Here is a 67,946-nt window from a genome sequence, read left to right as displayed (position 1 = left end):
GAAGGAGCAGCAGAGAGGCATTTCTGAAACTTGCAGTTAACTTCCTGAGAATAATGAAACAGCAGGAGCTGGCTGACTGTCTGCAGAGCAGTGAGAGGATTTCTCTTCATAAATTCAGTCTTTACAGGAATGAAATTGTCACATTTTCTATAATCATAACACTCATGTTTCTGTTGCTTTCCTGTAGAAAATCCTGATCCACTTTGTGAGAATACATTTAAATGTAACCTGAAGAAGAAGTTCCAGTGTGTCTTTGAGGGGATTGCTAAACCAGGAACCCAAACCACTCTAAATGAGATCTACACGGAGCTCTGCATCACAGAGGGAGGGACCAGAGAGGTCAACACTGAACACGAGGTCAGACAGATTGAAATGTTTTCCTGGAAACCAAACAGACCAGAAACAACAATCAGGTGTGAAGACATCTTTAAAGCTTCAACTGGAAGAGACAAACCAATCAGAACAGTTCTGACCAAAGGAGTGGCTGGCATCGGGAAAACATTCCTAACACAAAAGTTCACTTTGGACTGGGCTGAAGACAAGACCAACCAGGACATCCAGTTCATTTTTCCATTCCCATTCAGAGAGCTGAATTTACTGAGGGATAGAAAGTTCAGCTTAGTGGGACTTATTCATCACTTCTTCACTGAAATCAAAGAAGCAGGAATCTGTAACTTTAAAAAGTTCAAAGTTGTGTTCATCTTTGATGGTCTGGATGAGTGTCGACTTCCTCTGAACTTCCACATCACTGAGATCATCACTGATGTTACAGAGTCCACATCAGTGGATGTGCTGCTGACAAACCTCATCAGGGGAAAGTTGCTTCCTTCTGCTCACATCTGGATAACCACACAACCTACAGCAGCCAATCAGATCCCTGCTGAGTATATAGACATGGTTACAGAGGTCAGAGGGTTCACTGACCCAAAGAAGGAAGAGTACTTCAGGAAGAGACTCAGAGACAAGGAAGAGGCCAACACCATAATCTCTCACATCAAGACATCACGAAGCCTCCACATCATGTGTCACATCCCAATCTTCTGCTGGATCACTGCTACAGTTCTAGAGAGCGTGGTAAAAACCAAACAGGCTGGAGGAAAGCTGCCCAAGACACTGACGGAGATGTACATTCACTTCCTGGTGGTTCAGACCAAAGTGAAGAACATCAAGTATGATGGAGGAGCTGAGACAGATCCTCTCTGGAGTCCAGAGAACAAGAAGATGATTGAAGCACTGGGGAAACTGGCGTTTGACCAGCTGGATAAAGGAAACCTGATCTTCTATGAATCAGACCTGACAGAGTGTGGCATTAATGTCAAAGAAGCCTCAGAGTACTCAGGAGTGTTCACACAGATCTTTAAAGAGGAGAGAGGAGTGTACCAAGAGAAGGTTTACTGTTTTGTCCATCTGCGTGTTCAGGAGTTTCTGGCTGCTCTTCATGTCCATCTGACATTCACCAACTCTGGTATCAACCTGCTGGAAGAAGAAGAAACAACCTCAGTGCAGAGTGGAGAATCTTCAGTAAGACAGTTCTACCAGAGTGCTGTGGACGAGGCCTTAAAAAGTCCAAATGGACATCTGGACATGTTTCTCCAGTTCCTCCTTGGTCTTTCACTGCAGACCAATCAGAATCTTTTACAAGGCCTGCACACACAAATAGGAAACAGCTCACAGATAAATCAGGAAACAGTCAAGTACATTAAAGAAAGAATGAATGACACTCTCTCTTCAGAGAAAAGAATCAATCTGCTCCACTGTTTGATTGAATTGAATGATGACTCTATAGTGAAGGAGGTCCAGCATCACCTGAGTTCAGGGCAACTGTCTAAAGTTAAACTCTCTCCTGCTCAGTGGTCAGCTCTGGTCTTCATCTTACTGTCATCAGAAACAGGTCTGGATGTGTTTGACCTGAAGAAATACTCAGCTTCAGAAGAGGCTCTTCTGCAGCTGCTGCCAGTGGTCACAGCCTGTAAAACAGCCCAGTAAGTATCCAGTTTAATCCTGGCAAGAGATTACTTTAAAGTGTTTCTTTGAAGACTTTGGAGAGTTTACTGATATTTATGTTTCTAGGTTGAGTGGCTGTAACCTCACAGAGAGAAGCTGTGAAGCTCTTTCCTCAATTCTAAGTTCCCAGTCCTCCAGACTGAGAGAGCTGGACATGAGTAACAACAACCTCCAGGATTCAGGAGTGAAGCTGCTTTGTGTTGGACTTGGGAGTCCACAGTGTATGCTGGAAACTCTCAGGTTGGCTGATTCTTTGTTTCAGGAGATTTGGGTATTTCACAACTGTCATTATTTTATAGATTTAATTTCTGTTGTGGTGTAAGCTCTGAGAGAGAACAATAGAGTAGAAGTGAAACACACACACTTCATAAATCAGAAAAATATAACTTTATTTATGATTGTCCATCATAGCAAAACAGACAGAAAGTCAATGTGTTTTGTTCTTTTTTTAAAGTGAGTTCACAAAAGCCAGTTTGATTGTTTTTTTTAATAACTTTAATTGAAATCAGAATCTGTTAGTTCGACTGCATGTACATCAGCATATTCAGAGCAGTTCATTACAATGATGTGACATGTTGATGTGTTTGAAGGCTGTCAGGCTGTCAGATCACAGGAACAGGCTTCACCTCTCTGGCCACAGCTGTGCGCTCCAATCCCTCCTATTTGAAAGAGCTGGACTTGAGCTATAATCACCCAGGAGACTCAGAAATTAGGCTTTTGTCTGCTCTAAAGGAGGATCCACATGTGAAACTCGACATGCTCTGGTAGGAAAACAGAATTTTTTTTTCTTCAACATATTATAAGGAAGAACAGATATTTACTTGATGTGATTTAAGGGTTTTTTGTAACTATTGACTTGATGGCCAGTAATAATAGTCCATCCAAGCACCTGAGATATCAATGGAAAGCATAGGATGTCTTCTACTTAGTATATCAGGACTTAGTAAGGTAGCTCAAATAAGTCAAAAAATATAGACCAAAAACAAATGTCCATTACAGGGGACATAAATGAATACGCTGGTTCTACTACTGGGTGAGCTCCAGTGAATTGTATCAACAGAGAGGGAGAGCATGGTGCATTACACTGTAAATACATTACTTTATCTTTAACCACCTCTGCTTTCAGTGAGAATATAAAACAGGCAGAATTTTTCAGCTCTGACTTTGTCTGTTCTCTAGTTTTTATTAAAGTTATGAAAATGTTTCTAAAAATGTTATCTGTAGCATCAAGTGATTTCATCCTCACTCTGTCTTTAAAGAGGACATAAGGCAAGCAGGGAGTGGACCCTACATGCAGGACTCACTAGTCAGATGTTACTAACAGCTTTAATGAGGCTGGATATAACCTAAGCAACTAAACAAAAACAACAGTGTTGGGAAGGTTACTTTTAAAATGTATTCCATTACAGAATACAGAACACATGCCCCAAAATGTATTCTGTAACGTATTCCGTTACGTTACTCAATGACAGTAACGTATTCTGAATACTTTGGATTACTTAATATATTATCATGCTTTTTACAACAACGTGAATGTACTATTGCTGTGTGATTTATTACTATTACTGAAGGTCCGCGACTCCGAGCTGTAGTAAAGGGACCTCTGACTAATACGGCGGGGTCCCTGTTAGCTCGTAGCCGAAAAATAGCTTTACTTTGTTGTGTGGGTCAACTTTTCTTGCGAGAGACAGAGAGAGGCGTTGAAAGGCTGCTCCAACGGAACTTATTGTTTTCGGAGGAAAACACAAACACGGTGTACAGTCGAGTCATAATAGCTTACTTACAACTGGGCTCGTCAGGCACTCTTCTTGGCTGCAGTGGTTATTATTATATTTACATGCTTCCAGCTCCCGTTTTTCCTCGACGACAACTCGTACCTTTCCACTCCCCTTTTTCTCCCTCCTCGCGCTCACAGACCCATAACGTGTATGGCAGTCCATTCTCCCTGCAACACGGACTACACTCCCCATGATGCTACGTTCTTTAGAGCTATGCTTGTAGCATTCTGCCTGTTAGCTTAGCACAACAACAACAACGAAAAGGCGCTCTCTCACCCAGGAAACACACAGTCGCAGAGAGAGAGAGAGAGAGCGTCGCCCTGTAACCATGGCAACCGTAACGCTGCCGCCTGGAACAACAGAACGTAGCTGTCAAACAAAACCCAAACAGTCCTGACCCGCGACAAAATGAAACAGGAAAGTACCGCAGTGTAATCCATTTATTTCAACAAAGTAACTGTATTCTGAATACCACCTTTTTAAACGGTAACTGTAACGGAATACAGTTACTCATATTTTGTATTTTAAATACGTAACGGCGGTACATGTATTCCGTTACTCCCCAACACTGAAAAACAATAACAGGAACAACCTGACTTTATACCAAACAGATCGACAGAGGTTAAATGAACAATGAAGGAGGGGGCAACAAAGAGCAGAGTGAGACACAGACAATAGGGCTGAGTGGACACACCCGGGGACACAGCTAAACAAACACAAATTGATGAGACAGGGGAAGCAAACATGAAGCACATTTAGATGAGGAACTGTCAAAATAAAACAGGAAGTAACAGGATACTGAGAGTGTGACAGAGACACATGAACTTGACAGAGACAGAAAGGTAGACAAACATAGAGACAGAGACTCAAGAAGTGACACAGAGAAAGCAGTGAACAAACTGAAACTCCAGGAATCAAAATAAACAATCACTATAACCAGGAGTATGAAATAACAGAAGTAAAACTAAGCACAAATGTATACTAAATAATTAAGAAATCCAGGAGCACTAAATCAAATACATATCTAGTAACTAATAACTATCAAAACTCAGATTATAAAAAAACAATCAGAGAATAATAAAGATCAGCCAGAATATAGAGTCCAAAGACAAAATCTGGATCAAAGCCCCCAGGACCACAACAGGTTCAGCAGCAGTCCAGGCAATTAACTTTGACAAGGTGGCATTTGACTCTTTTTGCAATTTCAAACAAACAAAAAGATGTATATTTACAACGATACAGTCAGAGTACACTCAGAAGGAAATATATCCACGGTTAAAATAAGTACATTAATATCTGTGATAGACTGTAGAACAGGAGACGAGCCCCCCCATCAGAACACTTAGAACACGCCACAAAACTGATAATGAGCAGGCAGAGGGAGGTTTGTGTTCACACCCCCCCGTTCAGTGCTGCCCGTTAGTGATGTGCGATACCACTGATTTCCTTTCCGATCCAATACCAAGTAAAATTCAGGGTGGTATCGACAATACTGATCCGATACCGATACTTTGTACAAAAACTTTTATCTTTTATTGTATCTCAAATTATAGCGTCATAATGATTACGGGACATCAGATTACTTGTTCTTATCACTTAATAATGCAGAATTCATCATATAGAAATAAAAAAAAACAAAACTGAAGTTGTGGTTATTTGAGCATGTTGCCTGCCTGCAGCACTAAAGGACTCCGTGGAAGACTTCTGTCTCGCTCTAGCAGCACCTGTCCCTCCCCTCCTCTTCAGTTCGCCTCAACATACGCTCGTTATATTCTGTGATATGATTTACTCTGAGGTGTTTGACATGGTTAGTGATGTTGCCACAACACCTCACTTTCTTGCCACATGTATCGCAAACCACGTTTTGGCTGTTTGTGGCTGTAAAATACGTCCTCGCATGACTCCAATTACGCTCAGCTATTGTTGTGAGTGTGCACGCCAAGGGGCTGCGACACATTTATACAGCTATATTTCGCACATGACTATGAAAGGCGGAAGAGGAAGTAGTTCCTTCCAATATAGACAATCCGAATGATACAGTTTCTTTCCACCTTGTTCCTGTTAATGATAAACTACAATTTTACCCAAAATTATTAAAATATCGATATTTTAATGTGAGAATCGATTCTAGAACAGAAATGATTGGTATCGGAGTATCGGACTACTGCGGAGTCGGGGGTCTGCTTGTCTCCACCCCAGGGAAGAGGGTAACACTACCTGGGTCTAGGTACAGTTTCCCCCTCCAGGGGCAAAGATACCTGGACCTGGGGTATAGAGTACATTTAGGGAGTGTGATTGTGTGTACAGTGTCTCTTTATGTCTGTCTCCACATTGGGTGAGTGCTGAGTAATTGCATATGAGAGCATGAGGGTGGGAATGGATGTCTGTATCTGTGTGTGCCTGTTTGTCTGTGTCTATATGTCAGGTTGGGTATCAGATGCCTCCTCTCTAGGGACATCTCTGGCCCTCCAAGGTATGGAGGCCTATCTCCCCCCACCTATTTTTTGCCTCCTTAACCTTTTTTTTTTTTTTGGTGCCTTTTATCACCGTTCCTCTTCTCCGCTGTTTTTCTTTCCCTCCGTATCTTTCTTTCTCCCTTACCTTTCCCCCAGTCATATCTGTCCCGTGAGTAACAACTGAAAATAAAATAAAATAAATAAACAATAAAAACAAAGGTCAATCAAAAGGCCGGGATGGTCCATTTAGTAAAGTAAATCCGTTGGGCATCTTTCTTGGACTTCTGATGGCAAATGAACCAAACGGGACAGGCGGAAAAAAGCAAAAAAAAAAAAAGCAAAAAAAAGTTATTGCCACTGATATTTCTGGTGGAAATATCTCATAAACAACAGGAGAAAGAAATGCTTTCTGTTCAATATAGTCACAAAAACCCAGGAAGGCCGAAAATAGGTGTAAATAAACCAGACTGAAACCAAGAAATGCTGCTGCAAGAAAGTATGACACCAGTACAGAATCAATCATGAAACCAAGAATAATCAAAAGCACAAAACCAGAAAAAAACCAAACATCCCAAAACTCCAAATGCTGGGTCCAAAGCCCAGGGATCATCACATCATGTATCCTTTTTGTTTCATTGTCCCCTCCTTACCACATTTATTGTCATCCCATACCAATGTTTTGGGTCAGACTGTCTTCCCAGACTTACTCTCTGGAGCTTACTGTCTGCCTTTATGCCAATAAATGCAGAACCACTGTAAGCTTTGAAACTGTGGTTTGACTTTCCTAGTGTAAAAAGAAAAGTGAAGCAAGTTATTTGTTATTTATGCAGAGCAGATGTGAAAATAAAATCATGTGAAAAAGAATTCTTCTTAAAATAATTACTCTTAAGTTATTCAATTACTACACAGGTTATTGCTGAAGATATCCTACAAGTGTGCATTGCTTTATACAGGGAGTGATTTATACAGGATGCATGTCTAATACACTTCAGTGTCCTCAGGTTGTATTTAGGTAATTTAAGAACCTGATACAGACCAAATGGTTTCTTGTTTTAATTGTCCATTGATACATGGGACCTTAGAACTGAAAGTGTATTATATATTTCATTTTATTACAAAATAAAAGAAAACACAAGCTTACTTCTCTAGAAAAGATGAAGAAGGCCATGTTTTCACACTAAAAGATGATGTGCTCATTTCAGTGTGGAGCCTCAAGGAGTTTGGTGGATGAGACCAGAGCTAATGAAATGTAAGTGTGTTTTTGACTTATTAGCTATATTTACATGACATTTTGCATGCTGGATGAAAACCATGCATCACATTAGCTGGTAAAGAAATGTCCCCACATAGTCCGGCAGAATTTTCTATTCAGATATAATTTAGCCTGCAGTAAGACTGGCATGGATAGAGGACCAGCTGTAACAGCACCAACCTTGTGGTTACTTTATAATATCTGGTGCAAAATCAAAGTTACCAGAGAGGGAGAGTTTAGATTAATTAAATTATTGATCTACTTTAAACAGAATTTGGCTTCAGGAGTCAGGTTGTTCTTTATCTGTGTTAACTCGCATTAGATAATGTACTGGGATGAAGAACGTTTTCATTTGATAATGAAAACAGAAAAATCTTCCTGTAATTCGAATACCCTGCTGATGCTGAGTGATTCTGATGATGACCTCATTTTCCACTGACAGGCAAATGTAAAAGTTTGGCTCTGTTAACACTAAACTACCAAGGAGATGATTTTTTACCCATCACCATTTAAAAATCTGTTAGAAGAAGTCCATATATCACAACTTTGCTATAATAGATTTGTCCATTACATAGTGGAAAAAGTATGACCACGTACATCTAGAACCATCAGAATTATTACATCAGAATTATTTTGACCCTGGTGAAATCAGTGTAAAATAACACTGCGGGTTTCCTAGCAATACATTTACACACAAATAAAATGTGCACATAAAATGAAAAAAAAAAAATCAGATAATATCACTTTGATGGTTGTGTTTAGTGTTGGTGGTGCTGTGATGCATATGATCTGAATGTGAATGTAAAGCCTGTATACTTATAGTTATATGTTCATATTTATTCCAGTCACTTCAAATAATTATTGCTGATAATTTTGTCTTTTAAGATTTCTTTCTTTCTCCTGGTAGGTTTGCATCACTGCTATGTACTTGTGCAGAAATTGTGGGCTCAATTAAAACAATTGTGCACAATTTTGAGGATTCCCTTTACTGGACTGGATTGGCAGAGTTTATTTCAATGTTTTGTTTTTATTTTGTGTGTGTGTTATTTAACTGCAAATAGAATGCTGACTGGATTATTTCCTGCTTGAACATAACAGGATCCATGAACTACATTTAAGTAAAAGAATTGAATTATTATTTAATGACCATTATTTTCTATGTATTGACACATTTGAGTTTTATCGAAGAAATTGTGTTTTTTGGGTTTGTTTCATTTAATGTTTGGGGATGATAATTACTGCAATATGTTTGCATCCTTTGTGTTTTTCTCTGGCTTTCAGTCCTTCACTGACCCATGATTAAGTACAAAAAGTTATTTGTCATTAATATTAGTCCAGGATATCTGAAAATGTGCCACTTTGACCTAAATAGTGTAACAGTAGTACAGAGGGCACCTGATAATTAGAAGCATGACTGTGGCTACAGATGAAATGTGAGTACTTTTATAATAATCACTCTCAGATAAATATGTAGAATGTTTATGCTTATTAAAAAAACTGTTTACTGCAAGGTATTTTTGTTAAATACATTTTTCTTAAACTGTCTGAATGTGTCAGTGTGACTCTTCTCTGCATTAGGTGTATTCAAACCCTTAGTTGGGAGTAAATGTGGATTTTCTGCTGCCTCAAAAGAAAGGTCAGTTTCTCAGTTTATAAAGTTCAACTTTAAGTCTGGATTTTGGCTCCACCTCCAGCTAAACTGTGACATAACTATGAAAATGCTGAGATACGGACTTCCTGTGAAGTTGTCACTATGCTAGTGATGAGCAAAGCGAAGCTTCGTGAAACATTTGAAGTATTTGTGCTTGTGATGATGGTTTGAAACAATCTGAAACACACACGCGTACATCATTAGCCACAAACACACAACTATGGGCATGCTAAGATTTGTCACATGGAATGTGCATGGAGCTGGCTCTAGGGAAAAAAGGTTAAAAATACTTAACCAACTTAAAAAATTACAGGCAGACGTTGTTTTATTACAAGAAACCCACATGCCTGTCACAGGTTTGAATAAACTTAAAACACCTGAGTTTCCTAATGTGTTCTCAGCCTGTTATAATTCTAGACAAAGAGGAGTAGCAATTCTAATACATAAAAATATTAATTTCACAGTACTCGATACAGTTATAGATCCAGAGGACAGATTCCTAATCGTCAAACTATCTATACTTAACCAAAAGCTAGGTATTGTAAGTATATATGGTCCAAATGTTGATGACCCCTCATTAACATTTATCAGCTCAAACATCAAACGACATGAATGCTTTAAATGCATCAATATCAGCTCTTCTCTGACAGCATGGTGGGAGTTTCTAAAAATGACAGAGTCTTCATTAATCCCATGCAAACGTACACCTATCTGGAACAATCCGGACGTATTACAAAACAATAATATGATAAACTTTCCAGATTGGAGTTGCAAAGGAATTTGTTACGATCCAATGTTGTCAGTGTTTTGTTTTAGGCGTGACTGTTATGTGTTTCCTGTTTTACTTTGAAGGTCTGTCTTATCTCAGTGTGTTCAGTTTACGCTTCCTTGTCTCGTCAGTTCTGATTTTCCCCAGCTGTGTTTCCCTCCTGTTGTCCATTCGCTGATTGCTCCCTCTATGTATTTAAGCCCTGTGTTTCAGTTTGTCATGGTTGTGATCTCCCCCTGTGTTGTAAATAGTTTGTCGTATAGAGATGGAAATAGTTGTCGATACTTTTTCTTACTCGGTAGCTGTAGGGGTGAGAAGCCATTTTTCTTTGGGAACCTTTTCTTCTGTTTTTGTGTAGGGAGGCAGGTAAGACACCTGTAATTTTCGTTTGGGGTTTTCTGTGAAGGTAAGCCAGGTGTATTTCATTTCTGGAGTTTTTTGTTAGTTGTTTTGGCCATGCTCACCCTGATGCCTGCTACCTTTTGGGACTTAAGTGTGGGGGCATTTCTCCTTTTTATTTTTCTTATGTTGCACGCTGGGCTGGGGTGTAACAAATTAAATACTTGGAACATATATTGGAAGGAACAGAATTTATTTCGTTCGACAGACTAGTTACACAATATGGGATCAACAAGAAACGATTTTTGGAATATCAACAAATTAAATCCATAGTAAAAAAGAAATTTAATCCCAGTGAAGCTGAATTACAAACACCACCAAGTGTGGTACAATTTTTTTTTTTTTTTTTTTTTTTTTTTTTAAAGTCTAAAACCCCCCCATATTATTGTCTAAAATATACAGAACACTTTCTAAAATAGATGAATCAATATCCCTTCCTATTGCAAAATGGGAAGCAGATTTATCAATCAACTTAAACCCAAACCTTTGGTCTCAGATATGCTTAAAAACCTTTCAATGGATCAGAAATCCCAGTTTGCAATTAATACAATACTAAATATTACACAGAGTGCACTATACTGGTCATAGGATGTTCAAGATGGGCTATACGCCTTCCAACAACTGCTCACACTGCACAGCAAATACAATTACATCCACGCTCTTTGGTTCTGTCCACCAGTTCAGAAATTTTGGCGTGAGATATGTGAAGACTTATCAAAGTGTCTGAAATGTAACATTCCAGCCTCCCCTTTAGTATGCTTGCTGGGCAACTTGGATGAGGTCACTGCAGAAATAAACACAGCCCACGTTGTTTTTACGGCCCTATGCATTGCCAAGAAAATGGTCCTCATTAACTGGAAAAATAAAAATAATCTTAATTCTAACCAATATAAAAACCATCTAATAGATCACATTAGTCTTGATACAACCTCTGCCATCACATTTGATCAATCCCTTTGGGCTCCTTTGATCGGCTTCATCACCTAGTGGGGGTGGGGGTCATGGTTTGGTCCTGCCTTCGCTATTGTGGTTGATATGGGGGTAGGGAAGGCCTTAGGGCGTCCGGGGAGTTCATAGGGACGTTTCCCTAGAGGGTCTAACCTGGGGGATGTGACCATGACCTGGTTAGGAGCTCTGGGGGCTCTTAGATGGTGTTTTCCTTGTGGCTGCATACAGCGGAGATGGGGGAGGTTCTGTGCTGGCAGACGTTGGTTACTGGCCTGGTAGCCTGGCTGCCCCTGGGAGGGTCCGGGACGGGCGTGGAGGCTTGGGGGTCTGGGGTGCTCCGCCCCCCGGTCTGGGGTGCTGGCCGGGCCTTGGGGGCTTGGATCCTGGCTGTTGTGTCGCAGGAGCAGTGGGCGGGTGGGTGCAGGGGGGCTCAGCCCCAGTGCAGGGGACCTCTGGTGCATCGGCCCAACTAGGGGGCTCTCTAACTGGTGGGGAGGTTGTTATATCTTTGCAGGTGGTCTCCTCACTACAGGAGCTCACTCTGAAGGTGGGGGGAGAGATATAGGAGAGGTGGAGAATGAACTCAACCTGGGTGTCTATTGTCTTGTGTAGTTTGGGAGATGATTGGATGATGGGGTGGGTGCAGTTTTCTCTGGGGTGGAGTTGGGTGGGCTACCCCGGACTCTGTGGGGCTGGGCGGTGCTGCTGCTGCGGGCCCCGGTCCGGATGGGCCTGGGCCCCCTTGCCCTGGTGGGTTCCAGAGTGTGGGGGTGCCTACTGGGGTCAGCGGGGGAGCTGGCCCCAGGGAGGGGCCGCTTCCTCCTCCCTTTCTTCCCTCCCCATCCTCAGCTGCCTCCCTATTCCCGCTCTACCACACCCACCCACACACGCAGGGCTTGGTGTGCAGGTATGTCACCAGGGTGCAGGGGAGGCACTCCCCCTCTGTCCCCTTCTGGCTGCCTGTGCTTCAATTTTATTCTGCAACCTAGACATCCACATTACTCACACTCTCACATAACACACACATATAGGGCCTTGGGGGTGGGCACGTTTTACAGCATCCAGAGGATGGTCGGTGTACTCCAACCCACCTCTGGCGCTGGTGCCCTACCCTCAATTTTAAATGCATTTAGACACCAAGGGTTTTCGGGAGGAGCTGTGCTGCTCTCTGAGAGGAAGCAGGAACCATGCTCTCCTGTGTTTTAAATGCACTTTAGAACAGCACACAGCAACACTACATATGAGCGGGCGTAGGGAGGTTTGAGGTCTTCACTCACCCCGGTTCTGTTGGCCGTCAGGGCTGGGGGGCTGGGAGGAGGTGCTGGCCGTCAGACTGGGGTCTGGGATGCGGGGCCTCCCTGCTACTGCAGATAAGGAGGTGGTCCGCTTGCCTCCACCCCAGAGAGAAGGGTTACATCTCCTGGGTCTAGGTGTGGCTTGCCCCTCTGAGGGCGGGGGTACCTGGACCTGGGATATAGAGTATGTTTGGGGAGTGCGACTGTCTGTGCAGTGTCTATATGTGTCTGTCTACACGTTGGGTGAGTGCCGAGTACTTGGTTGTGCATATGGGGTGGGAATGCACGTTTGTGTCCGTGTGTGCCTGTTTGTCTGTGTCTATATGTCAGGTTGGGTCTTAGACTCAACCTCTCTGGGTACATCTCAGGCCCTCTAAAGTACGGAGGCCTATCTCCCCTCACCACACTCCCTGCCGGTGGCTGATGCCCTCAGACGTTGGTGTGTTGGTGGTCCTTGTCGTCTGGGGCTGGGCGCTCATGTATGTACCGGCTCACTCCTGGTTGCCGATTGGCGGGGCCGGGCGCCTGCGGCCCGGCTGGGCTCCTTCCGGGGGGTGGGATGCCCTCAGGCCTCTGGCCTCTGGGCCTGAAGCTCGGTCCTCTTTGGCACAGCTGGCTGCCGGCAGAGCCTGCGGGCACGCCACTGCAACCCCCTCTGGCCTCTGCTCCGTAGCTGCGGGGTGACCTCTCGTTTGGGGCTCTACTCAGCTCTTCCCAGGAGGGTGGCACGGTTCCCCCCCTTTTGGTGGTCCTCTTACTCTGGGGCCTCTGGATGTCTGGGCCTGGATCTCCTCAATACCTGCTTCATACCCTGGTGGACGGGGCTATGGCTCCCCACACTCCCTAGCAGATCGTTACATGGAGAAACCTTTGGAATACAAGCATGCTGATCCACACAGGTGTGCACACAGGTGTACACACAGGTATTCACAGACGCGGACTACACCTTTCTTGGCTGCTGCCTCAAAGCACATTGTGCGCTGTCTATCTTGCGTGCTGCACAATATCGTTTATTATTTAGTATCTATTGTTATCTAATGCTAGCTAGTTTATTGTGATGGTGCTGTTTTTTTTATTATGTTGCTCTTTGTTGTTTGCTTTCTCTTCTGTTTTTTTTTTTTCTCCATACAGGTGATCCAGGTTGTTTGTTTGTTTGTTTGTTCCCCCCCTTCTCACCGTCTCTTCTCCCCTTTGGCTTTCTTTCTCTCCCTCTCTTTCTTTCATTCTTTCTCCCTGTCCTATCCCCCAGTCATGTCTGTCCCGTTTGTAGCAACCGAAAATAAAATAAATTCATAATTATAATAAAGGTCAATCAAATGGACCAATATGGCAAGGCCATGATGATCCACTTGGTAAAATAAATCCGCTTGGCATCTTTCTTGGCCTTAAGACAACAATTCTGATGGCTAAAGATCCAAACGGGACAAAAAAAAAAAAAAAAAAAAAATCAGAAAGAACAATGTTTGAAATGCACAGGAAACAGGGCTGCACATAAGTGGTCCGCAGGTGCGTATTTGCTGTCAAAATAAAAGACGCATACCATATAAGTTGGAACCCTCATTTGTGTACATTAGATGTTCTGGAGGAGGACAGACATTTGTTCAGAACTCTTAAAGATGTCGAAGAAGCAAGCTCCGTAAGCAATTACTTAGGTGTTCCTCCACCACAAAAGAAGCGCGTATTCTCTGAATTTCCGGGAATACTTTTATTTTGACAGCAAATGCACACCCGCGGACCACTTATGTGCAGCCCTGACTATAAATCGTGTATGTTACTGTGTAAAAATAAATTCTTGATCCATCAGAAGTGTAAGTGGGTCAGTCAGAGTTGCTAAGAATGAAAGTTTCATAGAAGATTTCATAGGAACTGCTTGGGGTCATTTTTGACCCCACTTGTGGAAGAGTGGGGTAGTGATACAAAAACTGCATTTTTTTTTTAATTAATGAAAAAATAAATAAAAATGCAAATGACCTCATGTTACAAACATATTTTATGTGGAATACCTGGTATATGAATATATTACAACTTTGCATTTTGAAGAAAAACAACCCAATGACCCCACGTGTGCATCTAAGGGTTAAGTATGTTTCCTGTTTTACTTTAAAAGTCCCGTGTCCTATGTTCAGTTTGAGTTTTGCTTTTCCCGTCTCATTATGTCTGATCAGTCCCGACTGTATTTCCACCTGTTCCCCATCCTCTCGTTATCCTACCTGCATATTTTAGTCGTCAGTCCTCCCCTGCTAGTTGTTGCGTCATACCCTCACCATGCTGTTTTTCTCCTCTAAGGTAATAGTAACATTCTAGTTCTCCGTTTCCTTTTTTTTTTTCTCACAATTTTCCCAGCGTTCTAGTTTGAGCTTCATGATTTGAGTTCCTAGTTTAGTTGTATTTTATGTTCAAACATTCTCCAGCAATAAAGTGCATATGGATACTACATCCTGCCTGCCACAGGACACACCTTGACAACATCAAAGTGCAGGTTTTTCTTCTGGTTGCTTCCATTGCAGTGGTTGTAGTTCATGCAGTTTTGGTCAGTCAGTTTAATAATCAGGATCATGAACAGGATCAGCTGTTGTAATGAGTGAATGAAGTCAGACTGTAGATTTTCCTTCTTCTAGCTGTACTGACTGACCTTTGACCTCATGTGTTGATGACTCTTCACCTCTGTCTCCTCTAACAGGGAGAAGATGATCTGCAGGGTTGTTTATAAGAGTTGCCCTTTAAATTTGGTTGAATTCAGTTAAATTAAATGAACTCAAGTTGCTTTACTACAGCTCCAACTTGCTGTAGTGTGCATCTTGTTGTTACTTGAATACTCTTTGAAATGCAAGTTTAGAACTTGTTGCGTTTCCAGTAAGCTGAGAAAGACTTTAAAAAAGCTCAGTTCTAAGTATAAAAATGTCCCACAATTCACACGTACACACACATTGTTTTTTTTTTTTTTTTTTAATAAGACACAGTTTGAACATGAAAGGTATTAATGTTTACTTGAGATATATATATTTTTTTCATCTTTTCACTAAAGTCTCTCATAGAATAGTAAGAACCAAAAGTTACATTAAACATAACTCAATTTTAAGGGAATAACCCATTTAAAATCAATAGTCAGTGGAAAAAAAGGAAAATCATTATACTCTACATTTGTGAATGAATTTTGATCTAGTACAAGGCACTGATCACTATTTTCTTTTTCTATAAAACTTTGGTAATTATATAACTGAAATATAAAGGCAATAAACTTGTGAACTTGTGAACAATTTGTTTGCTCAAGTACAACAATTGTGCACAATTTTGAGGACTCGCTTCGTTGGACGGAGATCATTTCAAAATTTGCTTTCGGTTTTTGTTTTTTTTGTTATTATTTTGAGGATCATTGCAATATATTTGCATCGTTTGTTTTTTAGTCCTTCACTGACTCATGATTAAGTACAAAAAAGTTTATCTCTTTCATTAATATTAGTCCAGATTATCTGATACAGATTAAATGTGAATACTTTTTTAATAATGACTCTCAGATAAACATGTAAAATATTTATGCTTATTACAAAAATTGTTTATTGGAAGGTATTTTTGTTAAATACATTTTTCTTAAGCTGTCTGAATGTGTCAGTGTGACTCTTCTCTGCATTAGGTGCATTTAAACCCTTAGTTGGGAGTAAATGTGGATTTTCTGGATTTGTGGATTTTCTCAGTTTATAAAGTTCACCTTTAAGTCTGGATTTCGGCTCCACCTCTAGCTAAACTGTGACATAACTATGAAAATGCTGAAATACGGACTTCCTGTGAAGTTGTCACTATGCTAATGATGAGCAAAGCGAAGCTTCGTGAAACATTTGAGGAAATTTGTTCTTGAGATGATGGTTTGAAACAATCTGAAACCATCTCCACAGTGGCACCTGCTGGCCAATTTTGCTAATGTCACACCTTGATCTGTGAAACGGTGACACAGACAATTCCTGAACAACTCCAAACAAAACCACTTATTATACCAGACCATCAATCCTCAAAAAACAAGGCATCTTGCCATTTATTGGATATTCAAATTGCCAGACATTTCATTTTATACAAAACAAAATGGGCAGGGATAGCTCAGTAGGTACAGTGGTTACCCCATGATCAGAAGGTCAGCAGTTCAGCTCCACTGAACGGTACCCCTGAGCACAGTCTGTGCGCTTAAGTTAACTTGCCAAATTTAAATTAGCAACTAAGGAAGCACAAACCTGATACTGAGAAACAGCTCTTGTCTTTTGTGGCTCACTTTGCTGCTGCTTCAGTGGCTGTGACATGAACTCTGCCTCATGTGTTCAGAGAGCTGCACACTTCACCAAACAGTCACTTTTAAATACACTCTAAGAAATAAAATGTTGTATTTACTCCACCCAGTTATGTCAACTGGTTCCACACAACTGGGTTAGTGAAATATAAAATGTATGATACATTTAACTTGAACAAGAAATTTTAAGTATATCTGATAAATCTACTCAACCAAAACAAGCTCTACTGAAACTATAGGATCAAATCACTTTAACAGAATTGCAACTTACTCTATATAAGTTTGAAAATTAAATAAATTAATTAAATCAAGTTATTTAGTTAACCTAACTTTAATAACACTTAATGTAAAATATACATATATATATGCAAGTGCTTTTTAAGTGCAGGAAGAATGTTAAACAGAAATTATTAAAAATGAAAAGTGTTGTGATTCCAACATTTTTAACATTAACTTGGCTTAAGTAATGTAAACTTGCTTGGGTTACAATGAAAAGCTCACAATCCAGGCCTGTAAACAACAGGTAGAAATTACAGTCTGGCATTTTTGTTCATATTTAGAAGAAAACTTTTCTTCAAAACTTAAACTAAAGTCCAAAGTTAGGAGCAGTCTTGTTCAGTGCTGGATGGTGGTAAAAGTTCAACAGGAACAAAGAACGCAGAAAAGTGAAAAGCTTTGCTGAACTTCATGTGGCAGTTCAAATTGAACCGTTTTTTTTTTTTTATTTTCTAAAGAAGAGTTCAAGAGCCTTAAAACCAGTTCCTCTATAGTTCATTGCAGGCTGTGCCACTCAGTTTGTTTTTCAGAACCTACACCTTCATTGATAGACTGTTTCCCTTTGCCACATCACTAGGAGCTTGTAGCACAGTGTATCCTTCTCTGAGGACACCAATGTCCTCAGGTGAATCTGCAGAGTCTGCTCTTTCATGTCTGACAACATATACTCCCAAAGTCAGCTGCTCTGTTTCTCTGCTTGCACTAAGATCCACATCCTTAAAATGAAAAATAAAAAAGTTAATTGCATTTGGATACATATGAAGTCCACCTTCTATTTGTGACATGTTTAGCAGCTGGGGGAGCGCCTGGTATTTTTGGCACTGTTTCTGGTTCTTCTGTTGAAGGTGCAGCTGCTACGATGCCGAGTAGACTGACAAATTTTACTGATTCTTTTTCTAGACTCTTTCTTCCCCACTTTCTTTTCAGCTCCACCTTTTTTTTCCTTCACTTTTTCATATCTCTGTTTCATCAACCACTTGTTGCATATTAAACTCTGATGTTGCTTTAAGACATTTAAAGAAATAATACCAAACAAAAGTGAAACTGAGTGTTAAAAAGCTTCTGTCACTTTTGTGCTTTACATGCTGCATCCTGTTGTGTCCACATTTTTGAAAGATGTCAAAGTGTGCATGATGGTGGATAAAAACAAAGCTGGAGCTGATTTAATTTTGGTGATCTTTATTGTGATCTCCGGTGACTTCAACCATGTATCACTGGACAATACACTAACAACATTCAGACAATATGTGGACTGTCCCACCAGGGGAGAGAAAATTTTAGACCTACTGTATGCTAATGTCAAGGATGCATACAGCTCCTCCTCCCTCCCCCCACTTGGTAGGTCAGATCATAACCTGATTCACCTCACCTAACAAGCCGTGGGTGACTAAGGACATCAAAGCCCTCCTCAACAACAAGAAGAGGGCTTTCAGAGGGGGCAATAAAGAGGAGATGAGGAAGGTCCAGGTGCTACTAAAGGACAAGATCAGAGAGGCTAAGGACAATTACAGGAGGAAGCTGGAGTGGAAACTCCAGCAGAACAGCATGAGAGAGGTGTGGAGGGGCATGAAGACCATCACTGGATTCAGGCCAACCAACAGCAGGGGAGCTGAGGGAGGTGAGAATAGAGCCGACGAGTTGAATCTGTTTTTCAATAGATTCGACACCACAGTGTCTGCTCCCACCCCCACAACCTCACCTGTAGTCAGCCTGGAATCCAGAGCCACACCACTGTGCCAGCCTCTCTCTTCACATGGAGCTGTTGCCTCCTGTGAGATTCCTGACACCCCTCCCCCACCCATCACCTTCACTCAATACCAGGTTGAGATGCAAATGAGGAGACTTCACTCAGGCAAGTCTGCTGGACCAGATGGAGTGAGTCCCTTCGTCCTCAAGGCCTGTGCCCCCCAGCTGTGTGGAGTCTTTCTGTCAGGCGCAGTGGCCCGTGGAAATGGGATGGACTCAAGTGCAGATTCAAAACCGGAGGCCAGGGGTGAGGTGTAACGAAAAGAGATTTTATTTTACAATGCTCAGAGGCTAACAGAAAGTGCAGACTAGAATCAATGAACATAAACTAGATGTCTGAGGCGAGAGAAAATACTGTGATGATAACTAGATGGCAGGGATAACTGGGTGCAGGTACTGGGTAGGGGAAACTGTGGCGGGCCAGGGCACTGAAACAGAGGAGAGAGCAGTCAGGGGAATCCCACAGAGGGTTGCGAGTGAATCTAAGGATAGTACACTGAGCTGTCTTACAAGCTTGCAGGTGGGGGTTGCGTGGAGGGGGGAGGCAGGAGAGGTCCAGGTGGGTGCTGCATGCAATGCAGGGAGGCAGGCAGGAGAGAATGGCAGTTCCAAAACGGAGAGGGATTACCGGCGGCAGCAAACTGGTATCCAGGAGAGCTTGGTAGGTGGGTTTCAGAGGCTGACGAGAAAAACAGAGATACGGTTAATACACACGACGAGTCACCAAGGAACGGACGTGAGGCCGAGAACTGACTAAAGTTGGCAGATAATCTGGCGAAGACCAGTTGAGTGCGCCGGTCATAAATACTGCTGGTACGATTGCCATCAGGTGAGGAACAACAAAGACTCCACCCAGTGGGGAGGAGCTGATGCTGTGGAAAACCACCCAGACCACGACACTTTCATAAACTGTTTATGCTGAGTCTGAGTCTGCAGAGGGTCCCAGTGATGTGGAAGACATCATGCCTCGTCCCTGTACCAAAGACGCCACGTCCCAGTGGCCCCCAGAATTACAGGCCCGTGGCACTGACCTCCCACATCATGAAGACCCTGGAAAGGCTCATCCTGGACCAGCTGCGACCCATAGTAAGACCACATCTGGATCCCCTTCAGTTCGCTTATCAGCCTCGTCTCGGAACTGAGGACGCCATCATCTACCTGCTCAATCGTGTCTACACCCATCTGGACCAGCCGGCGAGCACTGTGAGGGTCATGTTTTTTGACTTTTCCAGTGCTTTCAACACCATCAGGCCGACCCTCCTGGGATGATGAGACAGAGTACCGGGCTGTGGTCGACTCCTTTGTCACGTGGTCTGAGCAGAATCATCTGCAGCTCAACGTGGCAAAGACCAAGGAACTGATCGTGGACTTCAGGAAGACCAGGAAACACTTGACCCCTGTTTCAATCCATTGTGGAGGACTATAAATACCTTGGAGTACACATTGACAATAAACTGGACTGGGCTAAAACCACCACAGCACTTTACAGGAAGGGCCAGAGTCGTCTCTATTTTTTGAGGCGACTGAGGTCCTTCAACATCTGCCAGAAAATGCTCAGGATTTTCTGTGAGTCTGTTGTGGCCAATGCGATCCTCTATGCTGTTGCATGCTGGGGGAGCAGGCTGAGGGTTGCAGATGCCAACAGACTGGATAAACTGATTCGTAAGGCCAGTAATGTTGTGGTGATGGAGCTGGACTCCCTCAAGGTGGTGTCGGAGAGGCGAATGTTGTCCAAGATAAAGACAATGTTGGATAACACCTCCCACCCACTCCATGACATGCTGGTCAGTCACAGGAGCTCGTTCAGTGAAAGACTGAGAGTATTCCAGTAAAATTCCAGTTGACCCCCACCAGTTTGCCTATAGGGCAAATAGGTCCACAGAGGATGCAATTTCCACCGCCCTCCACTCTGCTCTGCATCACCTGGAGAATCCTGGGACATCAGTATTCATTGATTCATTCATTGATTTCAGCTCGGCCTTCAATACCATCATTCCAGACATTCTTATAGACAACCTGGACTTCCCCCCTCCACATGTGCATGGATCAAAAACTTCCTCACAAACCTTTCACAATCAGTCAAGGCTGGCAACCAGAGACCATCCACCCTGTTTCTCAGCACTGGCTCACCACGGGGATGTGTGCTGAGTCCACTCTTATACACCATCTACACCAGTGACTACACCCCTGCAACATCATCATCAAATTTGCAGATGACACCACTCTGATGGGGCTCATCACCAACGATGATGACACCGCCTATAGGGATGATGTCCAGCGACTGTCAGAAAGGTGTAACTACAATAACATCACCCTAAACACCAAGAAAACAAATGAAGTGGACTTCCCCAAAACATGAACTGATCCCCCTCCCCTCTCCATAAAAGGTGACTATGTGGAGAGGGTGTCCTCCTTTAAGTTCCTCAGCACCCACATTTCTGAGGACCTATCCTGGTCCACAAACACATCAGCCCTAGTAAAGAAAGCCCAGCAGCACCTCCATTTCTTGAAGGTTTTGAGATGGAACAGGCTGCAGACTGAACTCCTAGTGTCCTTCTACCGTGCCACTATCGAGAGTGTGATGGTGCACGCCATCCCTGTGTGGTATGCTGGTTGCACAACAGCTGACAAGAAGAGACTACAGAGGGTCATCAGAACTGCAGAGAAGGTGATCGGCTGTCCACTCCCCTCCCTGGACTTAATTGCCTGCTCAAGATGTCTCTCCAGAGCCAGGGCAATTATAAAGGACCAGCTCCATCCTAACCACCACCTCTTCAACATCCTGCCCTCTGGAAAAAGGTTCAGATCAATCAGGTGCAAAACCAACAGACTAAAGAACAGCTTCGACCTGTGGGTTGCCAGAACTCTTAATGCAAACTAAGAGTGTGAACAGACTTCCCCAACACATCCATTCTGACACTGCTGTTGATCATCTATGATCATCTATAAAAAAATCTATGGTTTACCTTATAAATCCCTCCATAAACTGCAGTTGGTTCAAAATACAGCTGCTCGTATTATTTCCAGAACTAGATCCACTGAACATATAACACCTGTTCTTAAACAGCTCCATTGGCTCCCAATTCACCTCCGTGTCAATTTCAAGATCCTGCTTCTCACTTTCAAAGCACTTCATAACCTTGCTCCTCCATATCTATCCGATCTTCTCCATACATACTCGCCCCTTCCTACACTCCGCTCTTCTTCAGCTTCCCTTCTGTCAGTTCCACCTGCTCGCCTGACTACAATTGGACTCAGAGCCTTTAGTTGTTCTGCCCCGAGACTTTGGAATGCACTTCCACTTGCTCTATGGACCACACACTGTCTCACCACTTTTAAATCACTACTCAAAACCCATCTGTTTAGAATTGCATACACCTGATCTGTCTTAGTCCATTTTTACCTTGCTCAGTTTTTATATTTGCTTTTATACTTTTATGACTGTTTATGTCTAAATTTTATCTACCATGTTTGCTATATATACATTTTTCTTATGTTTTTTATGGTATGTTTACGTGTTACTGTAAGGTGACCTTGAGGGTCTGAAAGGCACCTATAAATAAAATGTATTATTATTATTATTATTATTATTATCAAAATCTCTGAGGAATTTTAATACAGAAACTTGGAACTCTGAGTTATAATAAAATGAGTGTGAAATATAAAAACATTTAAAACAGATAAAATAAATGGAGGCGACTGCACTCACCTCCATTTTGCATGGGGTTAATTTGCATAGCAGAGCTCTCCAAACTCTTGAATATTCATCACAAGTGTAGATACAGGAAATAATGACGTAAACCCTAACAAAAACAATTGGCTGCACAGCATGAGGCTGGAGGAGACGCACCAGTTACATCAGGAAGGAGATGAAAAAGCATGTGAACTGGTTGAGACTCGTGCAGCAAACAAGAGATTCCTCCCACCAAACATATTTGAGTTGTCCTGCGGGATGAGCCCGACTCACTGGTTCAAAAGACGCCGAGGTGATAATGATAATAATAACAAGTTCAAATGGATAACGCTCTTTTGTTGTTCTTGTATAATTTGGAGCTCTGAGCTGTTTATTATATAGACTGATGGCAAAGTCTGCATAAAAACAGAATAAGAAAATTAATTTAATTTAAGCAACTACTGAATGATGGCTGTGAACTTGAAGTGAACTCATTTATAATATTGCTTTTTCTATATTATAATAACCTGCTGACTTATGATGTTTAAAACTTACACTGTGATATACATAACATGTTATTAACATTGTCAGCTCTTACTCCAAGATGGGTTTTTTTTGTATTTACTGACAGTCAGCGGAAGAGTCTGAGAGTTAACAGATTTTAGTGTTTCCCTTTTTATTTGTTAAAATAGCGCCACCTTGTGACATTTCGTTATACTACAGCAAATACTACTCTGGATTCAGTGGACTGGATAGGTTCAATGTTCTTGATTAAACTTTGAACATACAAGTGTCTGTGTTTTTATTTATTTTTTCTTTGCACATCTACTCCATCCTGAGACACCGATTTTTGAGTTCAGATGGCTGGTGCAGGGTTGTTGGTGTGGAAGCTTTATAGGAAACAAACTTCAAATAAACTTGGGGAGAACAGTCCCATGAATTTATTTTTTAAGACATGACTTAAACAAAGTGACTGACTTTATCCAGGTTAGTTCAGACCCTCAAACTCATGACCTGAACCCTTGAGTTGGGGTCCTAAAGTAGGAGACCGAGCGAGGCTTCAAATCTAATCAATGAAAGTTTTAAATTGATTGCGTATCTAACAGAGGGCTAGTGTTGTGTAATGAAGATGGAGTAATGTGGTTTTGTTAAAACATGGGGAAGATGGGTTTAAAAATTCAGGGATTAATTTCTTCATACAAACTGTTTCCTGCATTGTTTGAGAGTTTTTAGACTCACAGAAAGTTTAAAAAACAGTATTGTAAGTTCTTCTAGATCAAATAAGAGATTCAGATTTATGTGTTTGTGTTGGTACTGAAACTGGTTTCATTTTAATAAGTCACAGGACATATTAAGTCACCTCCAAGAAGACAGTCTACAGGAAATATTCCCCATAGACTCCAGACCACAAAAGCTAAGTAGTTTCCTTCCAAGACATCAGTGTCACAACAGCTACACAAACCTCAGTCAACACAAACAACACAAACTGACTGAAATTTGTTGGTCCTCACTGGTTGGTTTAAATAAACTCAGTAAAAACTAAGTAATGGCAGCTTTTTGTATTCTCCTAAAATCTCTTCATCGTGTGCAGAATATTGTAAGACCCTGCGTATATCAGCAAATACCAGAAAACTTTCATTCTAGAAACAGGAACACAAAAACCAAAAGGTACAAACACATCACCTTCTCCCATATAAGCACCACGATGCTCTTAGTGGTTCGTTAGTTGAATGTGAAGTTGTTTCTGATTACAAAGCTCTTGGTACTGTGTGGGACTTTCTCTGAGATGAACACAGGAAGTGTTTAAACCTACTTTCACCTCACAGTTTAATTTTGAATGAGACAACGTCACAACCCGACAGACGATCTCACTTTAAAGTGGTGTGACTGACTTGGCTGATTAGTGAACAGTGAAAACTTCTAATCAGTTCACAAAAGGCCGAGTCAAAGGAGTGTCTGAGTCTCTTTTTCCCAAACCTTCTCTGCTCTCATAAGCACTTCACCAACAGTACAAATACCTATGAAACACTTTGCTTTTACTTTAATTACAAATTAAATAATTTATTTAATGCTTGCATTCAACAAAAATGAATCAGCCATTAATTTCACCTGACCCTGAACTTTTGCAAGTGGAAAAAAACATTTTTTTATGTTTTCCTGTAGATCACGGCTTCCTCTTGGACTTTTTCAGGTGGAACTCTTTCTATCCAAATGACTTTTCTCAGACTTCCAGAAAGTAGTCACAGAGCGTCCTCGTGCAATCAAAACAACCCTAAAGTTCACAAAATAGGTCCTTTTGAATACCCGTTCAGTTCAGCTTCTCCCAAATCAAACCTGAGTCATCAGTCTAATTCAAACTGTGTGTGACAAGTGCTTGATCACATGTGTAATTATTATCAGGTGTAATTTTGATGAGTAATGCAAGTTAGAGTACTACAGTCATACTAACCCGACATGAGTCAGCACTTAAACTGTGTATGTTGATACATACTCTATATTACCAAACGTATTTGCTCAACTGTGTTCACACACATATAAAACTGAGGGACATCCCATTCTTAATCCACAAGGTTTAATATGATGTCAGTCCACCCTTTGTAGCTAACTCTTCTGGGACGGCTTTCCACAAGGTTTAGGAGAGTTCATGGGACTTTTTGAACATTCTTCCAGACACATATATGTGAGGTCAGACAGCGATGTTGGACGAGAAGGCCTGATTTGACTGGCTGAGTTCCTGTCTTTGCCAATTATTTCAGGTTTGTTATAATACCACAAGCAGTTGAGGGTTGAATTTTTAGTAGCAATTCACTGAGATCCTGAGAACAGCACATTCTTTCACAAATGTTTGTAAAAGCAGATGCTGGACTTTAAACATCTGTGATTGGAACACCTGATTTGAATTTGATTTGCAATGGTGAGTAAATACCTTTGGTAATATAGTGTATTACTTTGTCTGAACCAGCTTATCCTTTATTATGTTTTATTATGTACTGTATGCTGACTCTAAGTTGCTGAGTCCCTGCTGTGTCTGTTTCAGCCTGGTGTTCATTCTTGTATTTGCTCAGGGTCCAGGATACAGACTGGATAAGGCACATTTAGAGAACACTTTTAAAACAAGACAACAAAATTGTTTTTCATGTTAGTAAGATTAAGAACTATATTTTATGTATGAGAGAAGAAGAAAACCTTTGGGTAAAACAGTTTGAATAAAACAGATGTCTAAACATGAAACAAACAAACAAACAAAAATTTTCCTCTTTGAAGCCAAGTTTCTAAAGAAGCTTTGGAGGAACGATTTCAACCAGGTTTGTCCATTATTAAAAAAGACATTTATTTGCCAATCATTCAACATCACCACTTGTGTATAACTCTGTTCATTTTATTCTCTTTGTGTACAGGCTGAGATTCCAGGTGTCTCCCTCAGATCATTTTCTCCAAATCAAAAGCATCAGATTTGTGGAGACGCTCTGCCTGCCAGACACAGCTCAGGGCAAAGAAACATTCTCTCCACAATATACAGGCCTGTATCATTTAGTGTCTGTATTTAAATGTATAAATGATCAAGTGTGAAAATACAAGTGTGATCAAACTTACATCTGAAAAAAAAAAATTAAATGTCAAACATTAAGTATTTAATTTTTGTTACATTTTAAAGGTTCAAAACTTTAAAGACATTAGGTTTATGGTCAGATATGATCTAGAAAATCAACAATCTTCACATTTCAGAAACTGGAACCAGCTTTAAATGTGACTAAAATAATGATAAAACAATCAATTCTCTAATCATTGACTAACTGATGAATCACTGCAGCTCCAATATATTGTTGCATTTGACAACCCACTACAGCAACTACAGAATAAAACCACTAACCAGACTGATGACAGATTTCAAACATGCTGAATATGAAGAGTAGTATCATTTAAACTCACATGATTATCAGCCATAAGAACAAATTCAGATTTATATTGATGTAAGGTATATAAATGTAAGTACAGTTTGAATCAGTGCAATATTATTTTCACACATCAATGGACCACTGAACTTCTCAGCTTCTAAAATGTAAAGCCTCATTTAGAAACTACACAAGTACATATAATGGTCAGGGATCAACATGAACCTGTCTTCTCTGTTTGACTTTAATCAACTCTGCAGTGGCTTCAACTCCATAAACACAAAGTCCAGCATAGAGCGGCTGAGTGAATGTGGTCTGGACTCTGTGGAGGAGAGTCATGGTTTCAGAGACGCTGCAGAAAGACAGAATACCTGCTCTGTGATCCAGGTACACTCCTACTCTGGAGGACCAAGGACCTGAGAGGTCAGTGTGGACTTTGTTATGATTAGCAGTTTGCTAACTGTAGCATGGGAGATGGGTGGTCTCGTATGGTGTCTTGCATTGAAATCTGCTGCAATGACCTGGTTACTGCGTTCACCAGATATCAACACAATTTCGATCCGCTCCTCACGTGTTAACCTCTACGACATGTCAATGGCTGTGAACAAAGAAACTTGTAAATAACTCATGAAAGAATAAAGTTACGTTGAAACCAAGCACATCATTGTTTTTCTTGTGACATTACCAATAAGTTTGATGTGTCACATGGCCCTCTTCCTATTGAAAAAACAAAAGTTGTATCCAAGATGGCCGACTTCTAAATGGCCACCATGGTCACCACCCATCTTGAGGAGTTTGCCCCCTCACATATACTAATGTGCCACAAACAGGACTTTAGTATCACCAACCATCCTCATGTTATTACGGTGTATCCATATAAATGGCCCACCCTGTATATTCCAGATGTGCTCATGCCACATTAATCCAGAGTCAAAGTGTTTTTTCAAAGAGGAAAATCTTAACTCTCTTCAAGCTATTTCCACATAGGGTTAGGGCCCTACCTGCTTCAACTTTCTTGTCTGGCAAGAACAAGACGTTTGTTCTGTAGAAACTTTTGCTGTTTCTACAAAAAGAATTTAAACCTACAAAGATTAAATTGGCCCAAATGGAGGGTGACTGTAAAAGTTGTATTAGAGAACTTAATTGTTTTTGTTAGTTCAGTCATGAAGCAGATTTATTCAGGTAATTTAATTAAAACATAATTTACTTAGAAAAAGAACATTAAAACAAAACTTTTCATTGCAAGTTTACAAGGACCCCCTACCACCACTGGATCCATCATCAGGAATAAAGACAGAAATCTGTGAAAAACTCAACAATACTATGTTATGCTGTTTTCATATATTAGGTAAGAAATCCTCAAAATACATTAAATTCAGTTTTATTTAAACAGTGCCAAATCACAACAGTTGCCTCAAGGCGCTTTATACTGCATGTATTCCTACAATAATACATGCAGATCAATGACCCTATGAGCAAGCACTTTGGTGACAGTGGGAAGGAAAAACTCCCTTTTAACAGGAAGAGAAAGAAAACAGGATAGAAGACATGCTGTGGAAGAGAGACGGAGATTAATAATGGGTATGATTTAATGCAGAGAGGTCTATTATATACTATATATATACTATACTATATAAATAATTTCCCCCAGGGATCAATAAAGTATTCTGATTCTGATTCTGATTAACACATAGTGACTGAGAAAGGTGATTGAAGAAGAAACACTTCCCCCAGCAGCCTACACCTATTTCAGCATAACTGAGGGAGGATTCAGGGTCACCTGGTCCAGCCCTAACTATATGCTTTAGAACAAAAGGAAGGTTTTAAGCCTAAAAGTAGAAATAGTGTCTGTCTCCTGAATCCAAACTGGAAGCCGGTTCCACAGAAGAGGGGCTTGAAAACTGAAGGCTCTGTCTTGCTGCAGCATTTTGGATTACTGAAGGCTTTTCAGGGAGGTTTTAGAACTTCCTAATAATAATGAATTAAAGTAGTCATGGATAGATAGAGCTGGGTGTCATCAGCATAGCAGTAAAAATGTATAAGGGAAGCATGTTTAATGTAAACAGAATTGGTCCTAGCACTGAACCCTGTGGAACTCCATAATTAAGCTCAGCATGTGAAGAGGACTCTCCATTTACGTGAAGAAATTGGAGTCTATTAGATAAATATGTTACAAACCACTGCAGCGCAGTACCTGTAATACCTACAGCATGTTCTAATCACTCTAATAGGATATGCAATTATAAGAATAAGGTAATAAACTGAACAAAGAATGATGAGAGTTCTTCACTCCTCTAGACAATCCAATTTTATTCAGTTTTACTTATAAAGCACAAAATCACAATGACAGTTCTCTCAAGATGCTTTAAATTGTAAAGGACCTAAAATAGCAGAAAATACTGTCTTGAATATGAATCATCTCTCCAATCAGTTGTTGCAGTGACTTGACAGTGTACGCACTACCACCAACACACTGCTATGACTCACAGGTGCTACGAGAATGCAGCTTCTCATCTTTGTGAGTTCTTGTATGACAGTTCAAAAGTGATTTTCGAGTGAATCTTTTCCCACAGGTGCTACAAGAATACAGCTTCTCGCCTGTGTGAGTTCTTACATGAGATTCCAATGCTGCTTTCTGACTACATCTTTTTCCACAGATCCCACATGAATATGGTTTCTCACCTGTGTGCATTCTCCTGTGTTTTTTAATTGCTGATAAATCAGAAAATCTTTTTCCACACGTGCTACAAGGATATGGTTTCTCACCTGTGTGACTTCTTTCATGACAGTCCAAAATTGATTTCTGAATAAACTTTTTTCCACAGGTGCTACAGGAATATGGCTTCTCACCAGTGTGAATTCTCTTGTGTCTTTTTAATGCTGATGAGTGAGAAAATCTTTTTCCACAGGTGTTACAAGAATACGGTTTCTCGCCCGTGTGAACTCTCAGATGTATAGTCAGCACAAATTTATGCTGAAAGGTTTTTCCACAGATGTCACATTCTAGAGAGTTTTTCCTTGAGACAGGTTTACTTTGACTCTCTGACACAGCAGTGTTGTCTAGTCTCTGTCTATGACTTCTCTTTCTGTGACGTCTCTTCTTCAGCTCTGTATTTCTAGTAGATCCTGACTCCACGTGCCCATTTTCTTCATGATCTCGGCTCTCTCCTTCAGGAGAGCTGTGAGAAAGAAGCTGCTCACTGTGGTCACTTTCCTCATAAGATCGAGTCACCATGAAAGTATCAGCCTTCTGCTTCAGTCCAAGCTGCTCTCCCTCCTGACTGCTGCACAGTTCCTCCTGTTCCTCTTTAATTTGTGGAGGCTCTGGGTCCTCCTGGTCCAGACTGGAGTTCCTCTCCTGGTTACAGACCTGCTGGTCTGTGAGAACACCGTCCTTTTCAGAGAGATCCTGCTGTTGGAGGTCTGAAAGCACAAATGAACAAAATGATAAAAATACATTTACTGACAGGGCTCTAGACTAACTTTTTGCCATCGTTGCACCGGCACAAAAGTTAGGCGGACTAAAATGTTTCAACCGCATCACTTAACACCGCAGTTTTACATGTGCACTTTTTTGGGGGGGGGAGTTGCAGTCCATACAGACAATATTCATTTCTAAATTATTAACTAACAATCTTATGCTTAAAGTGCTTTGTCAATATTGTAGAAAATGTTAAACTTAATCATCATCTTGGCCTCCTCTGACGACCTGTTTGTTGCTGTCTGTTGCTGAAAGGCAATGGGGAGAGTGGACACTTGGGCAGTGCATTTATTGCAGCATATAATGTGTTTTCTGGATACACTGTGCTTTTTCAGCGTTCAAAGACAGATGGCACCATGTCAGAGCTGGCTATGAACTTCAGATGGATCAGGCCTTAACTTAACAAAAAAAGTTATCAATAGTTCTTTTCATCTTTTCTTATTACCCACAGCTACATCCACTTCTGTTAGGCCAAGGCTGCTCACTAGGGCTGCGTATCATCACTGATTTCTATAATCCATTCGATTCAGGTTCTCAAAGTCCTGATTTGATTCAATTTAGTCTCAGACAGTCAGAAATATTATAATTCTGATCATTTATCAGTACGGATACATGTGAGACTTCATCAGAATTGTGAACATCACAGCAGATGCCTTTGTGTCAAAGTAACTGAGAATAAAACACAGAAAAACATGAAGGAGATTTTTCTGGCCTGGCTTTTTATAGCAGATAACCTTAAAAATATTCTGTAATTTTGCATAATTTTAAAAAGTTTTTCTTCAGTATTAAACAGCAGAAATTAGGCTTTCTTTTCCGAGGTCATTTAAGTAAATAAAAAAAAAGAAAAAGACAGCGGCCGACAGCGCTGTAATCAACGGTAGACTGGTGGGTAATAAGCGAATGAATAGTGCAGAAAACAGATTTGAGACGGGAAACTGTTCTTGAAGTACAGAGAGAGAGAGAGAGGGCTAGCTGTGCATGAAGTGTGATTTTTATCGTGGTGGAAGCAAAACAGCAAAACTCAAAGGGAATTCATGACGACATTGACCAAATGTGAAGCGTAGTTTGCTTCTTCTTTTGCTGCTGGCTCTGTGAATTTTAGTTGGAGAGAGACAAAACCTGAAGCTCAGAATCAGCGCAAAAAGACGTGAACACAGAGCTCCGACAGCGTGTCCGTCTACGGGCCGTCGGGTGAGAAAGCCGAGAAAGACAAAGTTGATTCTAATGTGTCGGTCCGTTCTGTGTTTACGTCTTTGTGTGGAATTCGTGTACCTGCTCTCATTTGCTGTTTGGTTGTTGTTGAAATGGTTTTGTGAGCTTTAATCTGAGAATCTGGCGTTTCTGGCAAAACACAGTTATATTTAAAAGTCGATTTAGGATTTAATGAATTGATATCGCTTTATTCTAGCTACTGACCTCCCTCTTCCAACTGCACTTTCAATTGGACCACGGCCAATCAGAGAGGTCCCGCCCCTGACTATCTCTGATTGGTTTAGTCCACGACACGGGCATAATGTGTGTCTGTTGTTGACCACACGGAGAGTTACAGAGTTTTTTTTTTTTTTGTTACCCGAACAGTTGGTCGCACTCTGCTCAATGTTATTTTTAGTAACACTGTTATTTTTACAATGTTATTACAATGTTACTGGTGGTGGTCAGAGGGCCCGGTGGCGCCAGTGTCTGGGAGCCTCGCCTCTGTCAGTGCGCCCCAGGGTGGCTGTGGCTACAATGTAGCTTGCCATCACCAGTGTGTGAATGTGTGTGTGAATGGGTGGATGACTGAATGTAGTGTAAAGCGCTTTCGGGTCCTTAGGGACTGAGTAAAGCGCTATACAAATGCAGGCCATTTATCTTTCTTTTTTTTTACAATGTTATTTTTACTCATCACCTACATGGGTGACCTTCATTTTTATTAGGACATCAGAGTCTTACATACCTATTTTGTGTAACTTTATCACAGGTTTCCAGATGGTCTCCATCTCTCTCAGCTGCTCTTCCCCAGTCCAGACGATAATGCCTTCAGCCTCCTGCTTCAGTCCAAGCTGCTCTCCCTCCTGACTGCTGCAGAGCTCCTCCTGTTCCTCTTTAATCTGTGGAGGCTCTGGGTCCTCCTGGACCAGACTGGAGTTCCTCCCCTCCTCTTCCTCACAGTCATGATTTTGTGGGAGGTCTTGAGGAACAAAGAAAAAAAAAACAGAACAAGGTAACTAATGCGATGATACAAGAACACACGCAACACTATTTTATAAAAGCATGAATCAAAGCCTGAATAAATCGTGATCAATTGGAGAGACAGTGAGCTCAGATTGTAGCCTGACCGGCGCCACAGTGTGGTATTGATCATGTTAAATTAAGTATATGAATGCAGGATGTTTTCATCAGCTGAGGCGGGTCATAGAGGCACTCTCAGGCAATGAGGTGGAATTCACAGGTGATGATGCAAAAAACGCATGAATGTTTTCCAGTTTTGAAATAGTTTAAAGTGTAAGAGTTCAAATGTGCAACTGTCATTAAAAATAAAGGCACCACTGAGCAGTGAGATATATTCATTTGTAAATGTATAAAATTAATAGTTTTCTGTTAACATTCTTTTAGCATCTTGTCATTTTTGCAGAAACAATGTTGCACTTTGGCGTTATATTTTTCATGTTCACTGTAGAGCTTCATCACCAGGTCATGTGATAAGGTCTATCATGTTAGATGGTCTGTCTAACAATATCAATAGGACCTAAAACACTGACACCTGATGAACTGTGGAATCCTGTTGGAGAAAATAAAGTTTAAAAAATAAATAAATGCAACAAAATGAGTATTCTTTAAAAAAACATTTTTTTCTTTAAGCTTCTCCAAATTTTAGTGCAGAATAAACATTAGAGCACTTTGTTTAAGTATTTATTATAATCTGGTTTTGTGGAAAGATAAACTAGTTTAGATTCAGACATGTTTACAAAATGTGTGCATAAGTGTTCAAAATGTACAATTTATATTTGCATTTCAAGTTATAAAAATAATTTACTCAACATGTCTGTGTTGTTTTTTTTAACAGTAAAATAATACTGGTGGGATTTTGTTTTTTGTGTGATTTCAGATCAATGAATGATGTCAATGAAAAAACAATTAAATTCAGATATGCGAGGTTGAGCTGAAAAGAATGATACCAAACAAGGCAAAGGGGAAAAAAATAAAATGAAACAGTCTGAGGGTGAAATACAAATGTAAAATCAAAAGGTGTCAAAAATGTCCGGTTATATTTTGGACCTCAGAGGGTTAACCCAACAAATCATGAAAAATTAGGTTTACATTTTTGTTCATGACAGTGCAGATTTATGACATTTTGTGTAAATTTAACATGTAACAATTTGAATTTTTTCTAACGAAAACAGTGTGAAACTTAAGTTAGACTTGTGTGTGTAAATGAACCGCCCTATGTTGTGTAGCTTTCTGGATTTTATACTTATTGGGCTACATATTTATTTATTATACAGACTATACAGTACATAGAATCAAAACTCACATTTTTTATGTAACTAAAGTTTTTAAGTATGTAGGCTACAGACAATGATTAAGTTATAGACTATATTTATATGAAAAAAGTGTATACTTACTGCATTTTAATCATTGTACCACCTGCATATGTGTTTGAAAAGAAAAGGCTTTGATTTTGCCACCCGAAGAAAATTTCTTTAGATCCGTCCCTGGTCTGCTCAGAGATGCTGCTGTCTACATTGGCTTACTCTGCTGCTACCAGGAGCTAACCTAGCAGTGACCATGGACCATCACTGGACACTGACCCACAGCACTGATAAATACCCACTTTAACATCTTCTAGTAAAGTCAGTCACGCTGAAGAATCTGAGCTTGAACAGCACAGAGTTAAAAACATGTCCATACCTATGATGTGTGAGTTTCTGTCGGGTTTCCGGCTGATATCCAGCAGTCTGTGCTGACGGTTGATCTCCTCCTCATACTGGACGATGGTTTTTTGAACCTCTGAGAAGATTTCTTCACAAACAGCAGTTAGTCTCTCCTTGATGAACTCTCTCAGATACTGAGCTGAACTCATCGCTGCTTCAACTCAGGCTGAGCGGATCGATACAAGCATCTATACAGACTGATCTACACTGACGTGATGGGATCGATACTTAAGTTTCTCTCTCCCCGGAGTTCAGCAGCCATATCTGTGCACGTGACTATTCTCGCATGGACACGCCTCCTTTTACTTTGTTGCTCTGCTGTGATTTGTTGGCCTGCAGTCACGTGACGTTTTTTCTCCCTCGTTCATAACTTCATTCATATTCCAAAGAGAAAGCGTAAACAGGTTCATGCTTGTTATTGATACAGTATCTATCACAGGTCCTCCATGCATTCTCCTGCTGTATATCATTAAATAAGGAAGAGCAAAAGAGGCAGTAACATAAATAATTATATTCCTACAGTCAGCTGTTATTAATGCTTCTAAACTGAAGGCTAAATCATCAACAGTATGAGCACACGTGTTGGTACAGCATCAAAAACTACAGCAGATTATTTTGGTTTTATGGATATTTTGAATTTGTCCAATTTGTATGATAACAAAAGCACATTATGACGAAGCTGCTGAGAAACTATCAGGATTCAATATGTCAAAAATGAATCCTGAATTAACAAAGAGTCTTATTTTATTTATTTATTTGCTTGGATATTACTCATTTACATATTTGTTGTTGTTTTAATGCATATCCGTGAAAAGATTTGCCTACATTCTTTTAAACAAAGCAAAGTATTTTTAGCCTGAGACCATCTTATAACGTGTTTCATAGTCCCTGTTAACACATGCCTGCTGACACATGATACACAGTAATATGTGTTTGAATACAACCTGAAACCTGTTAATGTTCTGATTTAACAGCAGATTTCTCCACATGCAGGACAGAGAAATTCCTGCATCTGTCACACAAAAAGTGGAAAATATATTTGTTTGACATTTTAATCACAATAACAAAGAAATAAAATGTTGGTAGATCCACTTTTTACAACGAATCATCCATCAGTAAAGAGTGTTCAGTAGAAAAAGGCCAGTGAGTTTATGTAAATGCTGTATCTGCTGTAAGACACAGACATAAAAATACATTAAAATGATTTTCATTTCTATCCATCATCTTGAACACTGACTATAAATGTGTTCACTTCATTATTGTGTGATTTGGTTTCTTCACGTGTCTCCTTCAGTGCAAATAAAGGACTGTTAGAGTGTGTGCTGTGTGTTTTTCTGAAGCATGACAATCCTTTCCAACAAGTATTTCCAGCTGTTTGTCTCCACTCTGCACTTTAGTCTTTCTTCCTGTCATGTCTGTGTCTGTCCACCAGGTGTCTCCCTCAGCTCATTTTCTGTGTGTGAGTTTTCTTTCGGTCTCTGGTCATTTTAATGTTTGTTCACTTGTGTGTAATTGTTTTTTTCACATATGAAGTCAAATCAAATACACCGAGCTCAACATAAACTTCCTGCTAACAGAATTTTAAATCAGTGCAGAGGCACAGAAGAAAGGACCCCACGCACACACACCGCTGTCAGTTTGCTCAGTTTGTCTATGGCAGCCGATTCTGTTGTTTTGGTGCTTTGCACGCTGGAAACAGTCACTCCAAGACTGCTGCCACCCACTCGTCTTTCTGCTCTGTCACTGAAAAAGCCAAGAAGATAGCAGTGTGATCTAACTTATCCCCCCTCCTCTGCAGCAGGCCAGGGAGCACACCTCCACCGCAGGCACCAAGAAGTAAAACTGCTTCAGCTATTCATTAAAACAAGTTAGTAGTCCAAAATTAAACACATTTCAGTATTCCTTATAGTTCTTATTTCTTTTTAAGATACATGTTAATTTGAGCCCATTAGGTATGAGTCAGACACCCACTTTACTTTTAGGATAAGGATTAAAACTTTGCTTTTTGATGAAGCTCGTAGTTAGGATCAGCTGACACTGAACCTTCCCTTAGTTATGCCACTTATTCCAGTAGCCTAATCTTCTTCTTTTTCTACACTCATCTCTCTCAAACACCTCTCTGCATTTAATCATTAGTCATTATTAATAACTGGCTCTGGCAGACGAGTGAATCCAAATCTTTATTACTGAATATACATTTAAAAAACAGAAGTTCATATTTACTAGCAGTTGTAATCCACAGCAACTCTTCAGTGGTGTTTATTAAAGAAGGGCTTTCTCTCAATCGCCCAATAATCGTTGAGTATTACAGGTTAGCGTTTTTTGCTCTTCCCCCTTTTTTTAACAATGAAAATGACAGGAGTGAATAAAGCAAGTAAAATATTTATTCTTGTCATTGAGAGAAAACAAAATATTGACATTCTTAACAGGAGCTGCATGTCATGCTGTTATGAATGTTAGCATCATATTTTTCTACATTAAATAACTAGAGGAGAGAAAAGTTTGAAATGTATGAAAATAAATATTGAATGCAGACTTTGAATACAATTGGCTTTACAGCAGCTTTTAGTTTTACTTTAAACGATTAAAGTCAGAACTTTCAGTTTCTAATCTGCAGGTTTTATTATGACTTTGGTCACAAGTCGTCCAAAAAAATATTTTCTGCATGTCTTTAACCTGTTGGACTTGTTTTCTATCAGTGTTGTTCCAGTAACTGTGTGTGTGAGTCTGAGATAAACAAGATATTTTCAGGTACAGTACAGAAAAACACTCCCATTTTAATTCAAATGAATCGTCAACACATTTCAGTGTTGTTTTAACAGTTACGTAATATCAGTGATGCGAGTTGCTCCTTAATGCTCAAATCTCCTTACTGTCCGTCTGTTTGTGTGCTTTGAACACCAGAGCCTGTCACCTTTGTTATAAAACCATCCCTCCTAAAGGACTTTGTTGTTCTTTATACACTTAGTTACTTTATCTCTGTATTTAAAAATACAAAGCATATACACATGATTATAGGATATGATTCTTTTATTCCTGCAACTTACTGAAAGCTTATAAGATGTGTGTTAACATTCGATACTATTTTTGTTAACTGCCATATTTGATTTCCTTTGTCTTTGGACTGCAAGTGTCCAGAGTCTGCTGCAGCTCAGTTGTGGTGTCTTTGAAGGAGAGGCGATATGAAAGAGGCTGATGACACACAATTCAGAAGTGTGTGACTGATAAGAAAGTTTAAAAGAACTAGTTATCTATCCTTAATCTGTTTTTTTATTCATGTTGAAATAATGTGGTTATTAAAGTAGGATTATCGCTGTTTTTAGCTGTAAAACAAAAACACTCGAGCCCTTCAAATAAAACGTTTACAGGGCAGTGTCTAAAGGTCGGCAAGCAAATATATTTGAAAGTAAATGTCAAGCAGAGTAACTCCTGTAAATATTTTATTCAGTTGTGTCAGATATGTGGTGTTTCTGGGTGAATATTAATACAATGTTTTATTTTATTTTAAAGCTGTTTCTCACTTGTTGTTTATTGTAGATGATAAATTAATACTATTTTTATTCTTCATCATGGTCTGTAATACAGCAATTTCCCTTGTGGGAACAATAAAGTATTGATCTGTCTATCTATTAAATTCAGTAAGATTTATATTTCACCAAATTATAACGACATGTTTAATATCGTAAGGTGGAGATCCTACAATAATATAGAGAAACCACAACAATTACACAAACTCTTAAGAGTGAAAAACTCCCTTTTAACAGAACGATCAGGTTCATGGAGGGGCGGCAATGTGCTGTGATCAGTTGGAGGTGATGGGAGGAAAACAGGACAAAAACATGCTGTGGAAGACAGCCACAGATGAATAATAACTAAAAATTAAATGTGGTGAGTTAATGCACCACATTGTGGGAATCCCCCAGATATCTAGGCCTATTTCATCATAACTAAGGAAGGATTCAGGGTCAGTTGATCTGACCCTGACTATATACTTTACCAAAAAGAAAACGTTTTAAGCCTAATCCTAGAAATAGAGAGCATGTCCCAAATCCAAACTGGGAGCTGATTCCACAGAAGAGGTGGTGAAGACTCCGCCTCCCGTTCTACTTTTAAATATCCAAGAACAACAAATAAACCAGCAGCCTGAGAGCTGCTCTAGGCTACATCCACACTAATGCGTTTTCGTTTAAAAACGCATTGTTTTCTCTCCGTTTTTGGCTTCCTGTCCACACTGAGACAACGTTTTCTCCAAGGAAAAACATATAGTTTTCAAAACGCATACATTTGAAGACGGTGTGTTTGCGTTGCAGTGTGGACAGCGAAAACCGAGACTTTCTAAAACGATGACGCATGTTAATCATGTGATGCAGTCATGTGACCAATTAAACTAAGATAGCGGAGGGCATTATGCAGCAGTTGTTTTCTTTGCTCTCAGTTTTGACAGCCCTATTAAAGATTAATATCAGTCTGTACATGCTCCAGATAGCTTTTCTTCAAATTCTTTAACTCTCACTCGCTTTTGCTACTTCGTACTTTTGTGTTACTTGCAGCAACAACTCCTTCTCATTGTTAGTCCATTTAAAAAACTCTTGCTTTTCCTCGACATTTTGCTGCAACGTTTCAAAGAGCCGAAAGGTAAATAAGTGGCAGACAGAAATGAGGCAGGCCGAATCTTTTTGTGTTTCACGCATGCATAGTACTGTAATGGAAGCGCTTTTGGCCGTTTCAATGTGGGCGCACAACTCTGTGAAAATGACTGAAAACGATAGTGTGGACGCTGAGCATTTTCAAATGAAAACGCCATATTCAAATCTATCCGGGCTAGTGTGAACGCTGCATTTTAAGTCAGCAAAGCAAAAACGCGTTAGTGTGGACTTAGCCTGGGACTCTCCACCATTTGACCGTAGAGCTGAAGAAGCTTCTCAAATGAGAGGTGAAACGTCTTCAAGCAACTTAAAGAAGTCCAGATGCTTTTCTTCCCAAACTCCTTAGACTACGAGGTCTTGATGACTGAGAACCTTCACAGACATATCTCCTCTCAAGAGTTTACAACCAGATGCAAACCACTGGCTACGCTCAGGAACAAGAAGGATAGCCTGCACAGCACTGATAATAAAGTCTTGAAAAGATGAAGCCAAGATGAACTTCTATCAGAATGACTGGAAGACCAAAAAATCGATAAGAGAAACAGTTTGTATGAGGGAACCATATCTGTTGAACATTCCTGATGTTTTGAGGTTTGAACCACATTATTTTAAGGTTTTCTGTTATGCATAAAAGATAACCAAAATGTCATTTCATTTGTTAATATACATCTGTCGTACCTCAATATTTGAATTTTTTTCAGCCATCTGTTCACACAAATGAATGCAGAGAATCTTAAAACATGGGCCAAGTTGTGCCAGATGTTTCAATCAAAACTGGTCTGTAGTCAAGCATGTGTCATTTACTATGATTACATATACAACCCCAAAGCAGAAAAAGTTGGGATGGTTTGGAAAACACAAAGAACAATAGGTGGTGATTCTTCAGCATGATTCTTAAATGTATGTCATTGCAGACAGTAAGAAAACAAGAGCAAGACATTTCATGCTTCATCTGGTTAACTTAATTTCAGTTGTTAATATACATTCATTCATGCACTTCAGTACACCCCATGACATTGCCAAGAGCAGTCATATCCAGATATAACATCCAGATATAACAATCTGGATGTTCCTTTTTGTTTTTGTATTAAATCTCAAGGTTTCCAGTTGTTTCAAAATAAATCCAGTAAACTGGTTCTTGTGACCACAATACATGTTTGTGTGACACACACCCCAGATGATTAAGGCAAGGCTTCTGTTTTGCACTGTAAAGTTTTAAATGGCATTTGTGACTGTAACTCCAGAGGTAATACATTGTCCACATGGTTCTGTCAGTGAATGGTGAGAATATTTCTGGTGTAGTAAATTCTGCCTCTTGACATCAGAGCATTTGGGTCCTCATTTCAACACACTCCGCTACATGACACAACAATGCAACCAGATAATGAATCCAGCAGATGCAACCATTTGCTGGATCAGTTGGAGCGCTCCAGGGTTTTTCTTCACCTGGTCCTGCTGTCCTGATTGCAGATCTGTGGTTAGTTTCCACAGATTCTTCACAGTCAACTACTCAGAAGAGAAATCACACTCACCCTCATCATGCCTCTTGTCAGCAAGTCAGTCCAGCCTCACTGCACCCCAGACTTTCCTGCACTTTGAAGGTCCTCAATTTTCAACTGGTTTCATTGGTTGGTAAAAGACACTAGAACCTTGTATACAGTAGGGATGGACACATACCGGAGATATAGTATAGGACCAATAAACATCAGGAACAAGAGGTTCTTGGTGAACTTTCAACTCAAAACTTGTGACATTAATAAACTAAAACCTATTTTCTGCCTCTATTCTTTCACCTTTGATTTTCTGCAGTTAAACTGAGCTGCAAGGTGTTTACTTTTTGATCCACTACAAAAAAATCTCATTTCCATGTTTTCTCTTCCACCTGTCCTCAGTATGGTGCCTGTGCTAACAATCTGTGTTTAAGGGCAGGAAGAAGAGGGAGGGTAGTTGTTATTCCCCACTCCAATAAGAGGAGCTGTTCGAGAGCAATACTGTGTGTTTAACCCTTTTTTATTTACTGCTCACCGACATTTTTAAGCTTTTTTAACCCTTTTTATCTTTATAAATAAACTTCACTTTAGAAATCTCAGAAAACAACAGTCACAAACATGGATAAGTCTGCTGGCAGCAAAGCAAGTCATTGTACAAAGGAAGACAAAACTATAATATTAGATAAATATGATAAAGGTTAAACAAAGAATGCAAAAGAAAGTGAAAGCAAAACATATGTTGTAGACAAACCAGCAGAGTGTGATTGTGTGTGAGAGGAAAAGTGTAGTAATTAAAGTTCTGCATAAATATGTGTGAACTTTAAGCTATTTTCATCAACACTTAGGCTTTTGTTATTTGCTAAATTAGCTGAAACTTTAATTACTTACTTTCAGAGAGTGAGAATGCCTGCTAAAAACAAAAGCTATTAATAATATTGAGAACTCTGATTAAGCAGTAAATTTTACTTTAAGTTTTTTTTTCTTTCGTTTTCTTTGTGTAAATCCCCGGGATTACCCTGGTATCTGTGGTTTCACTTTTACCATGTTTTTATTTGCCTGTGATCATGACCGATGATTCAGACTCCATTAAGCTCATAGATGAAGACAGCACATACTTATATTTTCTTCACACACTCACCTGTGCTCTCCAAAGCAGGTAAGGTAAAGTAGATTTTTACTTCAGTGACAGATTTCTAGTCTGCTTCATTCAGTTACTTCAGAAATAGTTACACTGAATATTTTACTGCACTTCACCTTTAATTCTTCAGATAATCATGAACAGTCTGATTCAGACTGAAAGTTTAACGTCTTCATGTGTGGTGATTGTTGTTGCTGCTTTCATTGGTGATCTATGTGATCCACTCTGTACATACTTTATATCATAGTTTGATTATTGATCAGCAGACTTTATGAAGGCTTCAGTTTAACAAGCTGGTGACATTCAATTGTTCACAGAGGTTTTCTGTCATTCAGCTAAACTCAAAAATCAGGTGGACAAAATAATAGAAACAGTGTAAATCTGAGTGGGCGTGTCTTTGTTCACTTTGAAGATCTTTAAAACAGAATAATATCACTGTGCTACAGCTACACTTGACTTATGGTTGTTCTTCAGGTCGCAGGAGGAGGAGCTGCTTTGTGTTCCTGAGCTGATTATCAACTGAATATGGACAAAGACGAACTCGAACTCTTCCTGGCTCTCAGACTCATGGAGGCTTTTTTAGAGGCGATGGAAAAACAAGCAGAAATTCTGTGAGTCTCTGAAGAACAAATTGATTTAAAAAATAAACGTGTTTCATGTTTCAGTCACTGCGCAAACCCCCCCAAATATTTTTTTAAAATTAAATGTATGAATCCACTTTTTAAGTGGAGCTAACATCACAGGGTGATTGAGAGTGTAACTGTGAAAATGCAGAATCAGCATTTAACATGGACACTAACATCAAAGTCTATAGTGACAGGCTGGACATGTCTGTCACAGCTTGGTAGGAAACATTTTTATGATTAAAAATATCACAAAAGAACTAAATACTTGGGACCATTTATGACCTCACTCAGACACTTAAAGGTTCAGTTTTCTTTAGTATCACACTGATCCAGTCAAAGCTGTCTGCACTTGCTAATCTTCGTTCTTTGTTCTTTTCTAATAAAAGGGCAAATAGGAATGCTGCATGTCGCCCTGAAAGTCCCAGGAGCTCTGCTGAAAGGAAAAGATTAATAAAACTTGCAACAGAAAACTGCAAAGACAAAACTGTCCTGCAGTGGCTGAGAGAAAATTCAGAGTCTGGCACCTTCAGAAAACTCTCAGACATGTTTGATTTTCTGAAAAGTAAAATTGATGAGGAAGAAAAGAAGAACCACAGCGACACTGTTGACATAATCTTTGTGGCACATGGATCAATCACAGACTCCACGATCCCAGCCAAGTGTTTGCTGCCTCTGCCCACCATCACTGACCTGGTCCTGTACTCTCCCTGGAACTGTGCCACCACACCTGATGTAACCTATGGCATTGCAACAGGGAAAATGAGGCCACAGCACAGAGTTTTTTACCGTTCACTACCGTTTTTTCTCCACAGTAGAATTCTTTTTGACAAACATCAACCCCTGAACCTGCCAAACTGCTGGAACTCACTGAAGAAAGCTGAAGGACGCATGATCCCAAACATCATCGTTAGACCTCTGCAGCCACATGACGGTGTGTGGGAAAGATTTAAGTCTCTCTCATCAAAATATGGTCCACCAGGACGAAACCGCATCGTCATCCCGTTCATCCTCCCAGGAGAGAGAGAACGTGTCCCGTTCTCTGTCGTTGCCTTGGCTCTGTCCTTGGTGCTCCTCTCTTCCAGGTTTAAAGCCACCGTTCACTTTAATGCCTGTCTCAGTGATGCGTCTACAGGACAGAAATCTGACAGGAAGTATCTGCAGGAGCAGTACTGCTGCACTGAAGACAACACTGTGATGACCTGCTCACCAGATGCATTCAGTGTGAACTGGTGGGATTATTTTAAGAGTCTTTTTAATTAGATGCACTCATCCACATCTTATGGTCTTTTCTGTGTCAGTTTCTTAAAAACTGGTCCAGAAACATGAAACCATTTTATTGTTTTTATCTGTGGAGCTCAGATGTAAAAAGAAACCCACACAGGACTCATGTTGAACATATGTTTGAGTTTAATTACAATCACAGATGTTTCCAATAGTTCAAAGTAGCCTTCAGTCTATCAGCCAGTTTCACTTCTTTAATGAAGCCTACATGAATCAGAATCAGAATACTTTATTGATCCCTAGGGGAATTTATTTAATTATTACATGAATCAGTCTCCAGATTTTTGTGCACTTTAAGCTGTTTGTGTAGCTGCCGCTTTTCCTCAGAGCTCAGGCTGGACTTCAGTGTACAGACTGTCTTATACTTTATCCTGACAGAAAAGAGTACACAGCACTTTATTGTCTAGTTTAGCTCCACACTGACATGGAGGTAAACCTGCAAACAGCTGAGCAGACAAAGACACACAGTGTTTAAACTCTGCCTCTCTGTGTAATTTAAACACCTTAATGTATCTATTTTATTTATGATGAAATCAAACTACATTTTGGTTTCTTGTATCGTTTGTACTTTCTTGACTTGTTATATTAATTTAAATTAAAACATAATGACTTTAATTCATTGCTGGGATGTAACTGAACCATAGTCACATGTGATAAAATCCACTGCTCTTTCAGGAGCTCACAGGTGGAAGTGAGTTTCAACCAGCAGGCATTATGAAAATGAATGAACTGTGAAAATGAAGCAGAAATTAAACTTTAATCAATGAGCACTTTATCACCAGAAGCATCGACTCATCTGTTTCTCAGTGACATTTAGAGATTATATACAAAACACAAAGGTCATCAGAAATAGACAAACTGAATGTCCATCATGTCTGTACTATTACAGATACACTCAGTCACGTTGTTTTTTAATATATATATTAATTTTCCTCTTTATCCAACAAAGTTGACTCTCTTCACCTGATGCAGAATTTTCAGTGTGAAAAATTTCCCTCCTTGAAGTGACTTCTTCACTCTCAGCTGACTGCAGACGTCCTCAGCCTTATAAACAGTGCAGCTGCATAGTGATTGAAACCAGCACCACACTGAGCCAGTTTCATGAATGTCAAAAAAGGAAAAGGCAATCCTTAAGATGAGAATCTCACCAGCTTACACTGCTGTGTATAACTCCTGGCCTCTCATCAATAGTCATAGCAGCTTGCATATTAACTATCAGATGAACAGAATCAACTTTCTGAGATTTGCTTACCTGGGTTATTGAGCATGCATCTCTTAGTTGTTTCAAAGGACAAAAACAGTGAATATTTGTTTGAGAATAAAATGAAAATGTTGAATAGAATGAAAGTAATAAAACAAAGATGAAAGAGGAAGAAAATGGTTTGTGTTCCTGTGTCCTGACTGGTTCTAACACATAAGTGTAGATGAATGTCTATGATAACAATAAATTAGAAACAGATAAACAGTGATGTAAATCAGATGATTTGTGGGAAACTCCAAAGACTGCAGGGTTTACTGATGCACTTTAGAAAATAAAGTTTGTTCTACCAGATGACAAGTTTTAACAACATATAAAATTAGACGTTAAAACTCAGCTACAAACATGTGTGTCTGCATACACAGATATATAGACAGATTGATGTTTTTGTTGTTATTTTTACTTTATTACAAAGTTTTCATTTCTGACCAGTGAGCCTGAACTCATGCCTGATGGTTCAAATACTACTGTTAGATCAAAGCTGCTGGTATTTTACAGAAATCAGTAATCAGCGGTAAAATGTCGCTCCCTGTGGAAACAGTTTAAGTTAACGACTGAAAAGGACTTGCCTTTAACTTTCTGCTGCATGATCACTTTACTGGGACCACAGCGTCATTCGATCTGCACTGCAGTTAGCTCATCTTTAATAAACCCACCCAATTAAAATCCAGGGGCATGTTCAAATAATTAAATAGTTTTGCTCAGGAACGTTCCTAACTAAGAGAAGTGACCTGGAAGTGTCTGTATGGTAACAGGTGAACAACACTGCAGCTGCATAGTGATTGAAACCAGCACCACACTGAGCCAGTTTTATAAATGTGAAAAATGGGAGTGGACATCCCTAAGATGAGAATCCCATCAGCTTACACTGCTGTGTATAACTCCTGGCCTCTCATCAATAGTCATAGCAGCTTGCATATTAACTATCAGATGAACAGAATCAACTTTCTGAGATTTGCTTACCTGGGTTATTGAGCATGCATCTCTTAGTTGTTTCAAAGGACAAAAACAGTGAATATTTGTTTGAGAATAAAATGAAAATGTTGAATAGAATGAAAGTAATAAAACAAAGATGAAAGAGGAAGAAAATGGTTTGTGTTCCTGTGTCCTGACTGGTTCTAACACATAAGTGTAGATGAATGTCTATGATAACAATAAATTAGAAACAGATAAACAGTGATGTAAATCAGATGATTTGTGGGAAACTCCAAAGACTGCAGGGTTTACTGATGCACTTTAGAAAATAAAGTTTGTTCTACCAGATGACAAGTTTTAACAACATATAAAATTAGACGTTAAAACTCAGCTACAAACATGTGTGTCTGCATACACAGATATATAGACAGATTGATGTTTTTGTTGTTATTTTTACTTTATTACAAAGTTTTCATTTCTGACCAGTGAGCCTGAACTCATGCCTGATGGTTCAAATACTACTGTTAGATCAAAGCTGCTGGTATTTTACAGAAATCAGTAATCAGCGGTAAAATGTCGCTCCCTGTGGAAACAGTTTAAGTTAACGACTGAAAAGGACTTGCCTTTAACTTTCTGCTGCATGATCACTTTACTGGGACCACAGCGTCATTCGATCTGCACTGCAGTTAGCTCATCTTTAATAAACCCACCCAATTAAAATCCAGGGGCATGTTCAAATAATTAAATAGTTTTGCTCAGGAACGTTCCTAACTAAGAGAAGTGACCTGGAAGTGTCTGTATGGTAACAGGTGAACAACACTGCAGCTGCATAGTGATTGAAACCAGCACCACACTGAGCCAGTTTTATAAATGTGAAAAATGGGAGTGGACATCCCTAAGATGAGAATCCCATCAGCTTACACTGCTGTGTATAACTCCTGGCCTCTCATCAATAGTCATAGCAGCTTGCATATTAACTATCAGATGAACAGAATCAACTTTCTGAGATTTGCTTACCTGGGTTATTGAGCATGCATCTCTTAGTTGTTTCAAAGGACAAAAACAGTGAATATTTGTTTGAGAATAAAATGAAAATGTTGAATAGAATGAAAGTAATAAAACAAAGATGAAAGAGGAAGAAAATGGTTTGTGTTCCTGTGTCCTGACTGGTTCTAACACACAGGTGTGTATGAATGTTTACAATAAGAATAAATCAGAAAAAGATAAACAGTGATGTAAATCAGATGATTTATGGGAAACTGTAGTCTGCAGGACTTACTGATGCACTTTAGACCATAACGTAAAACTCAGTTACAAACTTGTGTTAGTGTATAGATGTGTATATAGATATATAGACAGATGGATGATTTTGCTGTTATTTTTATTTCATCACAAAGTTTTTATTTCTATCCAGTGATCTTCAACTCATGTCAGATGGTTCAAACACTACTGTTAGATCAAAGCTGCTGGTATTTTACAGAAACACACTTTAGTGCAGGTACTTGTATGTACTTTTAGTGGTAACTGTGACCAGTGTGACTCCTAACTTATCATAGTTTCATGACAATCTTTACCTGAACGTAAACAATCAGCTAGCAAAGTGAAAGTAAACAACAAGTGAAACAAAACTAAACAGTGAATGAAACAGAGCAGGAACACATTCTCCAGAGAAAAGGGGAATAAAAACAGTATAATCATGTCACCATAGTGTCTCTACAACTTTACAAAGTCAGACTCAGTTCAGTACTCATGAACGTGTTCACTCTCATAGTCTTCGTGCGGTCTTTGTGGTAAATGTCTCCCCCGCGTAGAGACAGTTTAAGTTAATAACTGAAGAGAGTTCATCTTTAATGAACCCAACTGATTACAATGCAGGGCCATGTTAAACCTGGAAGCGTCTGTATGGTGACATGTACGAATGCTCTAGGTATTTAGGAAACGAACTTCAGTCCTTCATTTATTACCTCCTTTAGCAGTGAATATATTTATTCATCATTTATGAAAGGAGAGGAGAAATATCATCCCAACAACCATCTGACTATTTGATTAACAAAGCTAATGAAGTTGCACAGATTATGCATCATGTCCAGGCTATGACCTGCTGACCTGCTGTTGAATTCAGTTGCTCTACACAACTGAATTCAACAAGATGTAAAGAGATGTTTCATGAGTTGTCCAGACATACTTCCACTCTCTGAGAGTACACTGTCTTTATACTAGATGGTATAAAGTTGGTATGAAAGGGAAAATCAGCGAATGGATCTAAGAATCGTCAGCTAGAAATCGCATTAATCTCTGCTTTACTTGCTGTAAGCTACCTCTGAGCATTAAGCCACAGCCACTGTGCACCAGTCACACATTATTCTTTACTTTAAACCATTACAGTGCAGCAAACTAATCCATCAAAACATAGATAAGTGGCAGCAAAGCAACTGAGTGAACAGTAGAAGACAAAATGTGGCGGGGTGTGGTCTGCGGTGCCGCTGCAGGGGAGGCCGACACACCTGAGAGGCATCTGCAATCACACGTCGCCAACTGTTGTGATTGTGGATGGTGTGTGTCAGGCTGTGAGCTGTGGAGCAGCAGCCAACTTGGGGTGATCGTGGCTCAAGAGTTGGGAGTTCGCCTTGTAATCGGAAGGTTGCCGGTTCGAGCCCCGGCTTGGACAGTCTCGGTCGTTTTGTCCTTGGGCAAGACACTTCACCCGTTACCTACTGGTGGTGGTCAGAGGGCCCGGTGGCGCCAGTGTCCGGCAGCCTCGCCTCAGGGTGGCTGTGGCTACAATGTAGCTGCCATCACCAATGTGTGGATGACTGGATATGTAAAGCGCTATACAAATACAGGCCATTTACCAACTGTGTTTGTACAGCAACCGTGTGTGTAAAGTCTGCTGCAAAGCATGTACATGTCGTCAGGTCTGCCGTGGTTCGGTTACACTATAATATTAAAAAGAGGTAAAGAGGTTAAACACAGAATAAAACACAGATGATGTAGACAAACCAGCAGAGTGTGAGTGTGTGTGAGAGGAAAAGTATAGTATTACAAGTTCTGTATGACTGTGTGTTTAAGTTGCTTTCATCAACACTTTGGGGTTTTATTAGGTTTCGAGGTTTCTGCAGCAGGAACTCTTTTAGCCACAGATCACTGCAAAATGTCACAAGAGAGTGGTTAGAAAATTAGAAGAAGCAGAACCAGCACACTGTGTCTCAGAGCTCTACGTGTGAGCTGAACAGCTGACAGTAAATCAGCTGGTTTACAGGAACTCTCAGCTGTTGTGTAAACACCGTCACTGCTGTAAGTCTCCTGCCAGGTGTGTGATGGAAGATTTAAGATTCTTCTACTTCTCTGTGTCAGGATGATCTTAATGAATTCAAAAGTTGCATAATGTCATATTCTGTCTCCATGTAATCGTTCACATATACCACATGTTGCTGTACAAGTTTGATGGTCTGTGTTCTGTGACCATGGTGGGTAAATAACTTGTGTCTAAAAATTATTCTTGTAGGCAGACTGCTGCTGTGCTCGGTAATGTTGTTTGACCTGTTTGTAAAGGTAAAGTAAATCCTCACAAAGAAAACCTGTTTGTGTGAAAATGGATTTATTTCAGATTTGTGTAACCATCTGGTGTCAGTAAAGTGGGATCCTTTGGCTGATGTCTGCAATCGACACAGTGGTGCCTGATCGTCCTGGAAACAGGCCTCTAACCTTGTGGAGTTGAGAGATCGTGTGGTCCTCAGATCATCTCCACTGGGACTTTGAGGAACATTGTTCTTAAACAGAGAACTGAAATAAATTATTATATTTTAAAATGACTCCCTGCATGTTGACATCTCCTTGAATGCAGTCATGACCATGTGGTAGACTCCTGCTTACAGTGGTAACACTTACAGAGGAGGAGATCAAATTCTGTGTCTTATCTTTTATGAAGAAGTGGAAACATGGACCAGGATTTCAAGACCCCAAACATGGAGCAATCAGAGACTCCATGATCCCAGCCAGCTGTTTGCTGCCTCTGCCCACCATCACTGACCTGGTCCTGTACTCTCCCTGGAACTGTGCCACCACACCTGATGTAACCTATGACATTGCAACAGGAAAAATGAGGCCACAGCACAGTTTTCCACCGAAGACTTTCACTACTGTTTTTTTTTTCCCACGGTGCAATTGTTGTTCACAATTATCAACCCCTGAACCTGCTACTGGAACTCACTGAAGAAAGCTGGAGGACGCAAGATCCCAAACATCACTGTTAGACCTCTGCGGCCATATGATGGTGCATGGCAAAGATTTAAGTCTCTCTCAACAAAATATGGTCCACCAGGACGAAACCGCATCGTCATCCCGTTCATCGTCCCAGGAGAGAGAGAAAGTGTCCCGTTCTCTGTCGTTGCCTTGGCTCTGTCCCTGGTGCTCCTCTCTTCCAGGTTTAAAGCCACCGTGCACCTTGATGCCTGTCTGAGTGATAAGTCAGAAATCTGACAGGAAGTATCTGCAGGAGCAGTACTGCTGCACTGAAGACAACACTGTGATGACATGTTCACCAGATGCATTCAGTGTGAACTGGTTGGAGCGTTTTAGAAGTCTGTTTTTAATTAGATGCACTCATCCACATCTTATGGTCTTTTCAGTCTATCAGCCAGTTTCACTTCTTTAATGAAGCCTACATGAACCAGTCGCCAGAATTTTGTCAAAATTTTTGACAAAAACAGTGAAAGTTGTAAAGAGTGAAATGAAAATATTGAATAGAATGGCACAGGGCAGGATGTGTGAAGTGGAGGAGAGTAGAGTTAGTAATGTAGCGCCAGCTTGTTGGTGGTATTGTGTGATATGAACAGCAGGGTTTGTCTTGTTTATTTCACAAGGGAGAGCACTGGAGGGGAGATCCATGGGAGTCGCGATGGAGGGGAAACGTCCAGAGGCGGGCCACTGCTCCGAAAGGGAAAGTTTGCCAACACCCACAGACATGACAGTTTCTGAGAGGCTACATGTAAGCTGAACTGCTGAGAGTAAATCAGCTGGTTTACAGGAACTCTCATCTGTTGTGTAAACACACTGTCACTGCTGTAAAATCAGCTGATAAGAGGTTTAAAGTCTCCTGTCAGGTGTGTGATGGACAGTTTTAAGATTCTTCTAATTCTCTGTGTCAAGATGACCTTAATGAATTAAAAAGGTTCATATCATCATATTCTGTCTCTAATTGTTCTACTTGTTCAACTTAACTTGTGTCCATAAATGACTCTTGTTATTCTTCTTGGTCTAAAACCAGGCAGACTGCTGCTGTGCTCTGTGTTGTTGTCCGATCTGTTTCCAAAGGTAAAGTAAATCCTCACAAAGACAAACTGTGTGAAAATAGATTTATTTCAGACTTGTGTATTAATCTGGTGTCAGTGGTTGATGTAAATTATTATAATTTTAAAATGACTCCCTGTATGTTCACATCTCCCTGAATGCAGTTGTGACTGTGAGGTGGACTCCTGCTTACAGAGCTGACACGAGGAGGAGATTGAATTCTGTGTCTTATCTTTTATGAAGAAGTGGAAACATGTACCATGATTTCAAGACCCCAAAGAGCTAAACTAGCAAAAACCTAGAAAATGAACAACCTCTACTGTGTTTGTATCTCTGCCTTCACAGGTTGGTATGAATGAGCCTCACAGAGCTGCTGCTGGAACCTTAATTTGTTTACTTTCATAGAGTGAGAATGGCTGTTAAAAACAAAAACTATTGATAATATAAATAATCCACATGACGCAGTGAATTTTACTTTAAGATTTTTTTTCTTTCGTTTTCTTTGTGTAAATAACGGGGATTACCCTGGTGTCTGTGCTTTCACTTTCATCATGTTTTTATTTGCCTGTGATCTTGATTCAGGCTACATAAAGATCGCTGAACACCTCGCATGATCAGATTCCTTCACACACTCACTTGTGCTCTCCAAGGCAGGTAAGGAAACAGTCTGATTCAGACTGAAAGTTTAACGTCTTCATGTGTGGTGATTGTTGTTGCCGCTTTCATTGGTGATCTATGTGATCCACTCTGTACATACTTTATATCATAGTTTGATTATTGATCAGCAGACTTTATGAAGGCTTCAGTTTAACAAGCTGGTGACATTCAATTGTTCACAGAGGTTTTCTGTCATTCAGCTAAACTCAAAAATCAGGTGGACAAAATAATAGAAACAGTGTAAATCTGAGTGGGCGTGTCTTTGTTCACTTTGAAGATCTTTAAAACAGAATAATATCACTGAGCTACAGCTACACTTGACTTATGGTTGTTCTTCAGGTCGCAGGAGGAGGAGCTGCTTTGTGTTCCTGAGCTGATTATCAACTGAATATGGACAAAGACGAACTCGAACTCATCATGGCTCTGAGAGCCATGGCTTTTTTAGAGGCGATGGAAATGCAAGCGGAAATTCTGTGAGTCTCTCACGAACAAATTTATTTGGAAGATAATAAAGATTTTCATATTTCAGTCACTGTACAATGAAGAAACCTATTTAAATTAATTGTGTCTAAATCCACTTTTTGAATGGGGCTTTTTGAACATTATGGGGTGGTGGAGATTTGAAGCTCTGACAGAAATCAAATGAACATGAATCCAGTTTTAAAAGAAAAAGGAGAAAGAGAGCTGAGTGATAAACCTGAGGTCATACCTGCCTCCATTTTATTTTTTACATGAAATCTTTCCTCACAGAGTTTGTTATAATTATAGCAAATCTTCTGTTAATATCAATCAAGCTTTTATTCGTCACATGCAGGTTGCCCTGCAGTGAAATGGGACCCCCCCCCCCCCCCCCGACCGTACATATATAACACAAACATTACATGGGGATACAGGTCGGAGATTGGTAGAATCAGAAAAACATTGAAATATACACTACAGTGGGGAAAGTACAAGAGGAAAAAAAGAGACCCCTACTCATGCTATGCTTCCATGGTAGGACAGCATGAGAACAGGAAACAAAAAAAACTCCTCTGCACAAAAAGCACATAAATGTCCACAGCACAACATTGTGAAGACATGACAAGCCACAGGGGTGGGAGGGGGGTGAGGGGTAATCCGAAGCGAACACAGCAGCCGCCCCGCACAGCGCTACCATTCCAGCGCGGCACGCAGACCCGCCGTGTTCCCTCGCAGGAAACAAGCATCGAAGGCGTTGGGAAGGGAGGGGGGATGAGTGCGTGCTTATCAGTGTAAGTGTATGTGTGTGCGTGTCCATAGTTCAGCTGAGACAGTGTCCTTCGGCCTATCAGGCTAAGTAAACAGTCCTCCAGCCGATCCAGGTGTCCTTCATGGGATGGGAAGAATAGTCATCACACAGTCGTTATCAGGGAGTTGTTTTGGTGGGCTCCAGCCTTGGGCCTGAGCAGCTGGCGCCGTGGTGTCCAAATGTAGAATATTGTTGATTTCTCCTAATAGTATGTAGTAGAGATGGACCGATCCGATATTACGTATCGGTATCGGTCCGATACTGACCTAAATTACTGGATCGGATATCGGAGAAAAATAAAAAATGTAATCCGATCCATTAAATATCACGAAAGCACCTCACAAAACTTGCAACACACCGTAACTCACCTCAGAACGTTAGCACGTCGGAGCAGTATGCATCACGTGATAGAGCGGCTGTGGCATGCGGGACCTGTCGGTGGTCTGGATAGCATGTGGAGCTTCGCTAGCAACCCGGCATTTCATCTCCGACAAAGTTATCCCGAGAGAAGTAAAGCAAGCGTGTAAGTCCATCTCTGAATGTTTGTAAAGCATTCCTGCGTTAAGCTTAACGAGCGACTGCCTCTCGCTCTCCTGCTGCTACTTCAATCGTGAAACTGATCAGCTGATCGGCTTTTCTGTCGCGAGTCCTTCTCTCTTCTTTGTTGTTGGTCCACTTTGCGCCAGAAAGAGGAAACCAGCGGCTGAACAACAGCAGCACGTTTAAGCTTGATAAGCTGTTGTTAGAATTTATTTAATATTACTTTCTACACCAGGAGCTTTTTCTATGTAGCTGACGCTGGTAACTGTGCAGGGGCGGATCTAGCAAAGTTTAGCCAGGGGGGCCGATAGGGCATTAACAGGGAAAAGGGGGCACAAAGACATACTTTTCTTTCTTATTCTCATTTAAAATGTCTAGCTTTTAATAAATAATTATCTGACACCCAAAGTTTTAATTTGATGTAAAATGAATAGAAGTCAATTACTGTATATAGTGACTATTAAGTCTAATATATATACCAATACCCTAGTAAGCTATAGTACTTTTTTCTTTGGGAAGGTACCATCTGTGCAGTCTGCAATTTTGTTGAAGAAAGATGTTGAATCTATTTAATATTTCTTGAAAAATAATTGATTTCTGTGCATTTTTTTTTCACACTGCATCAAATTAAGGTTGATTACGTCGATTAAGCATCATGAGGTGGAGCGTGAGGGGTGGTTCCCTATTTTTTATTTATTTATGTTGTTGCTGGGAGTTGGAACCCTATTAGTTAGGTTGCTTAATATTTACGCTAAGTACTCTTTAAAATACCAGAATAGGGAGGATGGTGTAGGTTTAAGTTTATTAGATTGATCAGTATTGCTGAACTATGAATTTTTTTTTTTTGCATACAGGTATAACAGAATAGCTTTAGTGTAGTTGTTGTTTTAAACTTGAGTATGAACTTGCAGACTTGCAAAATGCAGCAAGATATTTTAAAAAACAGTTTTGTTGATTAAAAAACACTATATCGGATTCATATCGGTATCGGCAGATATCCAAATTTATGATATCGGTATCGGTATCGGACATAAAAAAGTGGTATCGTGCCATCTCTAGTATGTAGAGTCACGACTTCTGCAGGTCTTTTATCTGTGGTTCACTGCAGAAGTTTAATGTAGTGATTAGAAGTGAAACTCAGCTAAAGTCAAACTCTATAGTGACAGGCTGGACATTCTGTCTGTCACAGGGTGGCAGAAAACTTTTATGATTAAAAATATCACAACAGATCTGCATATGTGTGCTCATTAGGGTTGCAACAATACACAAAATTCACGGTTCGGTTCGATACTTTGGTGTCACGGTTCGATACTTTTTCGATACAAAAAAATGTTCATGCCTTTTTAATTTGTCATTTATTAAATTTTCACGGCACATTCCACACCACATCTCTGTGCGTTCATCATTTGTTTGAAGCCAGCTCACCTCCTGCAACTACTTTTCCGAGAATACGTGCTTCTTTTGTGGTCCGGACTCCTTCTGACATTTCTTTGGAGGTGGAGGAACATCACAGTAATTGCTTAAAGGAGCTTGCTTCTTCGACATCTTTAAGAGTTCTAAACAAATGTCTGTCCTCCTCCTGAAAATCTTATGTATGCAAACACGCATTGCAACTTCTTATCTTGTGCCCATTTTTTATTTTGACAGCGAATGCGCACCTGCGGACCACTTATGTGCAGCCCTGGTTATTTCGCTTGTCATATTGCAGCCACAGAAATTCTTTTGTCCATGAAACTATAAAGCTGCACTTTCTTTTTGCCTTATAGTCTGATTTGTCATAACTTTTCCGTTTTGTGGTAAGCTTTTCTTTGGCTGTCACTTCTTCACCCTATTTGGCTCAGCAGAACTAAAATATTGTAGCGAGCTCAGACAAGGAGGAGACGGAGGTGTCGTTTGGTCTTGCTTCCCGTGAGCTAGCCAGGGAGCACAGCCGTTTATTGACATCTGCAGAAGAACACTGCCGCTAGCTAACTGCTCAGCGCGGCAACCGCACAGCAACAACAACAACAACAACACACAGGGCGCCCTCTGACCTCGGAAGGACACATCGTTGTAGCGACAGGGCGTCACCCGTCACTATGGCAACATAAACAAAACATAACTGTACAAACAGAACCCCGAACAGCCCTGACCCGCTACATAGCCCCCCACCTAAGGGGTCAGTCGTCCCCGACGACCCCATTACTCCACACAAAGTCCTGCAAATGTCCAGGTGCCTTCTTTTGGCGCACCGGCCGGTCACGACCGGCGGGAGAAAAGTCACTCGGGTCAGAACATGGGGTGCCACCATCATCCCACTTCTGACACCAATGTGGCGAGCTCAGACAAGGAGGAGACGGAGGTGTCGTTTGGTCTTGCTTCCCGTGAGCTAGCCAGGGAGCACAGCCGTTTATTGACATCTGCAGAAGAACACTGCCGCCAGCTAACTGCTCAGCGCGGCAACAGCACAGCAACAACAACAACAACAACACACAGGGCGCCCGGCAACAGCACAGCAACAACAACAACAACAACACACAGGGCGCCCTCTGACCCCGGAAGGACACACCGTCGCAGCGAGAGGGCGTCACCCGTCACTATGGCAACATAAACAAAACATAACTGTACAAACAGAACCCTGAACAGCCCTGACCCGCTACAATATATATCCTGCTGCTTTTACACACGCACTCACATAACGCTCAGCGTTTCTCTGCGCGATCAACCTCTCACATATTTAAGCTTGCTGCGGGAGATTTCACTTGTCATGTTTGCAAAGTAAGCTAACGATTAATAAGACGATGTCAGAGGAATTGGTGCGCAAATTATCATCACTCACCAATCAGTGCTGTCGCTCTCTATACACAGTTCGCACAATTGCAAAGTGAAAGCAAAAAAACAGCGCAAATTCAAACGCGATTTCAATATGTCACATATTGGCAGTGGCTCACCGATGCCAATGACATAATTACCCAGCTACATTTCCGAAAGAATGCAAAAGCATTGACATATATTTTTCCTTCCTATGGTAGCCCGACGGGCAGGGAAGAGATAGATTTTGGCAGCCCGACTGGAAAAATCGCTAGCCCCGTGATGTCGGGCCTGCAATTTTGCGAGCCCTGTATCTGATTGAGGAATCACTCATCTTTGGAAAAGAGAGTTTATTACAGAGAAATGGCTCTTTCCAAAATAAAAACTATACTATACGCTTCTTCTGGGCTATATTCTCAGCAGCATATTAAACATATCAGGTCCCCATAAGAAGAATCATGTGCTAACGGCTGTCTAAATGACTCGGGTAAAGTTTGTAGCATGCGTGCTTGTTGTTTTTGTCTGCTTCCACTTGTCTTTGCACTAGGATGATGTCGGTTTAAATGTGCAGTCATATTTGTTGTGTTCCCACTAGTGCTGTCAGCGTAAATCTCGTTGAAATGACATTAACGCCACAACACGGCAAATCTCCGTTAACGAGCTACCGCGGATCGCCGCGGATCGCCCGTGCATGGGGCTAGACGGCCAACACGTTAACGAGCTAACTGCGCTAACACACTAGCTCCCACCCATGTAATTGAGCATTGCGTGGCACATCCAACATACTATTTTACTTTAGTCCATGACGCGCTTACCTTCAGGGTCATACGTCACATGAAAACCAAAATAGTTCCAAAAGCCAGATCTGAATGAGGGTGGGGGAGGTTCAATTTGCCATGTTGCAAGGAGAGCTTAACTTCTGTCTCGCTAGCTTGCCCTGCGCTCAGTGAATCTGCGGTCGACTACTCCGCATAGGCTGCACTGTCGAGCGCAGATCCACTGAGCGCTCAACACAGACAGCATCGTCAGAAGGAAAATTGATAAAACAAATTAAAAATTTATTTTGTATTGTTCATACATATGCGTACCGAACCGAAAGCACTGTATCGAACGGTTCAATATCGATACGAGTATTGTTGCTCCCCTAGTGCTCATATATGACCTCACTCTCTTTAGTATCACAGTGATCCAGTCAAAGCTTTCTGCACTTGCTAAAAAAGGATTTATTTTTTTTGTTGTTTTATAAAAGGAAAAGGCTGGCTGATGCGTGTCGCCCTGAAAGTCCCAGGAGCTCTGCTGAAAGGAAAAGATTAATAAACCTTGCAATAGAGAACTGCAAAGACGAAACTGTCCTGCAGTGGCTGAGAGAAAATTCAGAGTCTGGCACCTTCAGAAAACTCTCAGACATGTTTGATTTCCTGAAAAGTAAAATTGATGAGGAAGAAAAGAAGAACCATGATGACACTGTTGACATAATCTTTGTGGCACATGGAGCAATCAGAGACTCCATGATCCCAGCCAGCTGTTTGCTGCCTCTGCCCACCATCACTGACCTGGTCCTGTACTCTCCCTGGAACTGTGCCACCACACCTGAAGTGACCTATGGCATTGCAACAGGGAAAATGAGGCCACAGCACAGAGTTTTTTACCGTAATCTTCCACTACCGTTTTTTTTCCATAGTGTAACTGTTGTTTACAAACAGCAACCCCCAAACCTGCCAAACTACTGGAACTCACTGAAGAAAGTGGGAGGACGCATGATCCCAAACATCAGTGTTAGACCTCTGGAGGAAGATGATGGCGTGTGGGAAAGATTTAAGTCTCTCTCAACAAAATATGGCCCACCAGGAAGAAACCACATCGTCATCCCGTTCATCGTCCCAGGAGAGAGTGAAAGTGTCCCATTCTCTGTTGTTGCCTTGGCTCTGTCCCTGGTGCTCCTCTCCTCCAGGTTTAAAGCCACCGTGCACCTTGATACCTGTCTGAGTGATAAGTCTACAGGACAGAAATCTGACAGGAAGTATCTGCAGGAGCAGTACTACTGCACTGAAGACAACACTGGGATGACCTGCTCACCAGATGCCTTCGATGTGAACTGGTGGGATTATTTTAAAAGTCTATTTAATGCATTCCATCCACATCTTATCATCTTTTCTGTGTCTGTTTTTAAAAAGCTGTTCCGGAAACATCAAACTATAAAAACAATTGTTTTATTTGTTGTTGTTGTTTTTCTTGCTGAGGTCAGATTTAAAAAGAAAGTCACACAGAAGTCGTATTAGAACATATGTTTGAGTTTAATTACAATTGCAGATGCTTCCAGTAATTTAAAGGTGTCTGCTGTCTATCAGCCAGTTTCACTTCTTTAATGAAGCCTACATGAACCAGTCTCCAGATTGTTTTGCACTTTAATGCACTTTATTTTCTAGTTTAGCTCCATGCTGAGCTTCCGCAGGTCTATTAGCCATGGTTCACTGCAGAAGTTCAATGTAGTGATTAGAAGTCTATAATGACAGGCTGGACATGTTGTCTATCACAGGATGGTAGGAAGTATTTTATGATTAAAAATATCACAACAGAACTAAACAGTTGGGGTTGGGTAACCCAGGGTACCCAGTTGGGTAACCCAGTCAAAGATGTCTGCACTCACTAATTTGTGTCTGTGTGTCTGTTTGTTTGTTTTTCTAAAAGGGAAATGCTGAAAAAATTAATAAACCTTGCAACAGAAAACTGCAAAGATGAAACTGTCCTGCAGTGGCTGAGAGAAGATTCAGAGTCTGGCACCTTCAGAAAACTCTCAGACATGTTTGATTTCCTGAAAAGTAAAATTGATGAGGAAGAAAAGAAGAACCACAGAGACACTGTTGACATAATCTTTGTGGCACATGGATCAATCACAGACTCCCAGATCCCAGCCAAGTGTTTGCTGCCTCTGCCCACCATCACTGACCTGGTCCTGTACTCTCCCTGGAACTGTGCCACCACACCTGATGTAACCTATGGCATTGCAACAGGGAAAATGAGGCCACAGCACAGAGTTTTTTACCGTAGAAAAGAAAAAGGCGACAAGATTCCTCTTGACAAATATCAACCCATGAATCTGCCAAACTGCTGGAACTCACTGAAGAAAGCTGGAGGACGGAAGATCCCAAACATCATTGTGAGCCCTCTGAAGGAAGATGATGGTACGTGGAAAACATTTAAGTCTCTCTCATCAAAATATGGTCCACCAGGACGAAACCGAATCGTCATCCCGTTCATCCTCCCAGGAGAGAGAGAAAGTGTCCCGTTCTCTGTCGTCTGCTTGGCTCTGTCCCTGGTGCTCCTCTCCTCCAGGTTTAAAGCCACCGTGCACCTTGATACCTGTCTGAGTGATCAGTCTACAGGACAGAAATCTGACAGGAAGTATCTGCAGGAGCAGTACTGCTGCACTGAAGACAACACTGTGATGACATGTTCACCAGATGCATTCAGTGTGAACTGGTTGGATCGTTTTAAGAGTCTGTTGAGTTAAATACACTCAATCGACATCTTATCATCTTTTCTGTGTTAAATGTTTTAAAACTGTTTCAGAAACATTAAACCACAAAAACAGTTTCATTGTTAGTTTGAAAAAAGAAACCCACACAGGACTCATGTTGAACATATGTTTGAGTTTAATTACAATCACAGATGTTTCCAGTAGTTCAAAGTAGCCTTCAGTCTATCAGCCAGTTTCACTTCTTTAATGAAGCCTACATGAATCAGAATCAGAATACTTTATTGATCCCTAGGGGAATTTATTTAATTATTACATGAATCACTCTCCAGATTTTTGTGCACTTTAAGCTGTTTGTGTTGTTGCTGCTTTTCCTCAGAGCTCAGGCTGGACTTCAGTGTACAGACTGTCTTATACTTTATCCTGACAGAAAAGAGTACACAGCACTTTATTGTCTAGTTTAGCTCCACACTGACATGGAGGTAAATCTCTCTGTGTAATTTAAAGATATCACCTGTATTTATCTATTTTTTTATGATGAAATCAAACTACATTTTGGATTCTTGTATCGTTTGTACTTTCTTGACTTTTTATATCAATGTAGTTTAAAACATAATGACTTTAATTCATTGCTGGGATGTGACTGAAGCAGAGTCACATGTGATAAAATCCACTGCTCTTTATGGAGCTCACAGGTGGACGTGAGTTTCAATCAGCAGGCATTATGAAAATGAATGACCTGTGAAAATGAAGCAGAAATTAAACTTTAATCAATGAGCACTTTATCACCAGAAGCATCGACTCATCTGCTTCTCAGTGACATTTAGAGATTATATACAAAACACAAAGGTAATAAGAAATAGACAAACTGAATGTCCATTATGTGTGTACCTTTACAGATAAACTCTCATGTTTTTTAAATATATATATTCATTTTCCTCTTTATCCAACAAAGTTGACTCTCTTCATGTGGTTGCAGCATTTTCAGTGTGAGAAACTTTCCCTCCTTGAAGTGACTTCTTCATCCTTATAAACACTGCAGCTGTATAGTGATTGAAACCAGCACCACACTGAGCCAGTTTTATGAATGTGAAAAATGGGAGTGGACATCCCTAAGACGAGAATCCCATCAGCTTACACTGCTGTGTATAACTCCTGGTCTCTCATCAATAGTCATAGCAGCTTGCATATTAACGATCAAATGAGCAGAATCAACTTTCTGAGATTTGCTTACCTGGGTTATTGAGCATGCATCTCTTAGTTGTTTCAAAGGACAAAAACAGTGAATATTTGTTTGAGAATAAAATGAAAATGTTGAATAGAATGAAAGTAATAAAACAAAGATGAAAGAGGAAGAAAATGGTTTGTGTTCCTGTGTCCTGACTGGTTCTAACACACAGGTGTATATGAATGTTTACAATAAGAATAAATCAGAAAAAGATAAACAGTGATGTAAATCAGATGATTTATGGGAAACTGTAGTCTGCAGGACTTACTGATGCACTTTAGACCATAACGTAAAACTCAGTTACAAACTTGTGTTAGTGTATAGATGTGTATATAGATATATAGACAGATTGATGATTTTGCTATTATTTTTATTTCATCACAAAGCTTTTATTTCTATCCAGTGATCTTCAACTCATGTCAGATGGTTCAAACACTACTGTTAGATCAAAGCTGCTGGTATTTTACAGAAACACACTTTAGTGCAGGTACTTGTATGTACTTTTAGTGGTGACTGTGACCAGTGTGACTCCTAACTTATCATAGTTTCATGACAATCTTTACCTGAACGTAAACAATCAGCTAGCAAAGTGAAAGTAAACAACAAGTGAAACAAAACGAAACAGTGAATGAAACAGAGCAGGAACACATTCTCCAGAGAAAAAGGGGAATAAAAACTTTATAATCATGTCACCATAGTGTCTCTACAACTTTACAAAGTCAGACTCAGTTCAGTACTCATGAACGTGTTCACTCTCATAGTCTTCGTGCGGTCTTTGTGGTAAATGTCTCCCCCGCGTAGAGACAGTTTAAGTTAATAACTGAAGAGAGTTCATCTTTAATGAACCCAACTGATTACAATGCAGGGCCATGTTAAACCTGGAAGCGTCTGTATGGTGACATGTACGAATGCTCTAGGTATTTAGGAAAAGACCTTCAGTCCTTCATTTATTACCTCCTTTAGCAGTGAATATATTTATTCATCATTTATGAAAGGAGAGGAGAAATATCATCCCAACAACCATCTGACTATTTGATTAACAAAGCTAATGAAGTTGCACAGATTATGCATCATGTCCAGGCTATGACCTGCTGACCTGCTGTTGAATTCAGTTGCTCTACACAACTGAATTCAACAAGATGTAAAGAGATGTTTCATGAGTTGTCCAGACATACTTCCACTCTCTGAGAGTACACTGTCTTTATACTAGATGGTATAAAGTTGGTATGAAAGGGAAAATCAGCGAATGGATCTAAGAATCGTCAGCTAGAAATCGCATTAATCTCTGCTTTACTTGCTGTAAGCTACCTCTGAGCATTAAGCCACAGCCACTGTGCACCAGTCACACATTATTCTTTACTTTAAACCATTACAGTGCAGCAAACTAATCCATCAAAACATAGATAAGTGGCAGCAAAGCAACTGAGTGAACAGTAGAAGACAAAATGTGGCGGGGTGTGGTCTGCGGTGCCGCTGCAGGGGAGGCCGACACACCTGAGAGGCATCTGCAATCACACGTCGCCAACTGTTGTGATTGTGGATGGTGTGTGTCAGGCTGTGAGCTGTGGAGCAGCAGCCAACTTGGGGTGATCGTGGCTCAAGAGCTGGGAGTTTGCCTTGTAATCAGAAGGTTGCCGGTTCGAGCCCCGGCTTGGACAGTCTCGGTCGTTTTGTCCTTGGGCAAGACACTTCACCCGTTACCTACTGGTGGTGGTCAGAGGGCCCGGTGGCGCCAGTGTCCGGCAGCCTCCCCTCAGGGTGGCTGTGGCTACAATGTAGCTTGTCATCACCAATGTGTGGATGACTGGATATGTAAAGCGCTATACAAATACAGGCCATTTACCAACTGTGTTTGTACAGCAACCGTGTGTGTAAAGTCTGCTGCAAAGCATGTACATGTCGTCAGGTCTGCCGTGGTTCGGTTACACTATAATATTAAAAAGAGGTAAAGAGGTTAAACACAGAATAAAACACAGATGATGTAGACAAACCAGCAGAGTGTGAGTGTGTGTGAGAGGAAAAGTATAGTATTAAAAGTTCTGTATGACTGTGTGTTTAAGTTGCTTTCATCAACACTTTGGGGTTTTATTAGGTTTCGAGGTTTCTGCAGCAGGAACTCTTTTAGCCACAGATCACTGCAAAATGTCACAAGAGAGTGGTTAGAAAATTAGAAGAAGCAGAACCAGCACACTGTGTCTCAGAGCTCTACATGTGAGCTGAACAGCTGACAGTAAATCAGCTGGTTTACAGGAACTCTCAGCTGTTGTGTAAACACCGTCACTGCTGTAAGTCTCCTGCCAGGTGTGTGATGGAAGATTTAAGATTCTTCTACTTCTCTGTGTCAGGATGATCTTAATGAATTCAAAAGTTCCATAATGTCATATTCTGTCTCCATGTAATCGTTCACATATACCACATGTTGCTGTACAAGTTTGATGGTCTGTGTTCTGTGACCATGGTGGGTAAATAACTTGTGTCTAAAAATTATTCTTGTAGGCAGACTGCTGCTGTGCTCGGTAATGTTGTTTGACCTGTTTGTAAAGGTAAAGTAAATCCTCACAAAGAAAACCTGTTTGTGTGAAAATGGATTTATTTCAGATTTGTGTAACCATCTGGTGTCAGTAAAGTGGGATCCTTTGGCTGATGTCTGCAATCGACACAGTGGTGCCTGATCGTCCTGGAAACAGGCCTCTAAGCTTGTGTAGTTGAGAAATTGTGTGGTCCTCAGATCATCTCCACTGGGACTTTGAGGAACATTGTTCTTAAACAGAGAACTGAAATAAATTATTATATTTTAAAATGACTCCCTGCATGTTGACATCTCCTTGAATGCAGTCATGACCATGTGGTAGACTCCTGCTTACAGTGGTAACACACAAAAGAGTACACAGCACTTTATTGTCTAGTTTAGCTCCACACTGACATGGAGGTAAACCTGCAAACAGCTGAGCAGACAAAAACACACAGTGTGTTTAAACTCTGCCTCTCTGTGTAATTTAAACACCTTAATGTATCTGTTTTATTTATGATGAAATCAAACTACATTTTGGATTCTTGTATCGTTTGTACTTTCTTGACTTGTTATATTAATTTAAATTAAAACATAATGACTTTAATTTGTTGCTGGGATGTGACTGAAGCAGAGTCACATGTGATAACATCCACTGCTCTTTATGGAGCTTGCAGGTGGAAGTGAGTTTCAACCAGGAGGAATGATTAAAATAAATGACCTGTGAAAATGAAGCAGAAATTAAACTTCAACTCCTGCTCAAACTTTTTTCTTCTGGAGATCTTAGCTCTTAAGGTCAGAGGTTACTGCTTTTCAGGCAGTGGCACAAAGATCACAGAATTTTCTTTCACCTTCTTTCCACTGTATAGACTCCACTAACTTTTTTTTTAATCTGAAGACATATTTATACAGATAAGCTTTCAATATTTTTTTGTTTTATTCTATTGATTTACATTTGTGATTTTTAAAATCTGTTTATCTAGAGTATTTGGTCTATTCTGAGAGGAGGAGAGTTTTTAACTATCTTGAGATAATTGAACAAAAATCCGTTAATAATTTTTTTTTTATTCATATTTTGGATGGACAGAAACATTGACGAATATACAACTGGAATAATCATACTGTCAGTTCTCTGTCAGTTTCTTAACAACAACCAACAAATAAGGACTAACAGTAACTAAGACAAACAGACAAAAAAAGAAAGAAAGAAAACAACCCAGGAGAAACAAAATGATATACCGCCTCCTGGGAAACATCAACAAAAACAAAAGCAATGGGGGCAAAACACCCAGGTGCCTAAAAACAGAACTTAACCTTGACCACTGATGACATTAAGACAATTTCTTCCCTCTACTGACTTTCAAAGTAAGAAAACAAGACAACAACAAAAATACCAATGACACATGAAACCCCCCCCCCACCCCCCACCCCCAAAGAACATTTATCACAATATCTAGGAGACATTGTCGATGTACAAGAAAAAAGGACCCCAGACCTGCTCAAAAATATCTTCTCTCCCCTTCATTCTGTATATAACCCGTTCATATGATGCCATCTTAGACATTTGTTCAGTCCATTCCCTGAGAGAACAGGGGCTGGATGACTTCCAGTGCCTAAGTATTATCCTGCATCCAGTTATGAAAGCCAGACGCATCCACAATCTGTTTTTTTGAAAGGATATTATTGTCAGGTAACAGGCCCAGGACACATACAGCTGGAGATTTAGAAAGATTGAGTTTAAAAATATCATTCAGCAAGTTAATGATCCCATCCCACAAATAATCATTTTTCCCACATGTGTACAACATATGAACTAGAGTCCCGGCTTCCTCCTGACATTTCCAACAGGTGTCATTATCCACAAGCTTCAGCCTGACTAATTTACTGGGAGTCCAGTAATTTCTGTGAAGCAATTTGTACTGGATAAGTTGAGACTGTGTTTCAGGTGAGCAAACATACCATGATGAAACCAGCGTCTTCCAACTGTCCTCTAAAATCTGGATACCCAGATCCTTCTCCCAACACTGCCTCAGTCCCCCCAAACTGGGAGAGTGCGCCTCTCTGAAGATCCCATAGAATTTGGATGCCCTGATTCTATTAATGCCAGGGGCTGCAAACATCTTCTGAATACTAGATGGAGGGTCTGGATTATTATTCAAAATGGTTTTAATACAATGTCTTATTTGAAAAAACCTCCAAATTTCCCTTGGACCCAGATTGAATTCTCGTCCGATTTCTGCAAACGATTTCATGCCAGTCTGCCCAAATAAATCCCCCACCTGATTGATACCTGTCCTAGCCCAAGCCTCCCACCAGACCGGTTTCTTACCAATTAATATTTTCTTATTATACCAGATAGAGGCTCTAGCGGTAAGATAAGGGCTAATGTTGGTATATTGGTGAGCTCTAAACCAGGTCTCTTGCATGAAAGCCAATACTGGATCTTTAAACGGTACTGGTCTTCCCTTCTGAGTAAGGAAGGCCTCTAAAGACGAAGGAGCCACAAGATTTTCCTCAATCGCAACCCATGATGGCTTCTCCGTAAAGGAATTATGTATCTTAACTAACTGAGAGAGGGAGAAAGCATAATGATACCAGACCATCTTGGACAATGCCAACCCACCACTCTCTTTAGCAGCATATAATTTGGACCGATTAAAAGATGGCTTTTTGCCTGCCCACACAAAACCCTCCACACATGTATTATAAAGCTTTAGCAAATTATGTGGGACTGCTATCGGTAACATGTGTAGAAAGTACTGAAGTTTAGGGCCAATAATCATCTGCACCAAATTAATTCTGCCCAAAAGGGACAGATTTATTTTAACCCAATTCTGCAACAGCGGACGAATGTTTTGATTCACTGGGGAGATGTTTACTTGCATTATGTTGTCTAAACCAGGGGTCAGTTTAACCCCTAAGTAAGTCAAACCCTCGGGCATCCACTTGAAGTGCCATGAGCTCCTCATAACTGGCGGACACAATTTAGAAATGGGCATAAATCCGTTAATAATTAATAATTGTGATAAATAATCAAATAATAAGTAATAACTTTTGTTGGGTTTCCAGCTGATATCCTCATTTTTTCCATATATTTATTAGTTAACCAAACTTGCGGTAAAACAGCTGATATCCCGTTTAGCTGTCTGCTGAAAATTGTCGAGTCCTGCAACCTGGATGAACAGAACAGTGATTTGTAGAATGCTTCTGATTTCTGAACATTTTTCTATGAGGCAGGTTCTTAAGTTTTAACCACCTTCTGATTTCTGCTTTTTAAAACAGCCTAAATTCCATAGGTCTGTCTGTGTTTTTAGTAAAGGTTACTGAGGAGGTAAAACAAATTAAAATAGCTAATATTTAATTTAATTTAATGTAATAATTAAACGTAAGTTGGAGCTCAGCAGTAGTGAAATAAGGCAGATGAAGTGAAAATGAAGAGTGTTCACCTGTGGAAAAAAGGCCAACGTGTTCATGTGAATGCTTTTTGTCCACTAGGTGGCTCCTCTGCTCATTTTCTCTGTGTGACAGTTTTCTACACCCATGATGAAGAGTTTTCTTTCAGTTTTCTCTGCTCACTTTAGTGCTTGCTCCAACACTGAGATCAGCATGAACTTGCTGCTAACAGAAACTAAAATCGGTGCAAAACCACCAAGAAAAACAACAGGTTAGGAAACTTTTCAAACTCCACCCACTTTGACTGAATGAGCGGCTGCTGAACAGAACCTGATAAAACTGTTTAATGACATTAAACTTCCAGAAACTTCCAGCAAATAAACCAAAGCAGAACCATTAGACTGGTAGAGTGCATGACGATCTTCCTGTGAGACGCAGCTCAGGGCAAACAGTGTGTTGTTGCTCATAAAGGTGCATGAAGTGATCCGAGACAGAGTTTCCCTGCTGCCATTTTTCTGAAGTGTTGAGTTGAGTTTGTATATTAAGTTTTTAAAAAATCCCAAATCACCCCTGGTTTAATGATTGAAGTTTTTACATGTAATTTGTTCTAAAACAGAGCCCGGTCGTTCTAACCCAAGACTGATTTGTAGTAATGTACTTTTGCATTATAAAAAAAATGTTTTGCTTCTATTATACTTTCATTATTTGATATATTTTGTACGAATTTCACTGTCTACATATTTTATGTATAATGTGGCAATAAAAGTAGTTATATTTATTTTTATCATTATCTTTAATTGTCTTTAACCCATTTTTTATATGCTGAATTTAGGGGAAACAAATATTTAGTTTTAACTCAACTCTGAATGGTAATATAACCCTTTTGTGTTTCAACACAATTTTTTGTAATCTTAACTTTAAACACTAATCAATTAACCCAATTTTTGTGTAGTTAGCCTAACCCAGTGTGCTGGATCAAACCAATAACCCAACCCTGTTGAGTTGAAACCAGCCAGGGTCCGCTGGGTCCAAATTAGGTTATTTTTAACCCATTTTAACTTCCCAAAGCTGGAAAATTTAAAACCGTGTTCAAAAAACTGTTGAAACATAAGTATTCATTTTACTGCTTTAAAAGCTTTAAAATGATGATTATAAAACAATCAAAAGTCATAATGAAACTCAGTAATTATCATGTTTGGTAATCAGGTTAATGCAGTTCAACTTCAATTGTTAAGTCCTTGTCTGGTCTTATTGATGATTGGCTGGCATCATCAGCTCATCTGTCTTCCAGACCAAAATATTCACTCTCTCTTCCACTCCAGCTGGCATTAACCTATTAGTGGTTTTTATGCTTAATTTATGTTTAATGTATTAATGCTTAATTTATAAGTAAATCTAATTTATATTTAATAAGCAAACATCTATTGTGGACTCCCTCCTTGCCACCTACTTTTAGCCATCCTTAGACCCATTGGTAAGAGTAACGTTTAAGCTTGATGGCTAAGAAAGTTTGTGGTTTGCTAATTGCTTATCTAAGTTGAAATGTGGCTTCAGTGCAGCATAAAGTAGTTATAGTAATTTATAGTATAGTATTTGGCTACGTGACCAATATCCTGGATAAGACTACATTTTGTCA

The 67,946-nt window shown here is 40.3% G+C and overlaps 4 protein-coding genes and 1 pseudogene across 4 annotated transcripts in view; 4 read left to right on the top strand and 1 right to left on the bottom strand.

Annotated features, from left to right (window-relative positions):
• The window catches only part of LOC147334880 (protein NLRC3-like), a 12,112-nt gene extending 3,083 nt beyond the window's left edge, over positions 1–9,029 (top strand). Inside the window, exons 4-9 of the mRNA XM_086286012.1 lie at positions 1–90; positions 188–1,982; positions 2,071–2,244; positions 2,595–2,768; positions 7,441–7,487; positions 8,398–9,029. The exon at positions 1–90 is cut by the window's left edge and continues 130 nt beyond it. Coding sequence (XP_086142138.1) covers positions 1–90; positions 188–1,982; positions 2,071–2,244; positions 2,595–2,768; positions 7,441–7,487; positions 8,398–8,579 — 2,462 coding nt within the window. The 3' untranslated portion in view covers positions 8,580–9,029. The remainder of the gene's footprint in view (positions 91–187; positions 1,983–2,070; positions 2,245–2,594; positions 2,769–7,440; positions 7,488–8,397) is intronic.
• A 19,680-nt stretch (positions 9,030–28,709) lies between these two features.
• On the bottom strand, positions 28,710–34,057 carry LOC147334879 (uncharacterized). Its single transcript, XM_086286945.1, has 3 exons — positions 33,786–34,057; positions 31,831–32,064; positions 28,710–29,836 (listed from the first exon to the last, which is right to left on the bottom strand). Exons 1-3 carry the CDS (start codon positions 33,955–33,957, stop codon positions 28,890–28,892), a joined length of 1,353 nt encoding a protein of 450 aa, XP_086143071.1. The 5' UTR covers positions 33,958–34,057; the 3' UTR covers positions 28,710–28,889.
• Positions 34,058–41,607: 7,550 nt separating this feature from the next.
• LOC147334878 (uncharacterized) lies at positions 41,608–42,968 on the top strand. The gene is made up of 2 exons (XM_086286968.1): positions 41,608–41,693; positions 42,095–42,968. Exons 1-2 carry the CDS (start codon positions 41,608–41,610, stop codon positions 42,966–42,968), a joined length of 960 nt encoding a protein of 319 aa, XP_086143094.1.
• A 6,116-nt stretch (positions 42,969–49,084) lies between these two features.
• On the top strand, positions 49,085–51,496 carry LOC147334877 (uncharacterized; annotated as a pseudogene).
• On the top strand, positions 51,462–59,244 carry LOC147334876 (uncharacterized). Its single transcript, XM_086286891.1, has 3 exons — positions 51,462–51,581; positions 56,955–57,803; positions 58,394–59,244. The coding sequence occupies exons 1-3, from the start codon at positions 51,499–51,501 to the stop codon at positions 59,214–59,216; spliced, it is 1,755 nt and encodes a 584-aa protein (XP_086143017.1). The 5' UTR covers positions 51,462–51,498; the 3' UTR covers positions 59,217–59,244.
• Positions 59,245–67,946: the final 8,702 nt, after the last annotated feature.

Source organism: Aulonocara sp. 'chitande type north' Nkhata Bay, linkage group LG3 (assembly GCF_057382095.1).
Source record: "Aulonocara sp. 'chitande type north' Nkhata Bay isolate Kocher_YH1m ecotype deep benthic linkage group LG3, A_spYH_male_GT1.1, whole genome shotgun sequence".
In the NCBI taxonomy this organism is placed as follows: domain Eukaryota; kingdom Metazoa; phylum Chordata; class Actinopteri; order Cichliformes; family Cichlidae; genus Aulonocara; species Aulonocara sp. 'chitande type north' Nkhata Bay.
Note: the sequence above shows the minus strand (reverse complement) of the source record. Positions and strands in the feature narration are given on the sequence as shown.

What these genes read in the sequence shown, in the direction of transcription:
- LOC147334876 (XM_086286891.1), top strand. Translation starts at nt 51,499, where the DNA reads ATGGACAAAGACGAACTCGAACTCATCATGGCTCTGAGAGCCATGGCT. An exon ending in GAAATGCAAGCGGAAATTCT is followed by an intron (nt 51,582 to 56,954) that starts GTGAGTCTCTCA and finishes GTTTTATAAAAG; the next exon opens with GAAAAGGCTGGCTGATGCGT. An exon ending in GATGCCTTCGATGTGAACTG is followed by an intron (nt 57,804 to 58,393) that starts GTGGGATTATTT and finishes TTTTTCTAAAAG; the next exon opens with GGAAATGCTGAAAAAATTAA.
- LOC147334879 (XM_086286945.1), bottom strand. Translation starts at nt 33,957, where the DNA reads ATGAGTTCAGCTCAGTATCTGAGAGAGTTCATCAAGGAGAGACTAACT. An exon ending in CAGAAACTCACACATCATAG is followed by an intron (nt 32,065 to 33,785) that starts GTATGGACATGT and finishes TTGTTCCTCAAG; the next exon opens with ACCTCCCACAAAATCATGAC. An exon ending in GATAAAGTTACACAAAATAG is followed by an intron (nt 29,837 to 31,830) that starts GTATGTAAGACT and finishes TTGTGCTTTCAG; the next exon opens with ACCTCCAACAGCAGGATCTC.
- LOC147334878 (XM_086286968.1), top strand. Translation starts at nt 41,608, where the DNA reads ATGGACAAAGACGAACTCGAACTCTTCCTGGCTCTCAGACTCATGGAG. An exon ending in GAAAAACAAGCAGAAATTCT is followed by an intron (nt 41,694 to 42,094) that starts GTGAGTCTCTGA and finishes TTCTAATAAAAG; the next exon opens with GGCAAATAGGAATGCTGCAT.